Raw genomic sequence first — 72,089 nt, forward strand, 5'->3', positions numbered from 1 at the left:
AGAATTTCAAATTGATTTACAAAATAAAGCCACAAACAAAAATTACAATAATTCAATCTTTAAAACCAAAAAAACCAAATATGAAACGTGTTAAAACATAACACGATGGGAGATGAATTTCTTACTGATTGCATGACCGGTACCTTGTTTGAAATATCGACTTGGAGTTTATTATCGACGAATTCGATTCTTTAAAGACTCATCGAGTACAACTTAGATAGATATTTTATAATATTTGAATTCAAATATTTATTTAGATTATGTTATAAAAAAATTTACTTAAAAATTTATGTTATTAAATTTTTATTTAATTTTAGTCTACCACACTGACTATTTCTGGATCCGCCCTTGCCCACCACCACTTTCTCTCTCTCTCTCTCTCTCTCAAAGGATATGCTCTGACCCCAATTTGTTTAAGTCCATGTTGTCCCCCGTTGAGTATATATTAGTCCAATGTTAATTGTGAATTTTAACCGAATATAATAAATTAATGTTTATTCCATTCTAATTCTAAACCACGAATCAAAAAGCAGAAAAATAAATTAATAATTGTTTGGCCGATCATTTCAATGGTAAAAAATAAACTTAGTTGTGAAATTCAACTGAATAGCATGTGTTAGGCTAATAAGCATTTTAGATGCTGGGCTATATATAGCACAACTCATCGAAGCAATATCAGCTAATTCTATATATTAAAATTTGGAAACCACTAATTTCTTAAAATATTGTATCTGGCTCATCAAACAACCCTTGAAACGCCACGCGCGACCACCATCGGTCATGGTGTCCCACGTGTCGCTAAATATAATCACTCGAGGACGATCACTTTTGGCCTTTTCTCATCACTTTTTCAGTTTTTCCTTAAAAAAAGTCGAGATTTCTGTGATACTGTTCTTGCTCACTCACCATTCCACCAATACAGCATAAATAATTCTACATAATAATAATCTAATTAATCACTACTAATCATACTGTGTGGTTCACAAATATTTTATATCATTATTATTGAAACTAAATCAACCAAATCAAATGAAAGAATCTTTATTATTGAGTAGCAAAGCAAGTGAAACTTTGAAAGTATCGCTCAGTCTTCATCAGTTCACTCACGGCCAAGCTTATTCTAGCTTTTCTAGCAATAGGGTTTTAAATGGATCATCAAAAGTGATAGTGAAGTTGAAGAAGCTCAAGTCATCGCATTGTACAGTATCATCCTCTCTGTTTCATTCAATCAGGTGTCAGGTCTACTTCTGTAATGGTTTAATTGACTTCTAATTGTTTCAATCATATGGGAAGTATGTCTATTACAGATGTTTTCAATCATATGTGATGTCGGGTATTTGCGATTTCATGGTTATGATCAGAGTAACGATGCGTTGATTTGGTAATTGGTACTGATTGTATGAAGGTGTTTAAATTTGTTGATATACGTTTTATGCACATTTTGTGTGTGTGCAGGAACTGTCTAGTATAATTGTTCAACAAATGGGTTTGATTGCGTTTGCAGATTTTAGAAAGAGGTGATATCAAGTCATGTTGTTTGGATGCGTGTTAGTCTGTTAGATGTTTGGGGTTTGGTTCCACTTACAGATTGTGATATGTTTCTGAATAAATATTACGTGAAATTCTTTGGTGTTATTTGATCATTTAATAGAGTTACACATGTTTGGAGAAATGCCTCATATGAATTTTTGGCATGCAGAAAAAAGAGGCTTAACACGAGGTCGATTGGCGAGAGGTTGGTAGTATCTAAGATGGGTGGATATCAAGGGAAGGCGGTGACTGCAGATGTGGATTCCGGAAACATGATTTTCGAGCCTATTCTGGAGGAAGGGGTCTTTAGGTTTGATTGTTCTGCAGATGATAGAAATGGAGCATTTCCAAGTATTTCTTTTGTTGATCCCAAAGTTAGAGATACACCAATTATGAGTAGTCACCAAGTTCCCTCATTTATCCCTACTTTTGAATGTGTTCTTGGACAACAACTTGTTAATATTGAGGTTGGTTGAGCAGTGGGCCTAGTTTCCCCTTCGCATATCCTACTTCGGTACTTCCTATGTATTTCTTTGACATGATGGAATTTTGGTTTTGGTTTTGGTTTAGCTTCCACCCGGCACCTCATTCTATGGAACAGGAGAAGTTAGTGGTCAGCTTGAACGGACGGGGAAAAGAGTAAGTCATTTAGTCTGGGTTTGTCGCCAATGAAAATTTGTTCATGTTCTCCATGTGCTAAGCAATTCCGTGGTACTCAGGTTTTTACATGGAACACAGATGCATGGGGTTATGGTCCTGGAACTACCTCCTTGTACCAATCACATCCTTGGGTGCTTGCTGTTCTTCCAAATGGAGAGGCACTAGGGGTTCTTGCTGATACAACACGACGGTGCGAGGTACTTTTGATTTTTGATTTATGTTATATATTCAATCAACAAATTGATAGTTATTTTACCTGATGACATTTTTATGTTTGACCAGATTGATTTGAGGAAAGAATCAACTATTAAGGTTATAGCCCCGTCATCGTATCCCGTCATTACCTTTGGTCCATTTACTTTGCCAACTGATGTTTTGATATCTTTATCTCATGCGATAGGTAATGTGCTAGAGTGGTTTATGTTTTGTTCCTTAAATCTACAGTTTAACTTATTTCGATAATTCTATTTGACTCTAAATATTTGTTATCTCATTTACCATGTAGACAGTAAGGAGAGATATTATGCATTCTTGATTCTTAGGCTTTGAGTTTTTGTAGAGACAGTAATCATTATACTATTTCTGTGACAAATCTTTCATTTTTTAGGGATTCATCTGATGTCAAGCTTCATTGTAGTTTTGAGGATTCTGTCATAGTGAAAATTCCTGCAAGTAATTAAGTAAATCAGCACCAACAGTGAACTTTACAATAGGAGAATGACAAAAAGAAAAGAGAATTCAGTGTAGTGGATTAAAGCAATAGTTGAGAAGAAGAATCTGTTTCTATTTACCAGCTCAAAGAAAATATGATAGAAAAGAAGAATCAGTTTTTAATTATGCTTTATATTAGAAATTTAAGATTCCAACTTTATAATAGAGTAAAATGCATCCATCCCTATTTCCGTTATGAACTCATTAGGCACTTCTTGGATTATCTTCTGTTACTTATGAAGCTGCTAAAATGTTTTATTCTTAAAGTGGAGGATATGTTCAGGCCAAGGGAGTTAGCATAACAATGAGTTTCACATGATATGAGCAACACCTCTCTTTTTTTTTTCCTTTTGGCTACCAAGTATCACAAATTTATTAGAAAAAAGAGAGGTGTGAGGAGGATGAGAAATTACATTTGTAGAAAATGAATGAAAGGACTAGGCATCAAGAACATGCACAAACATGGCTAAACACACAAACATATCAAAGTTAGCATCCTTGTGTGTATACTCATTAATATTAGGACCGAGGCCAGAATATTTAAATCAGTTTCTTTCCTGTTGTATTTTTTAAAATGTTTTTATGATGTACTGGGCACTGTAAAAATGCTGCCTGATCTTGTGTTTGAGATTTGGTGTTTGTATTTGAAGGTTAAATAAAAAGCAACTGGATTACAGAATATATGGTTATATGTGATATATGAATATTAATTTATAAATGAGCAGTCTTTTGATAACATCGTGTTGTTAGTCTTTTAATAACATTCTGTTGTTACTGCACCCCATATGGTTCACATGGTATGAATGAATTTTCTCATCAGGAACTGTATTCATGCCTCCAAAGTGGTCACTTGGCTATCACCAATGCCGTTGGAGCTATGATTCTCATTCACGAGTTCGTGAGGTAAATTCTTCATGTCATGTCCAATTGATGCTAGAATTTTTCTTTACTCTCTCTTTTTATGTGTTTATATTGATCTCATTCCTGTGCTATACCTTCTTTTCTTTTGTTATGATCCTATGAAAAAGAAACACAACTGATGTAATGTCTGAGAATATATATTAACTTGGTCTATGGTTCTTTACTGGGTAAAAGCTGATTCCTATCCATTTTTAATTGCAGAATTCATTTGCCTATTGTTTCCCTCTGTAATCCTTTCTGTTCTTTTTAAACATTGCATGCCTTGTATTTCCATTCATTTACCCATTCACATGTGCAGATTGCCAAAACATTTCGGGAGAAGGGTATACCTTGTGATGTCATATGGATGGACATTGACTACATGGATGGTTTTCGTTGCTTCACTTTTGACCAGGCATGTTCTCCTTCTATAACATTTATTATATATCCATGGTACCAAAACTTTCACAAGGATGATTCAGTGGTATATTACTTGGGTTGCTATTCAGTCCGTTGTTAGACACACCAAACAAGTCAATTTGTTTCTTCACTTTCTTAGTTCTGTTAGACTGGAAATGACTGAATATACATCCCTTATGTGCACGGGAAATAATATATAGGCTGTTTTTTGCAAGCCACTTGTGTGCATCATGAATTAATAATTAATTTAAGTCTCTGTTGGTACATGTGAACTTTGTGGGTGTGTGTCTGTAAATACGTGCCTCTCATGGAAAAATCCAGTGTTGACAGATTTTGAGGAGCTTCCATTTCTATCCTCAAATTCTTAGTCAGACACTTTTCCATCTCACTAAGCTCAGTAAAGCCTTTTCCAACTATTTGGGTCGGCTATATGAACCTTGTTCTACTATTCCGATCTATGTAAGGTCATAACCTTAGTTAACCACACAACACACGCTATTATATCTCTCCTAATTATCTGACTTATCAAAAAAAAATATCTCTCCTAACTATCTCATCCGATGTTAATTTTGATCTTGCTCTTTTCCTACCATTATCATTAATAAGGTTCATTTCACCTTTCACAAGAGGTGAAGTTATTGGCTTTTGAAATAACACAAAAAAAAAAAAAAAAAAAAAAATGACTGTTGCTGCACATGGCTGAACCATCTTAATCATCTCTCTCATTTTTATCTCCATTAGTGTTGCTTCAACCATCCCACAGTGTGTTCATTTTAAAATCCTTTTTTTTTTTTTTTTTTTTTTTGTCTTGCCAAACATTCATCTTAATATTTGCATTTTTGCTACCCTCATTTTATGAATATAATTTGTTTCTTAGCTGCTCAACATTCTGCTTTATAGAGTATGGTTGGTCTTATAGCTGTTTTATAAAATTGATTTCAGTTTTAGAGGTATACGCCGGTCACACAATATGCCAGAAGCACTTATCTATTTAAGTCACCCGCTTTAATTTTCTAATTAATATTGTATATAATTTCTCCCTCTTTATGCATAATTGAGTTTAGGTAACGAAAATGTTTGTGTTTTGGTATTTTTGTATTTTGGACTCTTGATCTTCACTACATCCTCAACATCCTTATTGGTATTTCTAGTTTTACTCTTATTACATTCCATATTTTCAGTTTTAGTTCTACTTATCTTGAACACTCTTAAAACCTCTAATTTAGCTAAAATTGGATGTATTAAATATTGGAAAATATTTTTTGAAATTCACAGAAAAAGCTAGGGGTTTTGTTCTACAATGGAGGGTAAAGTGAAGTTAGTCTATGATAAAGGATTAGTGTTTTGGGGTTAAAAATAAGGGTATCTTTAGTGTTGTTTTTGTTGTTAATAGTGTACATTAGTGTTACAATAAAAAAAATGCATCTGGTACTCTCACATAGAAGTAATGGAGTCTCACCATTGAAAGAGTGCAAAATTTGTGGAGTATTCTTATTGATGAAACTCATCGAATCATTTCTACAACATTTACTTATGTGGTGGCATTGGTATCTGATCTGCAGTTGCTAGCAACATGAGGTTCCTAACTTAGTTTCATTGTTTGCTAAACAAAGAATTTTAACACCTTTAACTTGGACTCAACACAAAGATTCAACACAACAAAGGAATGTTTTCCTCTCATGGATTGTTTTCTTTACCTCTCTGGACCAGAAAAATTAGTGCGAACTGTTTTGATGATTTCAGATTGGTTTGAGTTGGGGCTACCTCTTGTGGCTAACATGTTGTTATGACTTCATTAGCAATTTGATATTGGTGACTCAATTTTCAAAATTGAGTTTTTTCTGTTACATATTCATACAATGCTTTTATGTACATGCATGGAATAATAATTTATGTACATCTGTTACTCATTATCATTAACACTTTTAACTATAGAGGCAGAAGTAAGAAATAACATACATATTCTTAGTTCAACTTGTCATTCGCTTGTATGTCTTGTGTTATGTTGACAGTTATATGGAAATCGCTTCGTTGTCTTATAGAAAATCAACACCTTTTTATTATTACTGACATGGACAAGTAACTATTATGATTTCTCTCAGGAGCGTTTTCCAGATCCTAACTCTTTGGTGAAAGATCTTCATCTTAATGGTTTCAAAGCAATCTGGATGCTTGACCCAGGGATCAAACATGAAGAGGGTTATTCTGTTTATGACACTGGTTCTGAAAGAGACATCTGGATTCAAGCAGCAGATGGAAGGCCTTTTGTTGGTAAAACTCCTTTTGCATCTAAAATTTCACTTTACCCTCTTTTATTTATTTATTTTTTTGTAAGTTTGTTAAGTTTTACCTTTCTATCATTAGGGGATGTATGGCCCGGGCCTTGTGTTTTTCCCGACTTTACACAATCAAAAGCTCGTTCTTGGTGGGCTAGTCTAGTAAAAGATTTCATTACTAATGGTGTTGATGGTATATGGAATGATATGAATGAACCAGCTGTTTTCAAGGTGATGCTCAAAATTTTCTCTTGCTGGCAAAATTTTTTGTTGGTTCTTAGTCACTGTTTTTTTTTTTCTTCCCAGGCTGTAACGAAGACAATGCCTGAGGGCAATGTTCACAGGGGAGATTCTGAACTTGGAGGCTATCAGAATCACACACACTATCACAATGTAATATTTTTAAAACTCTAGTTTGTGCTTTTCATGTTACATTTTTATTTACAAACTTTAAGTTTCAATCGTATGCTTCTGTACATAATTCTCTGCATCGTTATGCGACCCACCTCTCCACGTTTATACTAAATGGTCATGTACATGGCACATTGTGTCCCACCGCGTGGCATCAGTGCACCACCAAAAAGACTTACTTATCATTGTACCAGCATATCGCATGACATTTTTCAGAAGGACAATTCTCCATCCAAGACGTGGATGCATCCCCGTAAAACATGTGGTCCTCTGCATGGTTAGCCCAATCCACTAGGATCTCTAGATCTGATGTATAATGGCTCTATCACCCACAAAGATTGACACTTCGGTTTGCTTGATTTCAAGCCAGCAATTGAAATGATGTACTGGTTTAAGAATTTTACTTCATTGTTATGGATGTGCTACACTTCAATAAGCTTCTGAACTTCGCTATATATATATATTAGGTTTATGGCATGCTGATGGCAAGATCAACATATGAAGGGATGAAATTGGCTAATGAAGATAAGCGTCCTTTTGTTCTCACCAGAGCTGGGTTTGTAGGTAGTCAAAGGTATGCTGCAACATGGACCGGAGACAATCTTTCTACTTGGGAGCACCTTCATATGAGTATCTCCATGGTTCTTCAACTGGTAAGTGGTTTGAGGATTTTGTATTGTTTGACAAAAACATTCGATTTTGTTCCTCTCGGTCTTTTTTTTTTCCAGTTTTGCTGTTATCACTAGCTTCCTACCTTCCCGGTCCTCTTACCCTCGTACATCTTTTACTGCGGAAGGCTTGGACTGCACCAAATTGTCTTATATTTAGTTAAAACTTTAAAGTAATCTAGTTATATTAGTTGAGGCATGGTACAGAACAAGTGATGCATGAGAAAGCACTTTATCCTATTACATACCTTGGTGATGTAATAATAATAGAATTAACTTTTTTGGGGTGCATGCGTGTGTGTGTGAGAAAGAGAGAGAGCTCTATAATATTTTTACACATGTGATTTATATTTTATACATACATACAACATATATAATAGGGTAAAGTGCAAAAACACCCCTATTATATACAGAATGTGCAAAAAAAACCCCTACAATTTTCAAATTGAGCAAATAAGGACCTTTTCTCAATTTGAAGATTGAAATACCTAAAATGCCCTTAAAGCAAAATAAAAAAATAATAAAAAATACTTATATGCACAAATTTTATTGAGGGTATTTTGGGGTCTATAAAAAAATTTGGTCAAAATTGATGATCAGGGGGCAATTTGCTACAAATTTTCACATTATAGGGATTTATATGCACATAATAAATAGCAGGGGTGTTTATTACACATTTTTTATATAGAAAGGGTTTTTTTGCACTTTACGTTGTACAATATTCATGTTAATAATTTATTTATTCATAGAATATTAGGAATTTTCCTTTTTGCCTTGGATTTGAGTTACCAGGCATATATATATATATATATATATATATATATTTTGATAAGTAATAATTAAATAAAAAGGCGTTCAAGAGGGGAACACGTCCCTTATACAATATATATATATATATATATATATATTGTTTCCAGAAATCCTTGAAATATCACTGGAAAAGGTATGTATTATCTTTTATCCTTTTGGCCTTAAAACTTACTTTTCATAGCTGGAGAAAATTTAATACTTAGTTTTAGTTAACAAATCTACTGGTACTTCAATTATTAATTCTTAATGAAATCCAGAAGTTGTGCTAATTTGACTTGTAAATTAAACTGTTTTTGCTGGAAAAAATGAGAACTCAAATAACAATTGGAAGATTGCTTTCTAGAAGTCTCATACTAATCGAATATGGTATATAGAGCATATGTTTCTAAAAAGAAAAAATAAAATATGCTAGTTTACTTAGTTGAGAATATTTTCTTATATGCACGTGCAAAGTAAACCCAAATTTATGAAAAGCACATGATACCTTGAGTATAGACGTAATCCTTACTTTCCAGGACTACCTCAAAATTATCATTCAGTTACATCTATATGATGACTACATCTGTGTCTCATTGTACTTCATTTGAGCTTTTCTGGTCTCACTCTTAACTCTTAAAACAAAACCTCGGTAGATCCCTCTCTAATGTTTCCAATCCAACTTAAGCCAGTAGCAACTGTGGATCTCTATCTCCTCTCCCAACTTTTAATTGTCATTTGTGAATGAGATCTGCTTACGGTCTTTATAGATCTACCATCAAGTGACAATCTTATGCAAGATCTAACCTGAATCTAGTAAAAAAATGAAACTAAAAGAAAAAAACGAATTGAAACTTATCTATTAAAAAATTCCATGCTTTTGATGTAAGATATATATATATATATATATATATTCATTTCGTGTACTATCATTATGAGTGTTATTTGGTTTAAATTGTAATAAATGAGTTGCAGAAATGAGGTTTACGAATCTCACTTTTCAAAACTATAATATAATGGCTGTTACAAAGTCATAAATGCCAATATGACTGATTTTTAGTAAGACCGAAATATTGGTCTGTAATGGCATTGCCTTATGTGATGGCTTTAAATGACAGTAACAGTGTACTGTTGGCATTTGAGTTGCATTGAGCGTATCCATGATGATCGTACATCATTTTGAGTTAATTTGGGATTTCAGTGAATATGATCTTTGGATTAGAGTTTTTATTGTGGTGGGCCGGCCTTATGTTTCTGGGGCTTAGCTTATTTTGCATATAGTAGTATAGATTATTCGGCCTGAGAACTCTCTCTCTCTCTCTCTATTTTATTTTATTCTTTGAAAAATTAAATATGTGGGTGTCTAATTTACCAAAAATGACATGAAAATGGCGAAGGAATTTGCAGCCAAACTAACTGATGCTTAGGATTAATTGAGACTGTTGATCAACTTCAATAACAGAAAATGAACGCACCAACTATCCATACTCTGCGAACATTTTGGTTAAAAACATTTGGTGTTTGCAATTCATTTCCCATTTTGAAGATGGATGAATATTATTTTTTGTACGAGCAACCGTAGTGTGAAGACTAGGATTCTTCATTCTGTATTGTTTTTCTCTTGCTTTTGAACAACTAGCATTATTTATTGTAAACTACTTTTTTATTTTATGGAAGGAAGTTAAGATTTATGGAAGGTTCAGTAACGAAATAAAGAAGCTTCCTGTTCTGCTTTCCTAATATAATTTGTTGTTCTGACAAAGATCCAGTTTATATTCAGGGACTAAGTGGTCAGCCACTTACAGGACCGGATATTGGTGGGTTTGCTGGAAATGCAACAGCCAAGCTGTTTGGAAGGTGGATGGGAGTGGGTGCCATGTTTCCTTTTTGTCGTGGGCATTCTGAAATGGACACCATTGACCACGAGCCTTGGTCTTTTGGGCCAGAGGTTTGTACTCACCTTATTTGGACAACAACTATTTTACTGCCTCCAACTTGTGGTTTGGATCTGATTGTTGCCTTTTAATCAAATGATTTTTGGCAATTTGACGTACCACTTCAAGCATTTGTCGGATACCATAAGCTATTGTTGGAACTTTCCTTGAAAGAACTGAGAATGCTTTGCATGTATGTTTCTACTTATGAGTTCCATAATGTTTTAACTGTAGAACAAGAGTTTTCAGAGACAATCACACCATACTTTGACATCAGAGTAGTGTCTTTCATTTTATAGAATATATTTTCTGTTTCATATCCATTCTCGATAGTGATGTTTGCTGCAAAAATTGGTTTGAACACCATTGTTTGAATAGTTGTTTAGATATGAGGTTTCCCCTTTATCATGGAGGCTAACTGATGCCATTGTTGGTTATAAAAGAGGCAAAATGAACTGCAAAAAACTATGTTCATTCTTGTCCCAAGAACAAAATTAATGTTGATTTTTTGTTGTTGTCTGCTCAGAACTCCTGTTATTCTTATTAGAAGTATGCTAAGGTGATGTTTTTATGTCTTTTTTTATTCATCTTGAATAAAATCTTGTTTGAGGCTTAATCGAGTGTAGATTACTTGTTGCTGAGGCTGCTCAGTAAGCTTGCATCTTTCGACATGGTTCAGTTTTGTTTAAGAATGTTCAGAATCGAGAGAGAGAGAGAGAGAGAGAGCAAAACACAAATACTGTATATTCAACACAATAACCTAATAAGCCTGTGTAGGCTTATATATAAAGGGTACAAGTCTTGCATAATAGCACAAGGGTCCTATTAACTAATGTGGAAAAATACCTCCTTGATTAGTGGTAGGTTAGCACTAGAAATGTGTAAATATTTGTTTCCTAAAGTTTAGGGATTTGTGTAAATATTTGTTTCCTAGAGTTTAGGGATTTAATTGATAGAGAATCAGGGATTCCTGATTATAGGGATTTCAAAATTAAGTTAGTTGCTGATTTTTCTCTTTGTAATTTCTTATATATAGCCCAACAGAGGCTCTTGTAAAATTAATTAACAGATTCAATATAATTGAATTCATTTCTCCACATGGTATCAGAGCTTTAAGGCTTGGATTTCCTAAAGGAAAAAAAAATTCAGCGTTTTTATTTATTTTTTATTTTTTCTGTTCAGGCCTTCATAGCCAATTTTCTTTGTGACTTGCTTCATCGCAGTCATTCTCTAGCAATTTCTTTTGCCAATTTTCGCATAACCCTTCTGTCCGGCCTTCATAGCCGATTGTTGAAGAACGTCAGAAACTACTGTTCAACCATCCCAATCACCCGAGGAAGAGCAGGTTCAGCGCCCCACAAGTGAACTGCAGAATATTCAACCGGCGTACCGACTTAATGGAAGGAACTACTTGAAATGGTCTCAATTGGTTCGAACTTTTTTGAAAGGAAAAGGGAAACTAAGTCACTTGCTGGGAACGGGACCAAAGAAAGTTGAGGCAGGTTTCGAAGCGTGGGACGAGGAGGACTCAATGGTCATGTCCTGGTTGTGGAATTCCATGACACCTGAAATCAGCGATACATGTATGTTCCTACCAACTGCGAAGGCCATCTGGGACGCTCTCAACCAAACTTACTCCAAGGTTCGTGATGCGGCGCAAGTATACGAGATCAAGACAAAGACAACGTCTACAAAACAGGGGAACAAGTCCATGACTGAGTATGCCAATTTTCTGCAAACTAGTGGCAAGAACTGGATTACTATCGGGTGATTGATTTGAAGTGCAGCGAATGCGCTGTAATTATCAAAAATTTCATTGAAAAAGATCGAGTTTATGATTTTCTCGCTAGCCTAAACTTTGAATTTGATCAAGTCAGAATTCAAAATTTGGGCAAGGAGGACGTACCATCTCTTAATGAGGTGATTTCATTGATTCGGGCTGAAGAGAGTCGGAGAGGAATCATGCTTGAACCTCAGTCGATTGACAGCTCAGCACTCGTAGTCTCTGGTGACAACAAGCGTGGTTTCACTCTAGAACAACCGCAAAAAGCTGAACATGGAAATGCGGAATTATTAAAGGGGGCAAACCGAGATAATCTTTGGTGTACATACTGTAAAAAGTCGCGACATACCAGGGATCGTTGCTGGAAATTACACGGGAAACCACCCACATCCAGCCGAGAATGGGGAAACAAAGGAGGACAGCAACAACGACAACAAGGACAAGCCTATATGACCTCACAGATGGGTCAGGACCAGGCAAAAGAATATGGAGGATTCGACAGTGAAGAAATAGAGAAGTTAAGAAATCTGCTGGGAACCCTTGAGAAACGATCTTCTGGTGCTTGTTCTTTAGCCCTCTCAGGTGAGTCTTTATTCTCCCTTGGGATTAAATGTTTCTGATAAATTGTTTGTGGATTCATGGATTATAGACTCGGGAGCCACAGACCACATGACATATGCCTCAAACCAGTTCAGCACTTATACCCCATGTCCTAGCAATAGGAAAATCACCGTTGCTGATGGAACCACAACCACGGTTGCTGGTGTAGGAGATATCCACGGTTCTTAAAAATGTTTTACATGTTCCTAAATTGTCCGCTAACCTTGTGTCCATTCAAAAGCTTACTAGAGACTTACATTGTCATGTTACATTTTATCCCTCTTACTGTGAATTTCAGGACCAGGATTCGGGGAGGAGGATTGGATGTGCTAAGGAAAAGGAAGGACTCTACTACCTTGAGACACCGAGCCTTCTGAGTATGATCAGGACAAATTTATCCTCTTCGTTTCTCTCTTCTTCCAATAAAGATGTCATATGGTTGCATCATTTTCGTCTCGGACATCCTTCTTTTGCAATTCTAAAAATCATGTTTCCTTCTTTGTTTAAGGGATTAAATATTGGGACATTTCATTGTGATATTTGTGAGTATGCAAAACACACTCGTGTAGCTTTTCCCATTAGCAATAAAAGAAGTTCCTCCCCTTTCTATTTAATTCACAGTGATATATGGGGACCCTCCACAGTCCCAAATGTTTCTGGTTCACAGTGGTTTGTGTCCTTTATCGATGATTGCACTAGAGTCTCTTGGATATTTTTACTTAAAAACAAATCAGATGTGAGTAATATCTTTCTCAATTTCCATACAATGATCCACAATCAGTTTGGTACCAAAATAAAGAGGTTTAGGTCTGATAATGCGAGGGATTACTTCAATCAAGTCTTGTCACCCTTCTTTCAAAAGGAAGGAATTATTCATGAGTCATCTTGCATTAATACTCCACAACAAAATGGAGTAGCTGAAAGGAAAAACGATCATCTCCTAAACACTACTAGAGCACTCTTGTTTCATCAAAATGTACCAAAACACTATTGGGGGGAAGCAGTACTTACATCTGCCTACATCATAAACAGACTTCCTTCACAGGTTTTAGGGTCAAGAAGTCCAATGGAAGTCCTTTCTAAATTCTACCCCGACCTTAGTGCCACAAACAACCTTACCCCTAGGATATTTGGGTGCACTTCATTTGTTCATGTCCATCGTAACAACCGGGGCAAATTAGATCCTAGAGCCATTAAGTGTGTGTTTGTAGGATACTCGTCCACACAAAAAGGTTACAAATGTTTTCATCCTCCTACCAGGAAACTTTATATCTCAGCTGATGTCACTTTTGCGGAAGGAATACCATATTTTATTGAACCTTATCTTCAGGGGGAGTCATCTATCATAGAAGATAAGGATTTTTTCCAGCTCGCTTTACCGTCACCATCTCTCTTACCTGTATCAAACACTCCATCCAACTAAGTACCTGAGCCTGAATTTCCTGTTTTGTCACCTATATCTCCTGTTGTGTCTCCTGTGAAGGATAATATGACTCTTAATCACGTACGGTATGGGAAAGGGAAGGTGTACTCGAGGAAGCAAGGTCCAGCTCCTGATCCGATGCAGGCCCAAACCTCTAACCTGACTCCTGAGAATGAGGTAACAGTATCTGAACCTACTCAACTTATAGAACACCAGCTCCCTGGACCTCAAATAATTGACCAGGATTTGCCCATAGCCGTGAGGAAAGGAACTCGAGAGTGTACCAAACGACCATTATACCCTCTATCTCATTATGTATCCTTAAAGAAATTCTCACCAGCCCATATTAGTTTTCTCACGAGTCTAAATGAAATCTCTATTCCAAACACTTTATCTGAGGCATTATCCAATGAAGAATGGAGGAAAGCAATGAGAGTTGAGATGGACGCATTAGAAAAAAATGGGACGTGGGAGGTTGTTGATCTACCAAAAGAAAAGAAAGCAGTAGGGTGTAAGTGGGTTTTTACCTTGAAATATAAGGCTGATGGATCGTTAGAGCGCTACAAAGCAAGGCTAGTTGCTAAGGGGTACACTCAGACATATGGAGTTGATTACCGAGAGACCTTCGCTCCAGTTGCAAAAATGAACACTGTGAGGATCTTGTTGTCATTAGCAGCCAATTTTAATTGGGAATTACAGCAGTACGATGTGAAGAACGCCTTTCTACATGGTGACTTGGAAGAAGAAATCTATATGAGCATCCCGCCAGGATTTGGAGGAGTTGAAGGGAACAAGGTATGCAAGTTAAGGAAGGCCTTATACAGTTTAAAACAATCGCCTCATGCCTGGTTTGGGAGATTTACTAAGGTGATGTTAACTACAGGATACAAGTAGAGTCAGGGAGATCACACTCTTTTCATCGAACACTCAGTTTCAGGGAAAGTTACGGCCTTGATAGTCTATGTGGACGACATAATTATGACTGGAAATGATGAGAAGGAGAAGCAAGCCTTGAAACAATGTTTGATCAAAGAATTCGAGATAAAAGATTTGGGGAGATTGAAGTATTTTCTAGGGATAGAAGTGGCTCATTCTAGACAAGGTATCTTCATCTCGCAGCAAAAGTTTGTCACCGATCTTCTTAAGGAAGCAGGAATGCTCGCAAACAAACCAGCTGCAACACCTATAGAGCCGAACCATAGACTTGGAGAGGCTATTGGAGATCAAGCAGTAGATAGAGAGATGTACCAGAGATTAGTTGGAAAACTCATTTATCTTGCCCACACCCGGCCGGACATAGCATATTCTGTTAGCGTCATTAGCCAATTCATGCATGACCCCAAGGAGATTCATCTTCAAGCTGCCTACCGTGTGCTTCATTACTTGAAAGCTAATCCTGGGAAGGGGATTATGTTCAAGAGAAATTCTGAGCTTGTCCTTGAAGCCTACACAGATGCAGATTACGCAGGGTCCCCTATGGATCAGAGGTCTACTTCAGGTTATTGTTCATTCCTTGGAGGCAATTTGGTAACATGGCGAAGCAAGAAGCAAAATGTTGTAGCCCGGTCAAGTGCAGAAGTTGAGTTTAGAGCAATGGCACAAGGTGTCTGTGAGTTGTTATGGCTGAAGATTATACTGGAAGACTTGAAGATTAAATGGAGTGGGCCAATGAGACTCTACTGTGACAATAAATCAGCAATCAACATTGCACATAATCCAGTGCAACACGACCGAACTAAGCACATTGAGATAGATAGGCATTTTATCAAGGAAAAACTAGAAAGCGGATTAATTTGCACACCATACGTTCCCACGGGAGGTCAATTGGCAGATGTTCTTACAAAGGGGCTCAACCGTGTTATCTTCCAAGAAATTATTTCCAAGCTGGGAATGGTTGACACCTATTCACCAGCTTGAGGGGGAGTGGGGAAAAATTCCTCCTTGATTAGTGGTAGGTTAGCACTAGAATTGTGTAAATATTTGTTTCCTAGAGTTTAGGGATTTGTGTAAATATTTGTTTCCTAGAGTTTAGGGATTTGATTGATAGAGAATCAGGGATTCCTGATTATAGGGATTTCAAAATTAAGTTAGTTGCTGATTTTTCTCTTTGTAATTTCTTATATATAGCCCAACAGAGGCTCTTGTAAAATTAATTAACAGATTCAATATAATTGAATTCATTTCTCCACAACTAAATGTAATTACATAATGACCCAACATATATATATAAAACTTCTAACACTCCCCCTCAAGCTGGAGAATATATATCAAATAGTCCCAACTTGAAACAGATAGTTTTTAACCGATTATGACCCAATGCTTTGGTAAACATATCAGTTAATTGATCTTTAGACTTCACAAATGGAGTAGAGATGCTCTCACATAATATTTTATCTCGAATGAAGTGACAATCAACTTCAATATGTTTGGTCCTCTCATGAAACACAGGATTCGATGCAATGTGAACTGCTGCTTGATTATCGCAGAACAATGGAGTAGGAGCTTCAACTGTTAACCCAAGTTCTTTTAGAAAATGTTGTATCCATGTCAACTCACTAGTGGTATGGGCCATTGCCCTATACTCAGCTTCAGCACTAGATCGAGCTACCACCGTTTGCTTTTTACTTCGCCATGCAACTAGATTTCCTCCTACAAATGTGCAGTAGCCTGTAGTAGATCTCCTATCTGAAGGAGAACCGGCCCAGTCGGCATCTGTAAGACCTTCCACCCTGAGATGACCATTTGGTTTATATAGTAACCCAAAACTTGGAGCTTGCTTGAAATATCGGAGAATCCGAAGAACAGCAATCCAATGTGGCATTCTAGGAGCTCCCATGAACTGGCTTACAACACTAACAGCATATGAAATATCAGGTCGAGTGATAGTGAGATAAATTAATTTCCTAACAAGGCGACGAAATCTGCCCGAGTCATTAAATAGATCACCCACATCAGCTACAAGTTTTGTATTTGAATCCATAGGAGTATCAACCGGACGACCACCTAACATACCTGTTTCTTCTAATAAGTCCACATTGTGGATGCTTGGAGGGCTACGCCTCTTTGTGTGTGGTGGTGTATTTGGCTCGAGAGGAATAGAAGATATTTTGACGGGAAGGAGTTGTCGATTTCTACTCTTAAATTCTCTATTATTTCCACCATTTTCTGTTGGGTTTATGGGAGAGATCATAGATCTTTAGATGAAATTGTCGATTTTTTTGCTTCTTTGAAGGCCTAAAGGTCCTTTGTGGCCTTGTGTATATTTTCAGGGTTTCGCTCCCCTTTTGAGCGCTTTTATAAAATTATTCATACTTATCAAAAAAAAAAAAAAAAAAAAAAAAAAAGGTCCAACACATACTTTCATTGGGATAAACTTATACCCGTCTTGGATCTAGCAACTTCAATACCCAAGAAATACCTAAGTTTACCCAAGTCTTTAGTGTGGAATCGATATTGCAGAAACAATTTCAACTTAGCAATGCCTTCAGAATCATCACCTGTGATCACAATATCATCTACATACACTACAAGAATTATGAAGCCAGCTTTAGTGCGCTGGTGAAATACCGAATGGTCAGTCTAACACCTGTGAAGACCAAACTTTAATGCTGCCTTAGAGAATTTTCCAAACCATGCCCGTGGAGATTGTTTCAATCCATACAGGGTCTTTTTAAGGCGACAAACAGTGTGAAGATACTCCCCCTAAGCAACAAACCCAGGTGGTTGCTCCATATAAACCTCTTCTGCTAAGTCACCATGCAAAAAGGCATTTTTAACGTCTAACTGAAATGGAGGCCAATGTTGATTAGCAGCAAGAGAAATCAAAACACGAACAGAAGAAATCTTAGCAACAGGGGCAAACGTCTCATTATAGTCAATACCATAAGTCTGGGTATAACCTTTGGCAAATAGACGGGCTTTTAAACGCTCAACGGACCCATATGGAAGATACTTCACAGTATATACCCAGCGACAACCAACAGGTTTGGCACCTGGAGGGAAAGGAACAAGAGTCCATGTGCCATTCTTATGCAAACCATCCATTTCATCTTGCATGGCTTTCCTCTAGCTCGAATCAGACAAAGCATCCTGCACAGTCTTAGGAACAAATGTAGTAGGCAACTTAGAGTAAAAACATGAGAATGATGGCGACAAGGAATTATAAGAGGCATAATGAGCAATGGGATGTTTAGTAACACACGAGCGAGGAGCTTTGCGAAGTGCAATCGGCAAGGAATCAGACACATTGGAAGGTGTCGGATCCAAAGACTCTGAAGATGTCGGAGGAGGCACGACAGCAGATGGCTTTGGTCTTCTTTTGTACACTTGTAACGGGGCAGGTGAAGGAGAGCTGGGTTGAAGAGAAAGTGACAGAAGAGGAACCGCAGGAAGAGGCGACTCAGGAGTGATATCAAGAAGTTAATCATTATCTGAAAAATATGGGATGGACTCACAAAAGGTGACATCCGTGTTAATAAAGTACCGTTGAGAAACAGGACTATAGCAGCGATAACCTTCATGAGAACGAGAGTAGCCAAGAAAGACACATTTTGTGGCACGAGGGTCTAGTTATCAAAACCAGGGCCAAGATTGTGGACATAACATACACATCCAAAAACTCTAGGAGGAAGAGAAAACAAGGGAGAATCAGGAAATAAGATAGAATATGGAGATTTGCCATCTAATACAGAGGATGGCATACGGTTAATAAGATGACAGGTAGTAAGAACAGCATCACCCCAAAATTGTTTAGGCATACGCATATGAAACAAAAGAGCACGGGTTACTTCTAAGAGGTGTCGATTCTTATGTTCTGCAACTCCATTTTGTTGAGGAGTATAAACACATGAATTTTGGTGAATAATTCCTTTATCACTAAGATATGTATCAAAGGGGTTTGAGGAATATTCCTTAGCATTATCAGAACGTAGAATACGAATTGGGTATCCAAACTGAGTTTTGACTTCTTTGCAAAATTTTTGAAAAATTAAAAATAACTCAGAACGATATTTCAATAGAAACAACCAAGTCAGGCGAGAATAATCATCCACAAAAGTCACAAAATAATGAAATTTATTAATTGAAGAATGCTTTATTGGACCCCATACATCTGAATGAACCAAATGAAAAGGACTAGAGACACGATTATTAACCTTAGACTTGAAAGACACGCGATGGTGCTTACTAAGTTGACAAACTTCACATGACAAGAATTTCAAATGACTAAGACTAGGAACTTGACGCTTCAAAACTTGAAGTGACGGGTGACCAAGACGACAATGCCATTAGAATGGAGACAGAGAAGACTGAAGAGCCATAGGATAAGGTTCCAAATCAAAATAATATAAGCCACCAGCTTTATGCCCCGTACCAATCTTCTTCTTCGTCTTGAGATCCTGAAACACACAAAAAGTAGGATCAAATGTAACAGAGCACTGGAGAGATTTAGTAAGCTTACTAATAGACATTAAATTAAAGGGAAATTGCGGAACATATAAAACAGATGAGAGAGACAAGGAATCACTAAGCTGAGTAGTCCCCAAACTTGAAACTTGAGTGGATGAACCATTAGCAAGAGTAACACGTTGAGAAGAAGGTACATAAGTAAAATCAGATAGACGAGAAGAACATCTAGTCATATGATCGGATGCTCCAGTGTCTATGATCCAAGGACTGCGAGTGGAAGACAATAGACACGTGGGCGCATTACCTGACTGGGCAAAGGTAGTCGTGGAAGATGAATTAGATGCTTGCTTATAAGACAAAACTGATTATACTCTTCCCGTGGAACCGAGACTGTTGCTGATTCAGATACGTTGTGAGATGCAGAAGCAACATCATTCGGAGAGGAGGAAACTTGATTGGCATAACTAGATGGTTTGCCATGAAGGTCCCAACAATAGTTCACAGGATGATTAGAAAGGCCACAATGAGTACATTTTCGTGGTTCCCTGCCACGGCCACGTCTTCCCCGTGAATCACGACCACCACGAGTGGAACGTCCCCCACGACCTCCACGGTAAGCATTATGTTCACCCTTTGAAACTACCAAAGCGGAACTCTCACCACTCTACCCAGAATTCAAATTTGAGGTGTCACTGGCAAGTGTAGCGCGTTGAAGTCGGGAGAACACCTCAGCAAGAGAGGGAAGGGTGGGACTGCCCATAATCTGTGCACGAAAAGGCTCATATGTTGATAACAGACCGATGAGAAAACGGACAACATTAAAGTCCTCACGCTGTTGTTACATACTGCGAACATCAGCAGTAATGGGCTGATACATATTTAGCTCCTCATAGACTCCCATAACTGTGGAATAATACGCCTCTATACTATGATTACCTTGTTCAAGATGGAAGTAATGCTTACATAGCTCATAAACACGAGTGATATTACCTGTCTCAGAATACAATTGCTGCAATTTGTTCCATATCTCCTTGGCAGTATCCAAGTAAAGTAAAGTTGAACTGATTTGGGGTTCAATACTGTTTAACAGCAGATAGATGATTTGAGCATCTTCTTTTTCCCATGTATCAAAAGAAGTATCAGTTTCCTTGGGTTTATCTTTAGTCAGATGATTTCCCAGACCTCTGCCTTTGAGAAAAATGGCAACAGATTTAGCCCACAGTATGTAGTTCTTCCCATTGAGTTTAACTGAAGTCATGGGAGAATGAAGACTTAATGTGGGAGAAAACAAATCTGAATTGGACGCCATATTTAATCTAGGAAAACAGAGAAGAAGAGGGAAAGAAAAAAAAAAAAAATGCAGAATTTGTATTCTGGCCGAACCTGGGAACGGGTCGGATCCTGGGCAAACGGGTCGGATCCTGGGCAAACGGGCCGGATCTGGGCTATCCCTGATTAGTAAACCGGAATTGGAATAGCTATCCCAGGTTTACTAAACCTGGGTTGGAATGGCATAACCTTGTAGCCAAACACGGGTCTTCTTCTTCACACCTTCACAAACACCAGTGTACAACACAGCGGAAGCGACTGCAACCCAATCACAAGCAGCGGCTGCTGACAGCAACCCAATCACAAGCCGCGGCTGCAACTTCCGACCAAAAAACCAACCTCACCTCTGCAAATCGAGACGGCAGATGTCGGCGAGCTCGCTGACAACCAAAGAGGAGCTGCCGGCGACAATGAAGAAAGCAGAGACGATGACAAACAAGCTTCAGATCTGATGACGACGAACGAGACTGCAGATCCGACTACGGTGAACAAAAAATTGCCGATGACGACGAAGGAGAAGCTGCCGGCAGAGACACCAAAAACACAATCGTGATTCCGATTGTGATTCAGATTGTATACAAGAACTCAGATCTGATACAAAGCAACCCACCTACTGACTCTCACACCCATGATCATTTTGCTCTGATACCATGTTCAAAATCGAGAGAGAGAGAGAGAGAGAGAGAGAGAGAGAGAGAGCAAAACACAAATACTGTATATTCAACACAATAACCTAATAAGCCTGTGTAGGCTTATATATAAAGGGTACAAGTCTTGCATAATAACACAAGGGTCCTATTAACTAAATGTAATTACATAATGACCCAACATATATATATAAAACTTCTAACAAAGAAGATGTAGATTTTGGGAGAGATTTTTCTAGTTCCTGTAACTTTAAGGATATTGGAGATGGTGCAATGTGTTGCATATTTGATTTCCTCGGTGGATGAAAAATGTCGTGCTTTGGATGTTGCAGAATCTGAACATTTAGGGGAGAGAGCTTTGCCAGAATTATTGGTGCTTAAGGGAGACCTCAGTATGTCATTTGCTTTTTGAGAAAGAAGATGGAGGCAACACCTTTTGCTTCGGTTCAAGCATGGATTTCTTCGTGTTTGTGAAGAATTCTGATGGCTGCTCTGACTCTGTCAGGGGCTTTTAGATGGGTTGATAAATAATAGAGATTTTTTTGCTTTATATTGGATAAATCTCTCTCTCTCCCCACAGGCAGGAGAGAGTTTTCATGTAAGTGGCCAGTTCTTAGAAGCAAAGCAGGGGCATCTCAACGAGCTCATTTTTGTTATGGGAAAGTGCTCGTTGTCAAAGTTTTCAAGGTCTGGGCTTTAGGAAATTTCTGAATAGTATGCACACACAATTAAATATTTCACCATAATAGATGAGATATTATATTAAAATTATATCTGTCATCTTATTATTAGTATAGAGCATTGCTAAGTTGTGTGAGGAACATAAATCTGAAAAAAATGAGGAGCAAAAAGTTTCCTATACTTCTTATACACAGTTATTTCTATTTGGAGTGTTCCTTTACTTACCGTATATTATGAAGTCTTTTATAGGTGAAACATTTTGAGTTTACAGTAATTTAAACTCTTCTAAAGTTAGTTTGGGATTTATTTACTACAGTGGTCATAATTTTACCCGTGAGGTGTTATGGCTCAACCCTAGTTCCTCTGTTTATATTATTGTTATGTGAAATAAGCATAAATTCCTGCTTTGGTATTCTAGTTTACACTTCAAAGTAACATGCTCAACACATTGAATCACTGCTGCTTTTGTCTGTTGTATTAGAGTTGGTTTGTGCAAATGGAACAATCCCTATAGTTTGTCTTAAACTCGATACTTATGATACATGTCAGGACAACTTCACTTTGGAGAGTGTTGGAGGTGTTCTCGGGGATTCCCATAGGCAGAATCGTTCTCCACTACTGTTCATAAGAATGTTGTCTAATCTTCTTGTGGAGTGCGATTCACAATTTACTTTTCATTCTTAACCAGATTTTCCAGCTAGGACTTGTTAACTTAATATTTAAAGTCAAGGATTGAGCTTGAACTTCCAATATAATTTTTATTTATAGGGAGTGAAGCAGAGCTGCGGAAAAGCTTGCACTTTTGGCACATTTTTAGTGGTGATGGGTTTTTAGCATCAAAGAATTTATGCTGTCTTAAATTAGAGGCGCTATTCAGTTAGGTAGGAACACACATTTTTTTATTTTATTTTATTTTTTTTTGAGGTAGATTATTTTCACTTGTATAAGAGTTAGTTCTTCTCTCTCTATCTTCTCCCATCTCTTTCTTTTTCCATATTGTAGACCTCTTTATGTCCCAGCTTCCTCTACATTTCTTTTTTCTTATCGATAAGCAGGCAAGGGTCTATGCCAAAAGGGGGAAAAAATGTCATTATGATTATGCGTATGTGCTCAAAAGTACTTGTGAGGTTGTTGGATAACTCGTTTCTCTTTGGTAAAAGAGAAAAAAAATAAAAAAAATAAATTGTCTTGTATTATTGCGGAAATACAATATTTCACTGCTTGAAGTAATGGACAAAACAGTTAATCCACTTCTTAGAAACATAGCTGTTGCAAATTGTTCTTTGTTGAAGTTTACATTATTCTCTTTGAGTATGAGTTCCAATTTCTGATGTTCACCCACATATATCATTGAGTATGAACATTTTACAGTGTGAGGAGGTTTGCCGCCTGGCGTTAGAGAGGCGCTACCGTCTTATACCACACATTTATACTCTTTTCTATATGGCACATTCAAGGGGTACTCTGGTGGCAACCCCTACTTTCTTTGCTGGTGCGTTTTCATGCTGTTGAATTAGTTTATTCTGGTATATACTTTTTTTTTTATTCAGGGGGTTTTAATTTGATATAAATTGCTTCTGCAGATCCAAAAGATCCCAGGTTAAGAACACAAGAAACTTCTTTTCTGTTGGGGCCACTTCTAATATATGCAAGGTTCTCATTCTCTTCCATAATGATGTACTCGGTGATTGTAGAGTTTCAAACATATTTGTATTGCACTATTACCTGATATCCTCGCTTTAGTGCTACTTGGAATCACTAAGTTTTTCTGTGAATGATTTCACATTTATGTTCCTTATTTAGTCTGGACTCTGGATATGGAGGGGAATATAATTTTTATAGAGTAGTAGGGCTGGAAGTAGATAGAGTTATAAGTGACAGCTCAGCCCAGACCATCTTGCTGCTCATTAAGTTTGTTTATTAACTAAATGGGCCAGTCTTCAGTCCGAATCAAGATCTCTTTTACTAAACGAGTCAAGTCCGAGCAACAGCAGCCTTTGCTTATGGGGATAAATTCCCAGCATTACTACAATGCGATAATTTCTGATTGACATGTTTGTCCAATATATTTGAAACCATCTAACTTCTGTGCATAATGTAATTTAATAAAAGAAAATTTGCAGTATAATGATAAGGAGCTATGCTTTTCTTGAAGCAAATCAAAGCTAGTAAAATTTTCAAACCACTAAATTTCTTTGGATGCGTCTGATGTGTTTCGAGACAGATCTGCACAGTACACTGGTTTGCCAAACGGAGCTAGTCCTAAGCTTAGCTTGAGATTGAGCTGAAATTGCAGCTGATTGGGCTAAGAGAGCATGATCCTTGGCTTGGCTCAGCTTGTTTGGACCCTAGTTTTTTTGCTCCTGGAAAAAATGGCTTAAGGAGGCTCATTTTTGAATTGTTAGTAGATAAAGTTCCATTCTTTTTGTTAAATCATTCTAAGCCACATGATGACAATATTGTGCTATGTATCCATTTTACTAGCTTGTATGATCTTTCTATTTTTTGTGAAAATTCATGGATTTTCCTTCTATCTGTAGGTTAGTTCTGAACTTTTTCAATTACACTGGGGCATGATTTTTGAGTCTCTACTATATTGCAGAACTATAAGATAGATATCATATTATTTGTAGCTTATATAATCTTTGTGTGTTACTTGAAAGACTACTTTCCTGTGAATAGGCTGCTCTGTCCATGTCTATGCAAATATATGTTAACAAAGTATGATGAAATAACAATTATAATACAAAAGCCTCATTTTTATTTTTTTGAAAGACTACTTTCCTGTGAATAGGCTGCTCTGTCCATGTCTATGCAAATATATGTTAACAAAGTATGATGAAATAACAATTATAATACAAAAGCCTCATTTTTATTTTTCTTTCCAATTTTCCAAATTTTTTTTTTCCCCTTTCCTGATAGGTACATAGTACTTGATACCTCATCCAACTCCTTTTCCAACATTTCATTTTACATTGAGAAAGAAGGATCCATGTCTGTTGACTATTGTACTTAGAAATATGTAATTTCATGTCTCTCTTAGAGCCTCATTTTCGTATAATATTTCTAATTTCCGAGTTTCACAATTTACTACATTTTGAATATATTTTGTTTGCATTACTGGGTGTGAATGAGAGATAGGAAATGTGAAGGTAGTAGTGTGGTCCTACTGATTTTAAATGTAAACAGCAAGACCTTCTAAATATTTTCAATTATTGGTGCTTTTTTATTTATTATTATATTCTCTTTCTCTTCTTTCCACATTTATTTGGTTTGGGAAAGGGGGGCTTTTAGATTCTGCTTCAATTCTTGCAACTTGTAGTAACTTCTTTTTTATATCCATCAGCACTATCCGTGACCAGGGCTTGGATCAGTTGCAGCATATCTTGCCTAAAGGCATTTGGCTGAGTTTTGATTTTGATGATTCACATCCGGTATTGTTACTATAGATCTGAAACTGCTACTTCTTTGTCCTTCGACCCTTTCATATAGTTGCCAATTATTGATGCTTTTGTACTTGTGTTCTCCTTTTCACTATTTTTTATGAATATTTTAGGATCTACCAGCACTATATCTGCAAGGTGGATCAATTATTCCTTCGGGTCCTCCTCATCAACACGTCGGTGAAGCTAAACTAACAGATGACTTGTCGCTTCTTGTGGCTTTAGATGAACATGGTAATTTTTCAACAGTTAAATTTGATATGAGGTCTTGAAATATCTATTTGTAGGACTAGTAAAATTTTGATTCAAAAGTTATACAAGTATGTATAATTAATGAATGAATTAATCTTTTCAGGTGTTTCCATTGTTGGTTTGGGTTCAGTGGTATTTTTGTGATTTTGAGTGGGTCCTAGTTTGGTTTAGCTAGGCTAAGTTGGGTATTTTGGTCTATTGCTATCCTTTTGTACCAAACATCATCCTTTTGGTGGAGAAAACTAAATTGTAATGGTGATACCAGTTACCACATCATAAGCAGACACAATATGACCAATTATATAATATATTTTGGGTCTACACAATGCAAGTGGTTTGTGATACCCCTCGATTCTAGAGCCACGGGTGATCAAGTCCGAGCACAGATCCGAGGGATACCAACCAATTAATATTTAACCGAACACAGAATACAAAAATGAATTTAATAAATAAAAGTTTAAAAGCTAAAAAGAATACTAAACATAATCCTTGAAATTAAAATACTTGAGATCCAATTATCCAAAACCTTCTTAAAAAGAATCCTTCAATAATTTTACAACTCGGGAATCCATCTTTAGTGGACCCCTAATAACAATCCCAAACTGAATGTAATTAAATAACTGAAGATAAAATCCAAATCTAACATAAGGAATAAAGTCCTACATCGTCGGTAGAATGGAAGATCGTCTCTGCTCAGCCCGAACAAGCCCTAGACTGGAAACGCCCGTCACCTGAAAAATGATCAGTGGGTTAGGCCCACTAGCAAGTTTTATACTACTACTACCCAAGCAGAGACCTGGTACGCATGTACATCTTAACCAATCCAACAATAACTAATAGTCCGTAGATATCTATATATATAATCACACTACAGGACTCTCACTGGACTACAGGCCCTTCTCAACCTGACTAGTAGGCACCATGCAAAACGCATCTGAGGTGGGCATGACTACCTAGACCTAGTAGGGTACACATCTAACCATCATAGCCAGCTATTCATCCCAATGCATATACGCTCCCTAGCCAACGACTCTGAGACTCAGGCTTATATCGTGGCACCATAAAAATATATTTAAAATCCGTTCCAAACCAAAAGTGTCACACAACCATTTAGTGATCTGACACAAAATACAGGTAGGACTTAACTTTTGTAGTTAATCCATCCCTTAATCCAGAGTAGGTAGGATTTAGCGTTCTTTTTGAGTTAATCCCCCTAGTATGTCACCGTCCCATACCGGTGCATACAAACCATCCATCCAGTATTGATAATATATATATGACAGCATAACATATCAATATCAACATATCCCATAATAAGCATAACAAGAATGTTTAACTAGCATGCTTGTTCAATACATCCAGTACCTGATTCTCTAACAAATTTTAAATGCAGAGAATAAATATAACCATCCTGTAACTCACAATAAGCATAATAATAATATTAACAGTATTTACATGCTTACTTGTAATTACTCCACAACATCCCACAAGTTGACATAAACAATTATCGGTAAACATCAACTAGTTTCTTATTAAGCATCAACTGAATTTATATTAGTTAACAGGCTTAATCTCATACCACTGTTATATGATTTACATATCAAACTCCTAATTCAATTGCTAATTTAGAAAATTAAACAACTTGAATCGTCCGCAACAAAGTTTAAACTGAAAACTTCCCTAAGGGTTAGACTGTGACCCTATTTCAGCTTCCTATGGTATCTTATGAATTACCATATCTTCTGCCCATTTAACAAGGGTTCTTACCTTACCCCTAGAATAGCTCTTGAATCAGCCTGGGACCTAAAAAATTCAACCGCAGTAGTCTAGGTTCGCAAAAAAGTCAAAAAATTGAAAACCGTCGAAGGAGGCGCTTCCAACCAAGTTGGAGCCGCCTCCAAACATGATGGAGCCGCCTCCAAACATGTTGGAGCCGCCTCCAACCTTCTTTGAGCCGGCTCCATGATTCCATGGAGCCGCCTCTTTTTTTCCCTCTCTTCCTGGTTGCTTGTTTCGTCTCCGGTGATCTCCATTGTTTCCGTTCCTCTCTATTACAGTCTCTAACGCTTTTAATTATGCTCTGATTGATTAAACTTAGTCCTAGGGTGATCCAGAGTTAATTAAATTCATTACTTATTAACCAAATTCAATTGGAACAAGAATTTAGCAAAAACAGTTTCCGCAAGCCAAAACCAAAACCATGAATACATACTATATAGAATTTGTTTAATCCTTCAAACCAATTTTCTTTCTAGTTAAAACTAATTCCCGAGGTGCTCCAGAGTAATTTAAATTCATTATTCATTAATTAAATTCAATTGGAACAAGAGTTACACAAAACAGAATAAAAACAAGCAAAATACTTAATCAGAAACACAAACTGTTTTGAACAAATTCCATGCAACCAAGCAATTTAATTTAGCTTTTAATCATCCTGGGATTGTGTTAGAGATGCAAAGAACACAGGCCAAAGAGATAGAGTTAGTATAAAACTTGCCTGTGAGATTTGGTTCAAAAATCTCAACGTCTTTCTCCTAAGCTTTTCCGGCGATCCTTTGGTTTTGTCCCAGACTTCTCTATACATTTCTTGCTTCCAGTATGCCGTGAATAGGGTTCTAAAACCCTAGGCAGACGCTCATTACATATATTTATAGGTTTACAGGTTTACACAAAACCCTAATTTAATTCAAACCCTACACAAATCCTTAGTCGGCCCATAGAAAACCTAATCAATGCTTAACTATGTCGGTTACATATGTGACGTCTAAAAACCTAATTTAACAAAAACACATTTAACGAAAGATATAATTAAGTCAAATAAAATAAAATAAATCCAATTAAACAACAATTAAAGCAAAACAATTAAATAAAACAACAGAAAACCAAGTCATTAAATAATTCACAACCAATTCACAATTAAATCACCAAATTCTCAATTAAATAAATTAAATCGCAATTAAACAATTAAATAAATACATGGACTATCCTTTTTAAAATTAGGGGTATTACATGGTTGGTTACATGACATTTAATTCAAATGCATGTAATTAGATGGGACCCATACTACATGTTAAGATTTAATTGTTTGGTGATACCATGTCAGCAAAATGGAATGGTATCCCATTGTATTGTAATTTCCCTCCTTTTAAGGATGAAGGAAAATTATAATTTTTTTATTTGTATTTAATATTTTACTTATATAGTTTTTGGGGTTGGGGGAGGGTTACATGCGATATTCTGTGTTGGTTTCTCCAAGAAGCTTTTGGGTTGTAAAAGTGAGGCTGAATTGTCTCAAGAGCAGAATTCTGGGAGGAGTTTCAGATTTCAGCTCTGGCTGCCCCCAGCAAGGATTTTGAGGACTCAATCCTGATGCTCCTTCCAATTCCTATACGACTGTATTTCACATGAGAGGCCAGCCCTCTCCTGCTCTTTTTCTTTGCAATACTGATTCAAAAAGTACCAGATTTTAGTTATTTTCCTTGGATCTAAAGGAGTTAATGTTCTTTGCAATTAGATGTTATGAGAGTCATTTAGTAAATGTAGCACACAAGGTATATATATAAATGTGTAACTAGCAAGTAAATAATAGGAGTTGGATGGGTGAGTGCCACGTGTCACTTGCCCGGGCAAGAGAAAATATTGGGACACTGGAAATCTAATTGAACGAGGGACACACAGACACTCACTGATTATGTAATGTCCTGCGGTGCTTTATAAAGCAATATATATGTGTGTGTGTATTTATATATATATATATATAAATATATGGGCAAGTGCCAAGCTTCAGCACTTGCCCAGGTTAATGCATAAATATACAAGTATGGGCGAGTGGCAAATGCAATGGCTGGGCACTCGCCCAAGCAAATGTAACTAAAAGAAAATATAAAGAAGAGAATACATTGTAAAGTATAAGGGCGTGCCTGCAAAGAAGAATAGAAGAATCTCTGCCATGGGATTTACCAAAAGGAAAAAGTAATGGAAAGGTCATATCAAAGACCCATTTGATAAAGCTAAAGAAAAGAAAGGCAGGCACCACATGTCTGCCTTTGTCCTTGTTATATGATTCTATTAGTATGTGTGTACATATATATATATATATATTTTGTTACTGTTATGAATTCATATTTATTTTATTACAAATAATCTTTTCCTTATTTTTAGTACTTCATTATGGGCAGTGATGCTCGCCCATATAACTTGTTTTGGGCAGGTCCTGTAATGGCACTCGCCCAAGGTGTCCATATGGGTTTAGTTTTATATGGGCAAGTGTCATGTGGCGCTTGCCCGGGTCACCCTTTAAATTGATATTTTGCAAGTGACAAAAAGAGAGGCCGATGCGACGGGTTTCACTTGGTACTCTCAGGAAAAAATAGAAAAAAACAATAATAATAAATAAATAAAGTAACACTTGCCAATTAAAACTAAAGAGATGGGTCAAGAGCCCACTCGAGATAAAAAGAAAGGTATTGCGCTCAGTGTTGAGCACGGGCTTAGCAAAGCCTGAGGCGTCAGGGAGAACCTTAGGAAGATCCATGTTAGATCAAGGTAGGACTATGGGTTATGGCGCGCCTAATATCAACAATACATGTCATAGTGTGTGCAAGATCAAAAAATAGTCCAGGGTCGCCAACTACCAGGGAAACACGAGATATAAGGCGATACGCACCCGGGTATGGTAGTTGTAGCGGCAAGGGTAATACCAGGCAGTGTAGGATAAAACGTGAACTGCGGCATCTTACACTAAGATATTGCCCAGGTGAGTATTGGCACTTGCGCGCAAAATATCAGTACTCAAGAGCTCTAAGTATGGCGTCTGCCACGCAATGAGGAGAGCGGGCAGGAAATGGGGTTCTTGAGGCATGGTGGATTGAACAAGGGGCTCGCCCAGCCAGAGTGAAGGCGGTTTCTTGACCCGCAACTCAAGAGGATGAGTCACTCACATCCAGACCAAGGGAGTAAATGAGGGACACGTGGCAGATCTCCGTACACTGACATGTGCTTGACATGTGCCAAGGGCTCTATGTATAGCAGGACAGTGATGTGACAGGATCATTCAGGACGTACGACCCTGAGACTTTGTTGCTCTCCTTACTCATTTGTTCCTGTGATATTGTGGCCAGAATTTGGTACCGGGTCGCAACCCCGATGACCCGTTGGATGAGCTTTGTATATATTTGACCCATTTTTTGTTCATGGGTCGTGGACCCTAATTAGTCTCTTGTAGCCCAATATATAAGGGCGCTTAGGGTTTGGAATGGTGCAAGAGAGAGACTCTTCGTACAGAAACAGAGTGAGGAGCTGAAAACTTGTAATCTCCGATTTGACACATAATGAATACTTCCGCCAAATCCCAACCGTGGATATAGGCTGTTGCCGAACCACGTATAAATTTTTGTGTTCTTTGTGTGGCGTGTTTACTTTTTTGTCGTAATTCTTGATTCAACCTGGGTTCGTTGCGTTTGTCATAACAGTTCCTTTGCTTGAGTTTTCTCCCCAACCCTCTCATCCTTTTTTCCTTTTTCTGTTCTTCAAGCTATCTCTGAGAATACCTCACTTTCAGGACTTACATACTCTTATTGATGTCAGCTGCTCTTACATGTTGGAATATAGTACTTTTTGACTTGTTAGCATTCTTATCTTTAGATCTGCTCTACTTTTTTCTTTGGGTAAACTACAATGACCTCCCCTGAGGTTTGGACTAATTGCAACTAAACCTGAGGTTTGATATTTTGTAATAATGTGTTCCCCTGAGGTTTGTCCATTTTTGCAAAGACCTCCCAAATAGTGTTTTTTTGTCAGAAAAAAATGGTTGAAATGACCAAAATATCCATCAATTAAGTCTAAAAGACTGTATTACCCTTAAAGTGTGTCATGAAATAACAAAATAATCATGCTTTGGTAAACCAAAATACCCCTTATGAGTAAATAAGCGACAATATAAATGTATTGTGTGCGTCCTTCTCTATCATTGTCCCTAACAAGATTGCTTTTGGGGATTTTCTGTGGCTTTGATGCGTCTTTTACGTTTCGGATTGGAAAAGATACATGAAGATGGGGTAGTTGAAGATGACAATAGATATTTCGGCTTATGCTTCTGAACGGAGAAGTGAGTGCGTCTGCAGTGGCGAGTAAGAATGGGATTTACAGGTTTAGCACAATATGTAACGACACCAGACACAATATAGTCCGCTTTTGGCTCCCCCGGACCATAAGCTTCCCAAGGGGTCTCCCATTCTAGTACTACTCCAGGTTAAGCACGCTTAAATCTGGAGTTCTAGTGGGTTCACGACTAGCACGGCTTTAAAACGCATTGTGTCATAGAAGGGTGTTGAATCTACATATAGCACTTGCCCCATCCACACCCAGGCGATGTGGGATTGTGTACCTGTAGCTCGCCCAGTGTGGTAGCCTGTTAGTGCTTCTTATACTCGCCTACGACACATCCGCCCACAAGGTTACCACAATCACCCCCTTTTGGGGCCTAACGTCCTCGTTGGCTACACTTCTGGCTGGGCCAGGCTCTGATACCATTTGTAATGACCCTCACCATGTTTAGACACAATATTGTCTGCTTTTGGCTCCCCTGGATCGGAGGCTTCTCAAGGGGTCACCCATCCTGGTACTACTCCAGGTTAAGTACACTTAACTCTGGAGTTCTTATGGGTTCACGGCCATTACGGCTTTAAAAGGCATTGTGTCATAGAAGGGTGTTGAATCTACATATAGCACTTGCCCCATCCACACCCAGGCGATGTGGGATTGTGCACCTGTAGCTTGCCCAGTGTGGTAGCCTACTGGTGCCACCTGCACACGCTCACACACACCCACCCACAAGGTAGCCACAATCACCCTTCCTTTGGGGCCCAACGTTCCGTTGGCCACATTTCCGGCTGGGTCAAGCTCTGATACCATTCTGTAACGACCCAAAATTAGGGGCTATGACAAAATAAATTCTGAAAAAACCATCCAAATAAAATCAGACCATTCTTGGTCCTACTTTAACCCAAATAACCACAAACCAAATCCCGCTGCGCTACTCCCGTAATTACCAATTTAAACACCTCACAAACAACCTCAAAACAAAATCTGCATTGCAATTAATTAAAAATTCGTAGAAAATTCATTTTAAATCGAAATGGAGCAAACAAAAATGATTTGAAAACTAGACTCAAAGGGTTAATGTGACACTGCAATTCTCAGCAACTTAAGCTTTGCCAATAAAATCAGTTTTTGGACGGAAAAGCAGTTAAAGAATGAGCTGCAAAATAAAGTTTTCGGCAAACTTCGTTCATTTGAAAAATATCTGGAGCTAAGAAAATTCCAATAAATTCGTTTTTAGAAATTAGACTTAGGGAATTATAAGATTGTAAATTTTGATAAAGATCTGGTGTCAAGATGTTGGTCAAATAATTCATTTAAAACCTGTTTTCCAGCAGGATGGACAGCCTGCACTGTCGGATTTTTATAAAATAATATGCTGGTCTAAAAATTCCAAAATTAATTTGAGAGGTTCTAGACATGTAGGGGAACCTGTGATAAAACTTTTGTAGCCATTGGATCAATAAAAATCCTGATAAAAATTCATTTCTAGAGGAGGTCTAGGGAAAATTGTAATGCTTTTGGGCAGAATTTACATTTTCAACAACTACCAGATTTCTTATATTTCCCAACCATCAAGCTCACAGAACCAGACCTTAAAATACATAGAAACATCATTACTAATATTCACAATCAAACCATTACAAGGTGGTTAGATTAGAATCTTCAATATACATCAGTTTCCTTAAGACGAATTCATACAACATCAAATGAGTCTCCAACAACCCAAAACGGCAACTCCAAGTCTTCTAATGATCATAGAAACCTGCAATGATGATAGGGTGAGACTAGAAGTCCCAGTAAGAAAAATCTAATATGTGTTGCTATGGGATCTCATACACAAGAGGGACATGCTTCACATAATTTAATCATATGGATTTCTATGTAAGATAGAATGCTTCAAATAAATAGATCACGGAGCTTAGAACAATCATGTATGAATGTGATAATTGAAACAAAGAACAGCCCATGACTTTCAACAAGGAATCCAAATCTCAGCACATGACAACAAGAGAACCAATTTCCAATTTATGGAAAATCCTGTAGAGGACTTGAAAGAGTAAAGCATGGAGAGTATGAAATAAAATAACACATAACAACATAAATTAGAGGAACCCTACCTCCCATGGAGAAAATATAAATAAATGAAGATGTGCATGGATGGTGAGCATAAAGAAGACCAAGGCGGAGATGCGTAAGTGCAGGTTTTGCCACCCTTCTTCTTTTCCCTCTTTCTCCTCCTCTTCTTTCATTGCTTTTCTCTAACTCTAAATCTCAAATCTCCATCATTCTCAATCTCTTTTTGTCTCTCGGTGCTTCTTGTTGGAACACAAATGAGAGTGGTATCTGGTATGGTAAGTGTATTCAAGGTTGTATATACAAAGGGCAGGTGTATGGTCTCTGAAAGAAACATGTCATAGGTTTTGCATGTAAGAGGACAACTGTTACTTAGTGACACTGAGGGTCGCCACTTATAATCCCACTAACTACACTTTCCTAAATTTCCAAACAATCCCCTTACACTTGATTAATTTAAACAAAAACCTCAAATAACTCTTGCAGCTCTTATGTAATTAAATTTGTAACCCATCTGCAAGAATGAAATAAAATTCCCAAATAATATAATATAGTCTCCAATAACACAAAATCAATAAATAATCACACTTAAAGCCTAAATAAAAATCCGGGTTATTACAATCTCCACCCCTTTAAGGAATTTCGTCCTTGAAATTCAAATCTCAACTCGTTTCCGTATCATTCGGAAAGCATAAACCACAGAAGTTCTTTGCCCTCCTCGAAATTCAAATCTCAACTCGTTTCCGTATCATTTGAAAAGCATAAACCACAGAAGTCCTTTGCCCTTTTTCCCCAAGCCATGTGAGAGCGCGACCTATAACTTAGTTGTGCTAGCTCGCCAGTGCCCGTTACCTGCCCACACACTGTAAGCAGTCATGGTAGCTAGCTAATGTCCGTCACCCGCCCACCCACCCACACCCGTCTACATGTGGTAGCTAACCAGTGTCTAACATCTGCCCACTCACACTGTAGCCCGTCATGGTAGCTAGCTGGTGTATGTCATCCGCCCACTCACACCCTTTTACATGTGGTTGCTAGCCAGTATTCGTCACTCGCCCACACACACTGTTTACATCGTCACTATCACCACAGTTCCGGTTAGGTAATAGATCTGATACCATTTGTAACAACCCTCACCCTAGCAAGACACAATATTGTCCACTTTTGGTTCCCCCGGAACAGAGACTTCCCAGGGGGTCACCCATCTTGGTACTACTCCAGGTTAAGCACGCTTAACTCTGGGGTTCTGGTGGGTTCACGGTCATCACGGCTTTAAAATGTGTTGTGTCATAGAAGGGTGTTGAATTTACATATAGCACTTGCCCATCCACACCCACCCGATGTGGGATTGTGCACCTTTAGCTCACCTAGTGTGGTAGCCTGTCAGTGCTTCTTGCACCCTCCCACGGCACACCCACCCACAAGGTCGTCACACAATAGTTTTTACTTAAGGTTTACCAAATTGGGGCCGGATCAGAGAAGGAAACAGATGAGTGAGGATTGACTGGGCTATAGAGAGAGAGTGTGGTAGTTGGTCAGTGGTGGTCGGAGAGGTCAATGGCTCCCCAATCGGCACCATAGAGGCGGAGGAGGATCACACTGTCCCTGGGGTAGAGGTAGTTCTGTACTGCCCACTTGACGGCGAAGGCACTCTCGTCGCTGAGGTCGACAGCGATGGCGAAGCGGCAGTGAGCTCTGAGCAGCTATGTCGATGCGGCGGTGAGCTCCGATGGCGTTCCTCAAGAGTTGTCACGTCATCGTCGGCAATGGTAACGTCGGCACTCTCAAGGAAGTCCGCGTCGTGTCCGAGCTTCCGTGACCTGGTTTCTTCATTTTTTCGGCGTCAAGGGTCTCCTTTTTCCTTGCTAATGTCGGGACATCGATGACAACGATGGTCGCTGCCTGTTCCATGAATCCATATACTAGGTTACGTTACCGTAGGAGTGGATGAGGCACTTGTAGATTGCAATTGGGGGTGTTGGTTTTCGTCCTCGTCATTGACGTGCGTTCTTTGGTGAGAATTGCAGAGACGGAAAGAGGAGAGAAGGAGATGAACAGTATAAAAGGGAAAAAATGTAAAATATTTTTTTGGGCAAATATTAGTGGGCAAAAGGGTCATTATTTATTCTTAGATATTTTACCCATTTTTAGTAATATAATAATAATGGTATATATGTAAATTCATAATCAAATATGACATTGGGGTGTCTTTGCAACAAAATGGCAACCTCAGGTTTAGTTGCAATTAGTCCAAAACCTCAGGGGAGGTCATTGTAGTTTAGAGCACACAACAAAATTGAACAAGGTCAGACTTCAGTTCAATATGAACCACTTGTATCCTGAACGGTAAAAAAGAAAAACTTGAACTAATGCATGGGAATCTCCCCACCCTCAAACGATGCCTCTTCCTTTCTCCAAAGTCCAAATGCTCCATAGAAGGAATACAGCCTGTGTTTTCCACATCAACTAAACTCTACCATCCGGCATCCCCCTTACTAGCAATGTGTCACTTGCTGACTGACCTAGGCATACCCAAGAACCCAAAATTTGTTTAAATTCAAGCTCCGTAACCCCTCACTACAGGGAAATGCAGAAGAAGATGATTAATCTACTACTCTACTCTTTCACATCAATTAGAACCCCGCCCCCCCTCCTTGCAATAAATGATCAATAAGCCAATTATCTTCGTTCGAACTACTATCCAAGCAAAACGATGCTCCCCCTCCCCTTCCTCGCAATAAATGATCAATAAGTCAATTATCTCCGTTCGAACTACTGTCCAAGCAAAACGATGCGAAGATGGTTGTTTGGTCCTCCAAATATCTTTCCGAGGAAACTTGGAAGGAAAATGAGAGCTTTATGGTCTTGTGCAAAATTATGATTAAATAATTTTTTGTTAATTGGAAAAATTCGAAGATATGGTTAAAGTTCTCGGTGTATTGTGTTTTCACTCTGTTGGGGAAACCCCTCCTAACCTTTAAATTTATGTTTTTCTGTTTCTTTTTTTGTTCTTTTTTATTTATTTATTTATTAATACTCCGCGTCTAAAGGATGACTGGAAACTTCAACTGAAACAAAACTCTTTTTTTCTTTTTTTACCCTCACTTTTTTAATCCCTTTCTCTTCTTTTCTTTGTTACTCATTTAAGTTCTTACATGTTGGAGTATGGTTTTCTTATACACCCTTGGTTTTACCCTACTTTGTTGTCTATTAATGAAAGACTGTGTTAAGATCACAAAGCTGATGGTTGCCAATGCAGTCTCACTGGAGCCATTGAGATGATCCTGATAAAAAGATGAGTAGATTGTGTGAGAGATAAGGAAGTAGGGAATAAGACTTCAGAAAAAGAGACATGACATGAGGCCTATTCACTTAGAATCTTAAACACCTTGATGTTAAGATGTTACATACACATGTTTTATATTCAGTGTTGACAAGAACTTTCTATACAATATGAAACAGTGGTATTTTGAGGGGCTTCTTATAGGGTTTGTTGTTTTGATTTCCAAAAGATTATGTATTTTGGGTCTTAAAACATTGCTGTTCAAATTTGAAAAAGTGGCAGATTTGGTTTCTTTTCTTCTAACAAGTTAAATTGTTGGGTAGTTACACTAAAGAATTTTCTTGTAGCTATCATATGTTGTTACAACGTTTAGAAGAATATGCAGCTTTCGTTAGCAGCTTTAAAAATTGGAAGTTTCCCAATTGCAGGTAAAGCTAAAGGTGTTCTCTTTGAAGATGATGGTGATGGATATGAATTCACTAAAGGTGGATATCTTTTGACAACATATGCCGCTGAACTTCAGTCTTCAGTTGTTACTGTGAGAGTTTCCAAAACTGAAGGATCATGGATGAGGCCAACACGTCGTCTGCATGTGCAATTATTAGTTGGTGGGGGTGCAATGGTATGTCATCTGCTGTAAAGATGATTATTTGTTTGACAATATATATATATATTTTTTATTTTTTATTTTATTTATGTCAATACACTGTTTCAGCATTAAAGGTTCATTGGGTTTTAGTTATTTTCATTTTCTTGATTTCTTCAACAGCTTGATGCATGGGGAGTTGATGGAGAAGTTCTTCAAATCACGATGCCTTCAGAAAATGAAGTATCTGATTTAATATCTACAAGCAAGAAAAGTCATAAGATTCGTTTAGGTAATATGGCTTATCTAAAATATCTTTTAGCTGATATTCTTTTTATTTTTTATTTCCCTTTTTCCTAGTATTTTTAACATCCAACCCTTGCCGCATTCTCCTTGGGAAACTTGGAACCAGTAAGTAGTGTTATGACAAACGCAACGAATCCAAGTTGAACCAAGAATCACAACAGAAAATTAAACACCCCACACAAAGAATACAAAGATTTATACGTGGTTCGGCAACAGCCTATGTCTACGGTTGGGATCCGGTGAAAGTTTTCACTATGTGTAAAATTGGAGATTATAAGTTTTCAGCCCTTCGCTCTGTTTCTGTACGAATTTCAGAGTCTCTCTCTTACACCACTCCAAACCCTAAGTGCCTTTATATATCAGACTACAAGAGACTAATTAGGGTCCACGACCTATGAGCAAAAAACGGGTCAAAAGCTTGGGCCCACACAAAGCTCATCCAACGGGTCGTCGAGTAATAAGCGGGTCGCGTTGTGACCCGGCTCCAAATTCAGGCCACAATATCACAAATAGTATGCTCTTTTCTTTCCTCTTCAAGCAGAATTGACTACAATGAAACCTTCCTCGTATGCTATCTTATGTAGTTTCAATTTGGTGGTGTAAACACATCATCTAATTGACACATCAATGATGGTCTCCATAAGAGCAGATTCCTCTTTTTTTTTCTGTTAGCATATATGATAGCACGATTTATGAAATGACTTACCACATTAGCAGATATTTAATTATGCTATAGAATATGCCATAGAATATGCTTTGGAATATGCTATGATTTGATTTAGATTTGATTTAGTTTCCTTTCTTGTAATATGAGCATATACTCTTTTTATCTATAAATACTAAAGTTGTGAATGAGTGATTCATCTCATTCAAGCCTTTACATATTATTAAATCTCATTCAAACCTTTTACATATTTCTCTTCTCTTTGTTTAATATTGTATTTCTTCTTGGTATCAGAGCCAGGGTGGTCCAACTGTAATGAGGGCATTGCGAGTTTGGCACCACCCATTCAGAAATGGTCTAAGGTGAGATCGCCCATCCGAGAGGTATCGGGTAGGCTGGGTGGTCCGACCTCAATGATGGTGTTGCGAGTTTGACACCACTTATTCAGAAATGGTCTGAGGAGACATAGTTGTTTCTTTTTATGGTCTGAGGAGACATTGTTAATTCTTTCATCTACATTGTTTAAACATATGTATGAAGGGGAATGGTCTGAGGAGACATTGTTGTTTCTTCCATCTACATGTTTTAAATATGTGTATGAAGGGAAATGGTCTGAGGAAACAATAAGGAGACATTGTTGGTTGTTTATGGTCTGAGGAGACATTATTGATTCTTCCATCTACATGTTATAAATATATGTATGAAGGGAAATGGTCTGAGGAGACAATAAGGAGACATTGTTGGTTGTTTATGGTCTGAGGAGACATTATTAATTGTTTATGGTCTGAGGAGACATTTTTGATTTGTTGATCAGCACTTCATCTGAGAGAAAATCATCGCTAGTCAAATTTACACTCCGTTTGTCACAAGCTCTCATCAGCTTGCAGACATTCTTACAAAGGGCGTTAGTAAGATTGTGTTTGAGAATGCATTGTCCACGTTGGGCATTTCAGATATCCACGCACCAACTCGAAGGGAAGTGTTAGCATATATGATAGCCACGATTTATGAAATGACTTGCCATATTAGCAAAGATTTAATTATGCTATAGAATATGCCATAGAATATGCTTTAGAATATGCTGTGATTTGATTTAGTTTCCTTTCTTGTAATATGAGCATGTGCTCTTTTTATCTATAAATACTAAAGTTGTGAATGAGTGATTCATCTCATTCAAGCCTTTACATATTATTAAATATCATTCTAACGTTACATATTTCTCTTCTCTTTGTTCTATATTGTATTTCTTCTTTCCATCATATTTTTTGCAATGCATGCACTTCTCTAAAATTTGTGTTCTTTAATATACTATTTAATTTTGATTATGCCTTTTTGAAAATTTATTTTGAGTAATTTTGTGATTTTAATATGTAAGGTTCTGGCCAAGACAGTCTATTTGGAAGTTAATTTTATAGAATTCTGGATATTTTTTTTTTTAACAAGCTGTTAGATGCAGAAAGTGTTAAGCCAATTCCAGATGAGGAAAAGGTTCCTGGACACAAAGGAATTGAACTTTCAAGGACTCCTATTGAACTAAAAAGTGGTGATTGGGTTCTTAACGTGGTTCCTTGGATTGGGGGTAGAATCATTTCCATGGAGCACCTTCCTTCAGGTAATGCTTATGATAGAGGAGCTTTATTGCATATGTTAGAAAGACTTTAAGATTTTTGCTTCTTTCTTATTTGTCTGTCTTATATTTCTGAAAGAAGATGCTTATTATCACATTGTTGAATTATTAATTTTTCTGTTTATTTTTGTACTGTTCTAGTCATTTTGAGATGAAAATATAACTGTTAATGTTGGTGTATGTGCATGATAGAGAGATCTTATGGGAAATAGCAGAGCTTGACCCTTAAGAGGTTGGCTCGCTAGTCATATTACTAGAATTGAAATTTCAAAATCACCCCGGCTTCATCATATCACAATTAATACTCTTCCTATGAAGCACGTATATCTATCATGCCTGGCTTTTATATAAGTCAGAGAAACAACTTTTTGTAAATATATCAACTAATTGACCTTCAGATTTAACATAGACTGTAATACTTTTTTATTTTAAATTTTGTTTGTGTCTTTCTTATCACCATATGTATCATATAAAGTAACTGTCAACCTCTATTGTTTGATCCTTCTCATGGAGTATTGGATTAGAAATAACATATATGACTATTTAGTGAAAAGAACATAATATTTGATGACAGCTTGATTGTTCCAAAGATGTGCATTGGAAAATCTGTCGGAAACCCCATCCCAAGTGACTTATCTCAAATCTTTTCAGATGCTTCATGTGCTATAGCTCTATAATCAGCTTTACATTTTGCTTCTTGCTTTTCAATGTAACTGCATTGGCGCTAATACACGTACAGTGTTCAGAAACTGACTTCCTGCCCAACTGATCTCCAGCTCATTCTGCATTAAAGTAGGCCATAATGTGAAGAGAGCTAGAAGGCCCGAATTGACCTTCTCTTGCATCTCGTTTGAGGTACCTCAATATGGTACAGGGCCTCCTAATGTTGTTGCCTGACTCTCCATAAACCGACTATAATAATTCTAATAGCAAATTGCAATATCTAGAACTATTATAGTTTCATATATAAGCTTTCGTACCAATTTTCTATGTTTATCAGGACTATCAAATAACTGTCTTGCATCTCTCACAAATTCAACATTAGGATCAATGGGGTCTGAATTTCAACTGATTTTTTCCCACACGACCTGTCTCACACCAAAGAAAATTAACACAACACCTGTATCCTAAGAAGCACGGACACGGATACGGGACACGGATACGACACGACACGGACACGGCGACACGGCAAATCCAAAAAAATTAGGACACGGACACGGCGAATAGTGTATATATATATGATGTAGTACTTTAAAAATTACCAAGTGTTACTATTTTTCATCAACCTCACAATGGAAAATATATACAAATCATAACTTATAACTAATAAACTATAAAAGAACAATGTTGCAGAGTTATAAAACCAAATAAAAACAAGATATTAGAATAATAACTAGTATCATTTAATCATCATTGCAACTTTACTCCAAATACAAAAGCATAGACTGAAAGGACTATTAACATTCATGATTGTTTAACATTCAGGACTGTACTGTTAGCACTTAACATTCACAAAAACCTAAAGGCTAGTCCCAAAAAAGATACAAAAACAAGTCAGTGTACTATCATCTATTCCCATCCATCATTTGACCTAGGACTTTACCATTTACAATACCAAAAGGGTAGTCCAAAACAAAAAAAAAAAGAACATATCAGCATTCATCTATTGTTGTTCATCATCAATTGTCTCATGAATCTCATCATCATTAACACTTCCATCATCGGTAAATAATACCGCCTCTAATTCTGGCTCATCAAGTGAGAGGTTTGCAACCTCAAGCACCCCAACATCACCAAATGAATCAAATGCATCTCCTGCAATATCCCACATCTTAGTTCGTCCTTCATTGTACTGTGGGGTTCTCCTTGACAGAAGACGGAGATTACTATGAATGAAAACCAAATCTTCAGCCCGTTGTGGCGCCATCTTGTTCCTTCTCAATGAGTGAATAAAAGAATAAGTACTCCAGTTCCTCTCACAACATGAGGAGGAAGAAGGCTGGACAAGCAACTTCAAAGCTAACTCTTGAAGCAAGGGACCATATGAACCATGTACAACCCACCAACTTTTAGGATCCATGGTATATCTATCACATATAGAATCACTCTCCCCAAATTCCCCCGAGTTTGATGAAAAATTAGCATACTCCAATTGGACTTTTGAACGCTCTTGTGGGTCACTAAAGTATTTTTTAAGGCACCTTGTTCTCTCTCTTGAGACCTCTAAATCCTTGTGTGGTGGAACTCGACTTTGGTCTTCACTAAGCCACACATCACTATAGTACCTACAATAAATAAGAGAATGCATTTAATTCATAATTTAATTTCCTTAATTCTAAACTAAGATTAAAACTTCTTTAGCTTACAAATTAATATCTAATGATTTACCTTGGATTTAGTGAATGTGCCAAGCAATGAAGCGGAGTATTGTTCTTGTTCCAACGAGCTACAAGTATCCCATGCACCACTTCATAAAAGGAAGAACTTTCACTTTGTCGCTTTCTTTCATACCTATATATTGCCATCTTCACTTTTTCAATCATTGTATCCCACATATCATAAACTAAGTGAAGACAAGGCTTATCGGTATCACAAGCCCTTAGCATGTCATAAATAGGTGAAGTAAAGGAAAGGATATAATCAATCTTTCCCCACCATTGTTCATCCAACAGCTTCTCTCTCACATAATCGGCCTTTCCTACATCATCCTCCTTATAGCAAGTCCACTTGTCACTTATGACCATTACTTGGAGACCACCTTTTATAAGTTTAAATCTTTTCATCATCACAATAACAGAAGCAAAGCGTGTCTCTGCAACTGAAAGCAACTTCAAGCTGACAAACTCATTGAAAATAGCTAATCTCATTGAATGGTTCATGATGAAATTCTTTATTATTGTAACCTCATCAGCATAATCAAGAATCCAACCACACTCTGCATATGCAATTTCATTCTTTTCCACATTTTTTGCAGCACAAATATTTTTGAGGGCAAGATTAAGAGTATGGACCACACAAGGTGTCCAAACAATGTGAGGGAATTGCCCTTCAATTAGTTGTCCAGCAGCCTTGCAATTTGGGGCATTGTCTGTAATTACTTGGATCACATTTTGGGGGCCAACCTCATTTATGACTTCCTTCAACAAATTGGAAATGAAAAACTTGTCTTTAATTCCACCAGAACAATCAACAGCTTTCAAAAACATGGGACCTCCTTCTGTCATAGCCATAAAATTAATTAAAGGCCGCCTTTGTGGATCACTCCAACCATCACTTGCAATGCTAACACCCTTTGCCTTCCATGTACTCCTAATTGGTTGCAATACTCTATCAATATTTGCCTTTTCTTTTTGAAGTAGAGTGGTTCTCAATAGATTATAACCCGGAGGCAAATAACCTGATAGAGGATTATTTGCAGCATAGTTGTATGAACTCACATAATACGAGTTTCTTGCTAGATGAAACGGCAATCCTGCGGAATAAAACATCCTAGCAATCTCTGAGTGCAATTGTTCCCAAGCCTCATTATTAAATGCCTTCCCAATGGCACCCCCACTTGCCTTTCTTTTCTTTGGTACATAAGCCTCCTGAGTGAGACTAGTAGTACCACCCAATGATGCACTAGACGGCGGCAAAGGAACTTTTTTTGGTTTAGAATTTTTAATTCTCAATTCGGCTTCTTCAATTGCTTTTTGCATTTCTGCAATATTCTGATATGTGACTTTTGGACATATACGAATACCCATACCAGTGTTCTGCAACAAGTGGGCTTTAACTCTTGTATAAGACCCCCTGAATTCGTTATTACAAAAGTGGCATTTGAATAAAAAATTTCCTCCTCCACCACCAATTTTTTCTAATTGTGTGACATAGTTCCAAAGTGGTTTGTTATCATCTTGTTCGAATTGAGGAGTACAACTAGCAACTGATGTAGACAATGACATGTCTAATTCCCTAGACATAAAAAGAAAAGAAAAAAAATCCATACTTACAGCAGTCAGCAAAGAAAGAACAGTCAGCAAAGAAAAAATAAATTCCTATTTGCTACAGATTCATAAGTCATATGCAATAGCTGAAATTAAATCAAAGATGAAATCCAATTCATTTACAGGTCAATAAGTCACGACTCACACAAGCTAAAATTTAAAGCAAGAATAAAGACAACAGAGAAGAAGAAGAAGAAGCAGAAGAAAGAAATTAGGAAAGAAATTAAGGTCTGTAAAAAAGGAAAAATACCAGAAAAGAAGAAGACGGGTTTGTGAACTGGGGTTAGTGGAGGGGGGGGGGGGAGGAGAGAGAGAAAAGAAAATGAAAGAATTTGGGGTTTTGAAAAAGGAAAACAAAAAACAAAAAATAAAAAATAGATGAAGAAGAAAGAAACTGGGGTTAGTGAAAAACGGGGGAAAAAAAAAACAAAGGAGAGAGAAAAGAAAAAGAAAGAAACTGGGGTTTTGAAAAAGGAAAACGAAAAAAAAACAAAAAAAAAATAGATGAAGAAGAAAGAAAGAATCTGGGTTTGTGAAAAAGGAAAAAGAAAAAAAAAATGAAGAAGAAAGAAAGAAACTAGGGTTTGTGAAGAAAAAGAAAGAAAAGAGGAAGGAGGAGGAAGAAAAGAGAGGAGAGAGAGAGAGAAAGAGAGAGAGAGACTGACCTGGAGGCTGGAAGGAGTCGCTTTGATCTGCAGCAGGAAGTTGCAGAGCTTCGTCGTCAGTTTGAGAGAGCACAACCCCCGTCCTTTGAATCTGATCTTGTAATAGTGTAATGACTGCCTTAAATATCTATCTCTTTTGTTTAAAATTACATATTTACCTTGAAAGTTTAAAATTATTATGTTCTGACCACATAAGTAAGTAAATAACTTTATATATTTGTACTTTAACCCAACTTTCTTTTAAAAATTATCTTTTAAACCCCCAAAAATAAGACACGCGTGTCGGACACACACCCTGGCGTGTCGGACGCGTGTCCGTGCCGTGTCCAATCCGTGTCCGAAAATTTTAAAAAAATAAAAAATTCCAGACACGCTTTTTGCCGTGTCCGACACGTGTCGGGCCGTGTCCGACGCGTGTCCGTGTCCGACACAGATTCTTTGCCTATTTCGGAGTGTCCGTGCTTCCTAGCCTGTATCAATTTCTTCTGGATTTATAACTTTTATAGCTAAATTTTGAAGTAGGAATGCCCCCTTTTAGTATCATAAAATTATAAATAAATTCAAGTATTCTATTTTCTTAGAGTCTCAGTCAAAATTGGGGAATGGCAATTTTAAGAGTTTTTTCATTTCGTAGTTCTCATGTATAATGTTTCCATTGCATAAAGAAGCTTCAATAGGAGATAAAGAAAATTTCTGACTAAGCATACAAGTGTACTACTGATAAGTAGCCTCTTAAGTCTGATTTAGAATGAATAAAGTTAAAAAATTTGTCACTTTTTCTTTTATTTTTATATAGAAGGGACATCTGATTGATTTCATGTGTACATTAGAAGTCTTAGGTGTACAAACTTATATCGATGAATATTGAACTTGAAACACACATCATATACTCTTGATGCTGATCCTCTGTTCTTATTCTTTGTGGGTGCTGTCACAGGAACTCAATGGCTTCATAGCAGGGTTGACGTAAATGGATACGAAGAGTATAGCGGTATCGAGTACCGGTCTGCTGGATGTTCTGAGGACTATGCTGTCATTGAGTGAGTTACTGTTCGGATAATGCTGCGACTACATTTCTATTGAATAGGTGTAATTTTCTGGTAACATCAGAAAATTAGTTATCTGAATATGAAAAACTCTTGTCATAGCTGAGACATATGAATTACTTTAAACTGGCACATCTGATGACATGATAGGCTCAGTGTGCATGTTGAAGATGGAAAATATTAGGTCTAAGCTAACTTCTATAAATAACTGATTCTTCATTTTCAGTCAGTCAAGGAAGTCGGCTAATCTACAATACCTTCTATTCCTGGAGCCTGACCACCTTGTATGCCCTGTAGACATAAACTTTAATCACTTCAGCATTCTTCTTGGGAAACCATGTTTCCAGTTTTCTTCCCTCTTAGCAGATGCCTAAATGGCAATCTTGGTGATGTATAGTCGAGTTCTACTGGGAGCTCATTGGATATGTGCAGACATGTTATATGGGATAATGTGCAAGAGGTGTATCCCAGTTCCCTTGACTTTATATATCATGTTAATGCGCTCAGAACCCTAGGGTATTGGAAGATACTACCATGCTCAACTAGTATGCCTCTGAATTCACTGATATTATGTAGGCACATTGTAATTAATCCATTCTAACAATTTGATATGCATTTAAGAGCTTCCTTTAAATTGGAAAAGTTAGTGTTTTCCCAGCAAAGGAAAAAAAAAAAAAAAATGGGCATGCCATGGCCTTGGATCTTGTTCCTTGCAAATTTATGGTTAAGGGTCACAGAAGGTCTTAATAGTTACTTTTAACTAACCGAGGTGGGCCATGTCATTGTTGTCTTTAAATCTCTCCTGTTGTTAAAAAAATTTAGTTGGATCCTTTTCTTTAATTATTCCCAGGTGGGCCATGTCACCCTTGTCTTTAAACAGAGTTCTTCATTTCCCGTTGTTAAACTATTGAATTCTATGAACTCAATTTATTTTTTCAGAAATATATTAATTAGACTGTACTAGTTAGTCTAGTGTAATAAAATTCCTTCTCGAGTATTCCCCCTTTTCAGTTTTGAAATGTTCAAAATATCTTGACTAATCATTATTTAAAATGACACTTCAAAATCAGTCTGTCTTGAATTTCTTTTATATTTTTATTTTTTTGTGATAGATTGAATTTAGACCCCGTTGATCTTGCAAAGAAATAACTGTTTCATCACCAGTTTATTAGTGACATTAGTTTAACTACCATACATGGATAGGTTTGTAAGGTCTCGAAACTTGTAAAATTGGAACATACATGAAGAAGAAATTTGTTTTTGGCTTATAGTAGGCCAAAAAGGATAATCACTGTTGCAACATCATTTTCTGAAATTATTACATATTTCCATCATATTGCTGAATCTTCTTTCTCTGTAGGCGAGATCTTGAGCAGGCAGGAGAGACGGAGTCTCTCAAACTAGAAGGTGATATTGGCGGTGGATTAGTTATTGAACGGCAGATATCTTTTTCAAAGGATGACCCAAAGGTTTTCCAGATTGACTCAAGCATTGTATCCCGCAAAGTTGGTGCTGGTTCTGGTGGATTTTCAAGGTTTTGCTCATGATCTAAATACTATATTTTAACATGACTTTGTTGTAGCATTTGAATGGAATTCTAAACATATGGGTCAAGCTGACAAGTAAGGGATTATGTTAATCTTGTGGGCATGGTTCACAGTCGCCGACCAAATGTGGTGTAACAGAAGCGGGCCCATAGGGTCTAAAATGCAATGATACACATCTTTTTATAACATAATTAAATAAAAATGGATTTTTAGTGATATTTTATTGAATTTTTTTAGACTATTTAACACTAGTAGTGACTTACTCATAAATTTTAAGTTGTCGTCTTAATAAAAAGGCTTGGTAATTATACTTTTTACTAAATTAATAAATGATAATTTTAAATAAATGAAAATCCAGACCAAAAAACACATCAATATTATGACTCAACAAATAATAAAAATGAATTAAAAAATTAAATCTAAGAGAAGACATGATTTATAATAGAAAAGAGTCAAAAAAGAAAATTCATGTGGCTGACCCCACCCATATGGAATAAAGGCAATGATGATGATGACGTCAACATTACCTCAATAATCAGTCACATTGTTTAGCTCTAAGAAGAACATAAATTAAAAAAATAAATACAAATTAGTAAAAAATAAAAAATGATTAAAAAAAATTCAGAAAATAATGAATCAGAACAAATCAAACAAGTATCTCACACACAAAAATAATAATAATAATAAATAAATAATCATTTTCCATGTGAAAATAAAAACAAATCCAAAAATTGTAAAAATTCTTAAATTTTTTGGGATTAAGAGCTTCTCCAAAGCACCTATATGTTATTTAGTATATGAACATGTACTTATCTTACTTGAAATATGATATTCATCAATTTATTAAATATTATTGTTGGTGATTTTTATTTAATAAAGTAAAATAAGAAAGTAAAGAGAGGGCAAATTTGTCATTTGAAATAGGGACAGTTAATGTCATTTTATTTGAAAAAGGGTAATTTAAACATTTAGATAGAAGTTCTTTTAAGAGACTAAAAGATGAGAGTGGGGGTATCTGTGTTTACGTTAAACCTGAGGGGAGGTTGACTAGGGTTGTAACCGAGCCGAGCCGAGTATTGGAGTGTTCAGGCTCGACTTGAAAAAACAATAGATATGCTCGAACTCGGCTCGAGCTCGATCCAGCCTAAACTAACTATGATCGAGCTCGGCTTGGCTATATTTCAATCGGTTCGAGCTCGGCTCGATAACACGCTGGCGTAGTGTCATATTTGTAGACATCTTCATTCAACATCTATGGAAATTTCAAAAACAGAGATATGAGAAAGAATACTTGCATGTGTAGTTGCAAACTTGCATATGCAATTCTGAGCTTTAAGATCTCCAGTGGTGTTTGCCGGAAAATGATTTTTGAGGCCGGTTGCATATGTGGTTGCTGACTTATATGTGCGATTTAGAGCTTTAAGGTCTCCGGCGTATTTGCCGGAAAATGATTCCTCACTGGTAGAAGACTTGGCAACATCAGCAACAATCTTCTGTTGCATTTGCGGCTAGAGTTAGTATGATAAAGATAGACAATTAGGTTGAGATTTGGTGGCTTATATATTATAAGGGAGTTGGGCCGAGTTAGGCTTGTGAAGGATATTGGGCTTTGTCTGCTTTAATTGAAAGATGAATGGATTGACCAGTGGCCTAGCGGTATCAGCCTCTTGCTTTCCAAAGGGAGGTCAAGAGTTCAAGTCTCATAAGAGAAGTGTGTGTGAGTACCAACTAGGAAAAAAAAAAAAAAAAAAAAAAAAAAAAAAAAAAAAAAAGATGAATGGATTGGGTCTATTTTAATTTTTGGAGGAATGGTGGTCTAATTAATTTCAATAGGAATCATTTAAGAAATTTAAGGTCCAAAATTATTTATTTATTAGTATATATAATAAATATGAATATATATTATTTATCTATTAGTGTATATATATATATATATTCGAGTTCTAAGCGAGTAGATTATTGAGCTTGTTCATGAACGAGTTCATGAACTAACGAGCCAAGTAGGGATTTGTTTGAGATTGCCTCATTTATTAATCGAGATTGAAATTTGTGTTTGAGCTTGGCTCATTTATTAAACAAATGAACACGAACCGAGCTCTTAACAAGCCAAGCCCGAGCTGTTCGTCGAACACTTGGTTCATTTACAGCCCTAAGGTTGACCACATTTTTTTTTAAAGTTTTATCTTTAGTTACAAAGAGAACTCCAGGGAGGTGAGGGTAATTGACCCAAAAGAAAAAATTTAGGGGAAGCTAAGGTTTTTGAATATATTGTTGATTTGGTATACATACCCTTTCATGATTCTAAACCCATATATATATATATATATATATATATATTGACTGGACCAGCAGCCCCCCAGACTGTGCCCTTAGTGATGGTCGTCCCCTGGTTATATATGTGTAAATTTAAATTTTATTACAGCTTTATGTTGGCATCCTCTCTCTCTCTCTCTCTCTCTTCCCTGATATACTTTAGCAACGTGTATTTTTACTAGTGTTTTATTTATTCTATAAAAATTTTTTTTTGGGCATTTCATTTCATAGATGGCTGACTTTACAGGTTTTGTTTTTTCTTTACTTTTATCCTTCTCAGTAGCCTTCATGTATGTATATTGTTGTTCTGCAGGCTTGTTTGCTTGCGAGTGCACCCAATGTTTACACTCTTGCACCCCACTGAATCTTATGTTTCATTTGTCTCCATTAATGGATCTAAGCAAGAAGTTTGGCCAGAATCTGGTGAGCAATTTCTGGAAGGCGATCTTCGGCCTAACGGTAATTCTCTCTCTGTGTCATTTTCTTTGTTATTTTGGTGACAGTTTCTATTTTCTATACCATTACAATAAAAAGTTTACTTTTCAACAAGAAAAGGAGAAAAATAAAAATCCAAAGGACTATTCAGGGAAGCAAGAAAATTAGGTCACATGAAGATGAATTACAGCGAACTTCTTTTCATTTTTGTGTTAAATCAGAACAAGTGTACAACCTTAATATGTGTTATTGCATCAAGTCCATGCATAGCGAACTCCTTACCAGGAACATGCATCGAAAATAGCTGTTAGAGATGAATATGCAAAAGTTTTCAAAGGTATGAAGAAGTAGATGTAACATTTGCTTAACAAACTCATGTTAATGTTCATAAAATATATTTATCAAAATTCTAATTTAAATATTTTGCATAAATTATGAATACCTAATACTAATTATGTTTGCGAGCTACCTTGTAGCAAATAAAAAAAGATTAAAATTTGAGTTATGGATCATCTTTCTACTACAAATTAAGGAACTTCACAACTTGGCCAAAACTAGCTAGATAAAATCTTGATTTTGCTTCTTGAATCTGCTGCTCTGAATTAAATATTGAAATGAAACAATTCAGGGTTTTTTAGCATAATATGATGCTTAGGTTAACATTAATATATTAAGAAAACTATGTTGATCAAAACAACCGACATTTCATCCACTGAGGTTTCATAAGCCAAAGCTCGTTGTAACAGATAGCACAGCTTAATATTAAATGGCTGCAACTTCCAGCTTTTATATGCATGTCTCGGCATGGCAGAAACTATCTGTGGGTTTTTTTTTTTTTGGGTACAAGCATATAATGTCATCATCCATTACCTCACTTCCGTTTATCTATTTATATATTTGTTCTTTTCAGGGCAAACTTTCAATGTTTGAAACTGCCACCCTGCTTGTTCTACTCCATAGGCCAGTTAAATTATGTGTTTTCATTGTGACCTTTTATGTTTCAGGTGAATGGATGCTTTTTGATAAATGTCTCGGCTTGGGTTTGGTCAACCGCTTTAATGTTGGTGAGGTTCACAAATGTCTTATACATTGGGGGACAGGGACTGTTAATTTAGAACTTTGGTCTGAAGAGAGGCCTGTATCAAAGCAATCACCTCTCAGAATTTCTCACAAATATGAGGTGAGGGAAATTTCGTAGTTTCTTGAGAATGACCATGTGTAAAACAGCATACAATATGGGCCGAAACCTGTTTGGTGTACTTTCACTATTGTTATTTGATACGCTAAGTATTTGTTGATTTAAATGCATAAAATCTTTTGAAATAAAAGGCCCTTTGCTATCGTCAACAAAAACTGTTCATGGATATTTTGGTTCCAGTTGATCCTGAAGGTAGATCCATTAATCTTAATTTTAATTTTTGCTAGGAAGGTCCTTTGCTACCTCCAAACAAGATTTTGGAGGTAGATCCTGGACTGGTGGAAAGTCCTATCTGAATATTGGGAAGCACCAGGAATAGTAGAAAGTTGGTACATTAACTGGTTAACTATTTTGAACTTGTTCAAAATGATTGAAGGTGGCTTCTTCATCGTCTTCTTGAACGCCACTTTATCAGAAGTTAGGATACTGAGGTTGGCCTTTAGTTCAAATTCTAGGTGAAGGTAACATACTAAGAATGAAGCCAATTCACTCAAAGCTACCCTTATTCTACTCCATCTTGTCCATTCTTTCATCCTCATCAAAATACAGTCTGTAAAATGGCTGATGGACCATCTCCGTTAGTCCCATTTCTAATGGTGGTCGCTTTGGGACTGGTCATTTTCGGACGCTCTCTCTTAAACAGTGCTACCTTGGTCTCTGGCGCGGAGAAAACAATCTTTGATTTTGTTTTTGTCATTCCACTTCTGGTTCTGCTTGTGGTTCATTTCATAAGCAAATCAATTGCAGTTCCTCTAACGCTAATTTTCCTAGCATACATTGTTAGTAAGATGCTTCTCGGCCCGTTGGTATTGATATTGATCATTTACATTGTCAACGTTTATTTACATTCTTTTCAACAATTCGAATTTAGAAGAGATGTGTTTGATGAAAGAGATGGGAATGGACATGGATGGGGATCAGTGCTGTTACTTATTATCTTCCTAGTACTGTATGGCTTGTTATACGAAGGAGAAGGATATGAATTGGGACTTGCTGTGCTCGCTATGATACTATTCCTCTTGTACAACTTGTGTCAATAATATGTAGAGCCTTGCCCTCGTATGATTTGGCTCACAAAATTCACTGACCATGTGTGTGTGTATATTTGGCTCACAAAATTCAGTCTAACCACGTGCGTGTGTGTGTATATATATATATTGTTAGATTTCTGCCAAGTTATGGTTACTTTGTATCTTGAGAGTGTTAGGGCTCTTTTGATGAGACTGATCCCCTTAAACGTGTAAGAACCGACCAAAAAAAAAAAATAAGAACAAGAGATGTCTGCATCATGAAACATTATCGGTTTTGTTTCATGATCGGTTTTCAATTTGTCTATAAACACAATTAGCTCATACTTTGTCAAAATTCAAGTAAAAGAAATTCCATTAGGTAGTTGAGCATCTACGGCAACTTCCGGTGCAAAGTACACCGGTATGAACATAGAAAATTCCACAACGATAGAAAAGTACACCGGTATGAACGATAGAAAATTCCACAACGATAGAAAATTCCACGAATCTACTTTTCTTGCTCTTGACCGGGAAAATTTATAGCAGAAGTTGAATTCCGAGTTCACATGTATTCCAAGAATTGGAAAGTTATGAAGGCCACTTCAAAATCAGTATGACCTATTCTCTTAAATTATGTCATGCAAAAAGTTTCTACACCCTCAACGCTGCAACAACTCGGAAGGTGATTTTCTTCCAGAAACCCCTGAATTTAGCATGTTAAATGAATATGGACTTATTTCATGTTTTACACTTAGACCGTTGTGTGAAGAAACCATATACATACACATATATATCTATCTATTTATACCCTATAAAAGTATATTCTATTTGTATTTTTTATATACACTTTTTGGTAATAATAATATATATATTTCAAATAACTACTCACACCTCTTCTAAAAGTCACCTTTTATTATTTATATACAATTAAATCATTAAATTTATTTTAATAAATAAATGTGACTTTTCAAATAATTACTAACATCTCTTCTAAAAGTCGCGTTTTTATATATACTCTTTTGTAATAATAACATATACTTTTCAAATAACTATTAACATTTCTTCCAAAAGTCACCTTTTATTATTTATATACAATTAAATCATTTAATTTATTTTAATAAATAAATGTGACTTTTCAAATAACTACTAACACCTCTTCTTAAGGTCACATTTTAACTGTAAACACCTATTTAACACCCTATATCTCACTCCCCTCTATTTCTTTCCATCTCTCTTTGAAAAGAATTTCTTCACAAAAAGTTTGTTAGAGGTTTTTTCTTCCACAAACAATTTCAACGGCTTTGAGAGGAGACTCGTCTTTTGGTTCATGTACATCAAATTACAACTCAAAACCCTTTCAAATTTTTTTTTTTTAAAGGTATGTTTTACTTTGAATTGAAGAACAATTTATATATATTTTATTTTTCTATCTAATCATATATATTCATATTGTTTCATACATAATTAGTACATGAGGAGTTATTATATTTTATATGTTTTCCTAATAGTTCAGTTCTGGAATTCTTTTATTACGATGTGAAAGAAACATGCATGAATATTAACTTTGTTCTGTTCAGAAAAATTACAAAGATAAAATATATGAAACATTGTATTTTATATGCAATATATGTGTACAAGTCTATATAGGTAACTGAAGTATATAATCATTGATTGAAATGTCAGTTAGTTATCATAGAATTCTTTTATAAATGAATCATTATATATACAATACATAATTAGTACATGAGGAGTTTTTATATTTTATATGTTAAAGTGTATTCAATTTTAATTTTTATACCCTATAAAAGTGTATTTGATTTATAATATTTATATACATTTTGAATGATAGTGGAATACTTGGTAAATGTTCTTTTGTGAACGTGACAATCTTGGAGTCTTTCAACTCTCCAACAGGCCAGAAGTTTTTTGCTCTCTATTATTTTAATATACTTTTACTGATATTTTATTGGACTGTTATTATTTTATAATACTTTATTTGTACCATTTATATTCTGCTATAACTAAGTGTTTTGGTCTAACTACATCCTGATCATGTTTAAATATTAAAAAATTCTCATTCTCTGCGTACATAACATGTTTACTGTTCTTTGTTGCTTTTCTATCTAATTTTGTGTTCCTTTCCTATTTATTTTTTTAAGAAATATTGTTCTTTTATATACGTTTGCCTAATTATCTCCAAAGTATATATAATTCCGTTATATACTTTGTTCATACTTGGAAGTCTGTTCCATGAAGATTTTTGGAAGCATTGAGAAATTGCAATGTAAAAAAAATAAAATAAAAAAAAAATACTGAGAAATTAAGAAATTCTCTAAAGTTATATTTAGAATAAAACGGCATTTAGTTCAACCAGTTTAATATATACTTTATCTATAATACTCCATCCGTCCCATATTAGATGTCCCTTTTAGGGAGTAGAAATTTTTAAGGGGGCATGTAATTATTGCATTGTCCCCCTCAAAAATTACAAAGCAACCCTTTCAAGTTTATATATATATATATATATATATATATATATATATATATAATAAAGTTTGAAATTTTTAAAAATTTTAAGGGTATTTTATGGAAAGATGTGAAATATTTTGTTTAAACTTAATAAGTGGACAAATATTTTAGGACAACCCAAAAAGGAAAGATAGACAACTATTATGGGACAAAGGAGTATGTGTATTACATATACATATATATGTGTATCTATATATCATCATAAACCAATTTCTATTTACTTATATTGATTTAAAAAAAAACAAAAAAACAAAAAAAGCATGGATATGATCTTCAATTGGAAATAAATTATTTCATCTCAATACATCATATTCTTCAAATAAAAACTCACTTTTATTTCACTTCTTTAATCATTTATATTACTGAAAGTCACAATCTTTTTTAGAAAAGTATCATAAACTAAAACTCTTCTTAATTGTGAAATCTTTTTCTTTTTCACTCTTTTTCTTTAGCGTTAAGGAAAAGCGTGATTGATTAAATTTAAAATTCTATCGTGCATCAAGCAGTGTAAAAGTTATTTTCTAAATTCTTTCGTAAGTAGAGAAGCATTACAATCCTCGACTAAAAGTCAATTTCTTTAAATAATAAATTATTAATATTAAATAATAAATTAATAAATATATATCTAAATCAAAAATTAAAAGTTGTGTTTATTCAACCGCATTGGAATAAAAAGCTCATAACATTCTTGTATATAAAGTTATTCAATTTTACTGAAATTGATATTATTAAACATCTTTTAAAGAAACCAGATGATGGTTGAAAGTTATAAATTTCATTTATAAATAAATCTCTCTTGACAAATTTTAGTTATCTCTGAATTTCTGGTATGTATTAATTACATGTATTGAAATCTATTCATATGAAAAAGTATGAATTTCAATTTTTTTAGAGTGTTGAAAGAATTTGTTGGATAAAAAAGAAGGTGTCATGAAGGTGAGAGTGAAATACGTAAATGTTATACTCCTTTTCCGAATTTAGAAATTAGAGAGACACAAGTGTTATACAGAGTGAAATAGGCAAGTGTTATAATCCTTTTCTGAATTTAGAAACGTTTACGGTGCGTAGAGAGACACACTTTTAATAGCAAATACTTGTAAAAAAATTAGACTGTTCATAATTATAGATTTTATTTATGAATATATCATAATACTTACTCTATATCATAATAATTATGTGTGAACAACTTTAAGGTCTCTATATAATATGTTATCATGTATATTATATTCTATTCAGCCATACATAACAAAAAAAATAAATAAATAATTGATATAAGACGGGCACATATAATTATTTAATTTTTATTGCATGTTTTTAAATCTATTAATAAAAAAATGTAATGTATTATATGTAGTATTTATAAACGTACTGTTATATTCTAATACACCATATGATCGATTTGATATAATAAATCTCTTGTACAATTGATTCAATAGTCTTTTTCATTGCTTTGCAAAATAAAATTATATTCTTTAATTGTTCGGCTATAAATAGCACAAGAATATTAGGGTTTGCATAAGGTTTTAGATAAAGAGATTTTGAAGATGATGAAAAAGTCTTATTTGTCTTTGAGATTAATAGTCAAATAGTTATTCGGATGATAAATGATAACTTAAAATTTTGAATTTATTTTGCTCTAAATTTATAAATACATAAATCAAATTAATTTAACACTTTTATCTGCAAGTTACTTTAATTACATTTTATATTTATATCATCTCAGCTATTTTACTATCTCAAAATATTGTTAACTTCAATCATGTGCATCGCACGTGGTTCTATATAGTGTGTGTATATATATATATATAGCATGGCATGACAGGCCACCTTTTCTTGAATAATGGCAAATTGGGTTGGATTCAATTTATTCCATTCTGTTTAGTCACTTCAAAATTGATCGAATTTTTGTTGCATCAGAAGGGTTACAGGTAACCACTTTGTGTAAAAATTGTCAAAGTAAAATACATGATTATGAACTAATGTAAGATATGTTTACATATATGGTTGAAAATACTTGCAGTTATAAATAGACCTCATGATACAGTTAAATAACCCAAATATTTCTGATCTTTCAGTGATATCCAATGGGTGCTGGAGCAACATTCAGCTCATGTCCTTGATAATGTATGTCCTGCAATTCATTCAAATAAACCAGTAAGCATAGATATACAAGTCAATTCAAATAAACTCCATCTTTCTTAATTAACTACATGAAATTCTATTACGTGACAGACTTGGGTATAGAATATGTACCGATGCAAAGTGGTTAACATCGCGGTGGTGAGCTTCATCTGCTCTAACAACGAAGACCACATCTTTGAGAGTGGCGTCCGGTGAGAGGCGCCAGTAATCGATGGCTATGGCCGGCGCAGGGACATTCTTTATGTTGCCATTATCGATCTCCTTGAGAAACTCGGTGTAGGAATGAACGGCCTCCTCTTCCAAATAACCCACAATGCGGTGAGCCAACTTTGGGGAAACCAAGTAGGCGGTGAAATAGGCATTGAAGAAAACACCCTGTACCGCGAAAACAAGAGCGCGCTCGTACCAGTTGGGCATGGCTACCTCCATGAATGTCAGGAGGTGCATCCTTTCATTTTCAGCTTCTTCAAGCAGAGCTCTAATCCAACCCCCGCTGTGCTCGAACCGCCTCAATGACTGGCAGTGGAGCAGCAACCCTCCCACCATGCCCGGGACTGCAGCGATTGTTTCTAGCATCATTACTCGATACACAAAGTTTCTCTGTAATCATACACATGGATCATATATATAATTCATTAAACTGTGATTTGAATCAAAAAAATAAAATAAATATATCCTAACTTTGAAAACAGAGCAAAGTAGATGTCCAAGACAACATTCAAAACTAGAACAAACTATATATATATGTACCTTAAAGAATAGGTCAGTGGGGATTCTGAGAACCTTGACTGTCCAATATGCCACTTTGTCCAAGAATTTTTCAGGCTTATGGTGCTTCTTCAGATCTATTGATACGTCGGACTTGTATGTCTCCCATGGCTTCATTCAATATTTATCCAAAAAATCATAAGTCACAAATAACACACACAACGTCATAACACGCATCACCATGGTATGTTGTTAATCTAACTTGCATGTTATTAACCTAGCCAACCTAATGAGATATATATATCTCACTAAGAAATATATTCTGGACAACATTTTTTTTAGGGATAATGATTTATAAACTTAATAGTTGAACCAAAAATGATTTGTTTGACCAATATTTTCAGTTTGAACCCACTGCAAAGTAAACTTTGAATTTGTACAATCACCCTCAAATCATATGTAATTATATATCATTTAAAATGGACTCGAACTTATAGATGAAGGTAAACTTTGAATATCTTTAACCACCCACAAATCATGCATATCATTTACTCCCCTTTGTTTTTTGCGCCCGGTTTATTTATAAAAGAGGGTGCATGGTTGTGTTTTAGTACATACCTTGAAGCAAGTCCACGGCCATTCTGTTCCATCCTCCTTAGTGATCTTTCGTGGCTGAATGCCCCAGTAACTCATGATAGCCTTGTCATTCGGACCACCAGGGGTGCCACCTGCCGGACCAGTCTGCTCTTGCTTCTCCTCACCGACAGCCATTGTACTCCCATTCCGTAAACCCATGACTGGAACCCTAAACAACGTCACAACTGTCCTCTCCGGCTTAGCATTAAGAAAGCCGGTGACCGACTCATTAGCTGCGGAACGGACTGTTGCAGTTGAGAAGAAGCGTGGGCCCACATGACCCATTGCCGAACGGAAGACCCTCGTCGCGCTGCGACTCATCATCATCGTTGATAGATATTCAGAGCAAGGACGTAGAAGATGAATAATTACCTAGACTAGATGGAAGAATTACAGGTTGAGCTAGTAGTACTTTGGAATGAAAGTGAAGATTGTAAAGAACGCCTTTGATGTTTTGTTTGTTGTTGAATGTTTAGATGAATTTGAGAGAGTTTAAAGGAGGGTTTATATAGTAGTACGAGTACAAAATTGTGTGCGTCTATAAGTTGACTATGGTTCGTTCAAGTCTTTTAGTTTTTCCTCACGTGTATGATTTGGTGTGCGAATGGCAGCTTATGGCATGAATCTTCTTGAATGCTTCGAATGTCTCTATTTTCCTTCTACATTTTTATAATTTGTTACAATTTATGTAAAATAATAGTACTCCGTATATGAGTTGTGGTTAATATTCTATTTGGAATAAAAATTGGGTTTTTTTTAAAAAAAAAAAATTAAATTCTGTCATTTTGTACGTATGAGTTTTGATATTGCCACTTTTAAAAAAAATTAGAAATTGATCATTTTTTAGAAGTACATTTTTTTTATTAGTCAACAAACCATCCACAAAATAATATTAACCACTAAATTATCAAAACACTTATATATTGACCAGAAATAGAGAATTTGAAAATAAATTTAGCTGGTGTTCCCTTCAAATTTAGTAATTTTTCAAGAAAAAATTACATATAGGTAGACTTAATAGTCTTAAATAACAAAATAGTCTAATTTTAAAGTTTATTTTTTAATTTAATTAAATTAAATAAAATAATTACAAATATATCAACAATTATTATTAAGTCTATTAAGCCTACAAATAATTAGAAAGAAAAAGCAATGCATTTGAATTTTCTTGGCGGACAGGTTTTAAATAAAAAAAATAAAAAATTAACTGGGCATGAGTAATGAGGTCAAAGTCTTGGTCATTGGTCATCTTATTACAACTAAAGAAATACGTATGTATGTCGGCTCAACAATTAAGGAACGATTCTAACTTGAAAGTAGTGCTGATCCGGGGGAGATTAATCTGGAACAGACCGCAGCCGCCACGTAATTTAATTATTTGACTGTACGTACCCCATCCGTCCTAAAGCAGAAGGATCCCAGTCCAAAGCAAAAAGCGTGTTGGAGTTCACACGGTGAACCAATTAGGATGCGCTTGGTTAGCCGCACGTAACTGAAAAGAAAAGAATAAGAAAAAGATTTAAATTTTTAAGTAGTTTGATTTGAAGAAAAGTAAAAGTTTTGGAAAAAGTAGGATTTTTTCATTTAAAAATTTTCTTCAATTTCTTTTTGAAAATTCACTTCCTCCTAAAAATTGTGCACTTTATATACACATGTCAGTTGTCTCTCTTTCATTCTTCATCTCTGAACTACATAGAATTCATTAAAAACGTAAGGGTTTCTTTCTTTTGTAAATTACTTGTTTATACAATCATGAATTACTGATTTAATTGTTTGTATTTTTCTAAATGCATTCAAAATTAATTTATTTTTTTCTTTCATTATTAAATTATTTTTTTCATATATATATATATATATATATGTTTATACAATCATGAATTACTAATTTAATTGTTTGTATTTTTATAAATGCATTCAACATTAATTTATTTTTTCCTTTCATTATTAAATTATTTTTTCCATATATATATTCGGAAGGTTTGAAATTTGTAAAATATTTTTCCCAACAAACAAGGATTTATGCTTTCCATAGATGGGATACGGATCCTCTCCAAGAAAAATTCTCTCCAAATATCTACAGGTATTAATCTTACGACTAGGCGTCACATAACTCACTCAATATACTAAAAGTTACTACACTTTCTTAAATTACCTAACTATGTTAAATTACAGGTTTACCCACATTAAAAAAAAAACCTTTTTTCTCTTTCTCCTCTCTCCTATATATAACACACACGCACACACATATATATATATATGTCTACAATTATATACGATTCAACTCTCTTCTTAACTATTGAATCGATATTTTATTTTTTATTTTTTTATTTTTGTCAATTCCAATTAAAATTGATTATGATCCTTCAACTTCTATTTTTATACAATTTAGGAAATTCAATTATAGTTCTCTAATAATACACACACACAACACACACACACACACATATATATTTATTTATTTATACACATGGCTAGATATCTACAGATTATATGATTCAACTCTTGTCTCTCTCGCTCTATGTAGGGTTTTCATTGCCATGGACAATTATGATACTTTCGCGGTGGGATCGATCTAGGGTTTCTTCGACCTTAGTAATGGCCCTGTTCTACATGGAAGCCTGATCACAAGACCCATGGTCGCCTTCTCCGAGCGCATAGACGCCAGAGACACCATCGCCGAGACTCCAACCGTATATAATCTCTAGATATATATATATATATATATATATATAGCCATATGTATATATATATGTGTGTGTGTGTTATATATAGGAGAAAGAAGGAAGAGAGGACAAAGAGAAAAAAAGTTTTTTTAATGTGGGTAAACATGTAATTTAACATAGTTAGATATTTTAAGAAAGTGTAGTAACTTTTAGTACATTCAGTGAGTCAAAGAAGTTGTTGATGTAGCACCTTAGTAGTCATAGAATTAATACCTGTAGATACTAGCTTAGAGAGAATTTTTCTTGGAGAGGATCCACCCTACCATGGATATTCCAAAAAAATATTGGGTGAGCCAAGCATGCTAGTCCATCTATCCCATATTAAATGTCACACTTAGGGAACATACTTTTTAAAGAGGACATATAATTATTACATTGTTCCCTTTAAGAATTATTAAGTTATCATTTCAAATTTGAATATTTATATAATCAAAGTTTGAATTTTTTTACAAGTTTAAGGGGATTTTATGAAAGGAAAGATGTGAAAATGTAAGTTTGAATTTAGTAAATGGACAACTAATTTGGGACAACCAAAATAAAAAGATTGACAACTAAATTGGAAAGGAAAGGGTATGTCAATAGTATCTCAGCATCCTCCAAGTATTATTTTGCGAACAATACTTGCCTTAGGCCGAATAAGAAGGAACTTTATTTTTATGATGAGGTGGCCCAATAAAACATCAACAGGTGTTTAAGTTTTAAAAGAAAAAAAAATGATGACTACAGGTAATAAAAACTTCAAAAAGTATCCATAGGCTATTCAATCGGCTCCTCTTACGACGGGAAAGCCATCGGCGTACGAGTTCCATGATATCGTTCCAAATTCCAACTTGGCGTCATGGATTTGGAGTTGAACTGTAATGTCTGTGTTTATATATATATATATATGTAATTATGGTGTGTATATATTTGTGTGTGTGTGGTGAGAATTAAAAATAAAAATAAAAAAATTCAAAAGTGGGTGGGACCCACAACTTGTTTAAGTCAATATGAGACCACATTTGGTCTCTGTATTCTCATCCTTTCTCTCCCGTCTCTGCCTTCCTCTTGGTTTTCTTTTTTCTTTTTTTAAAGCTTCTATTCTTGATTTCTCTCTTTATTCTTCGTATTTTTAAGTGTTGTTTACGGCAAATTAAAGCTCACGGCGAGACCTACAAGTTGATAGGAGCAATTCCTTGGCTGGTACACTATAGGAAATTCGAAAATCCTAGGGTTTGAGGTGAAAATTGGGGGTTTTGCATAACATTGAGGTAGGGGTCTCTAATTTGCATTTTCTTATTTATTTGTGAGTCAATTCTTGTTATTTAATGCCAACATGCTTAATTAAATTAATTACCTCTAGAATAATTTTCTTATGGGTGTAAAGTTCATGATTATATGTGTAATTGTTGATTTGTATAAAAAGCATGCTTCATTATTAATTTCTTTATGTTATTATGTTGACAAAATTGCTAGAAATGATACATGGAAGCTTATGGAAATTTTCTTACAATTATTGTAATTTCTTTATGTTATTGTGTTAACAAAATTGCTAGAAATGATACATGGAAGCTCATAGAAATTTTCTTAGAATTATTGTAAAGCTTGCTTAATTATGGAAGTATTATGGAAATTTCTTATTACCTAAGCATTGAATACATGAGACATACATACATATCATGGGGCAAGAATGATGAGAAATGATGTTAAACAAATGAAAAGGGGGAATTTTGGGGGAGAATTTGATGAAACGGTTTTTGAAAAAACCCGGTCGCTGCGGAGTCACCAAATGGCCGGTGTGTTAATGTAACCTAGAGAGAACTAGGGAGATTGCCTTAGCATAGTTGAGCTATCTGGGCTCCAAATGACGCCGCGGGAGTACCAAGGGTCAGGGATAGTAGCCAGCCTTTTTCTCGTATCGCTACGAAGTCACCAAAGGATGGGTTATATTAACAGTTTGTAAAGTGATGGATGTTTTTATGAAAATGGGGAGTGACATGCATAACATTGCATTCATGGCACGACATTCATTTGTTTAGAACTTGCAGATTTACATTGTATTTTCCCTGGTTTAGCATGACCTCTCCCTAGTGTCCTATTCATTATTTGGGTTCACGGGGTCACAAGAGGTGCAACTTAGGTACCACCTACTGAGATTTTTACTCACCCCATTATTTAACATTTTCAGGGCTAAGAAAAGATGTAGTGGATGCCGATCCCTCTCAAGCATGAAAAGGACTAGAGATCTATTTTGATTCCTCTTGTGTACTAGTTAATCTTTGGTGAAGTCTCAAACTATGAAAAAGAGTATCCATTTTTTTTGCAAATCATGGCCATGTAACATAACTAAGATACTTGATAATTTTTTTTTATGTAAATTGAGACTATGTACATGCTTAAGTTGAATGGGATGACGATGATGAGCCTAACTTGAGGAAGTTGTTGATGTTGTAGTATTGGGGAATGTATTATATATTTTTTTTGTATTTTGTATTGGGACAGGTTGGATAAGTCTTGAAAGGCCAAGAAAGGCCATTGCATTTTTTTTTAAGCAGGTTGTTGTAGGCCCTTTTTAGCAGAGGTCATACCGAATTTTTTTATTTTTATTTTTTATAATTGGTATTTAGTTTTGGGTCGTTACAAATTTGGTATCAGAGCGATGATTCAAAAACCATTAGGACGACGGGTAGAGGCTTACATAGGGTTGCATGGGAAGTTGTTTGTGTCGATTATGTGGTTGTTTGCTATGTGTTCTATTGTTTGAAGGAGCATGTTTAACTGTTTACTTGCTTATGTGTTTATATGCTTATATGCTTATGCTAATGTGCTTATTGCATAGTCTTGCATGCTAAGTGTTTGTGCAGTATCCTTTTGTGTTAAATTGTTCACGGTTGGATCTTAGTGTTATCGTTATTGAAGCATTTTCTTATTTTATAGCACGATGTCACAGCGTGAGGAACTAAGGGAAGTTGGCCTTAGGCTAACAAGGGGTAATGTTGGCGAGAGTTCCAGCTCCAATCCGGCGGTGCCAGTGGAAGAAGACATATTTCTTCGGGATTTGATTGCCCCTAGAAGTGTTCCTATAAGGAGGGATAATGTGGAAGCACCCGTTGAGGAAGGTGAAGGTTCGGCGGAACTTGCATTAAACCGTTTGTTGAAGAAAACCTTGAGGGCTACAATTCCTACTCATCCGCAGCCGATACTGTAGCTGGTACCACAACCGGTAGTTCAGGTGGAGGAGACGCCAGCGTAAAAATGTCTTAAGTTGATTTCAGGGTTTTCTAAGTTGATGCCAGTGATGTTCGAAAGTAGTGCTGATCCAATGGAAGCGGACGACTATATAGATCAAGTTGAAACTCAATTAACTTCTATGGATGTGACAAATGATCACTTGAAAATCATCCTAGCCACTTACAAGTTTTTAAATAATGCCAAGTTTTGGTGGAAGTCGGTCACAAATCAGTATAAGATTGAAGAGATGAGTTGGGATAGGTTCAAGGAGCTGTTCTATGAGAAGTATTTCCCTGCTCCCAAGAGGTGGGAGTTAAATGATCAGTTTATTGGCCTTATCCAAGGCAATATATCAGTGACAGAGTACGCGAACAAGTTCACCTCACTCTCTCGCTTTGCTCTAAAGATGGTGAGTAATGAAGTTGATAAGGTTCGAAAGTTTATTTCCAGACTTGACTACAAGATGAGGTCGTTGTTAACAGCACAGGGCATCAAGGTTTATTCTGAGGCAGTGGAAAGAGCATTGATGCTAGAGGCGGAGGCCAAAGATAAAGATGCAAGAAGGGAACAGTGGAAGCAAAAGAGGAATGCATGGTCATCTTCAGAGGGACCTTCATGGAAGAGGAACAGGGGTGGTTCATCTCAGTTTCAGGGGCATCAGTCTGCACAATCCGCTCCTACCACTCCTATGCCAGCTAGGTCGGACAAGAGTGGAGTTGTTTACTTTCAGTATCAGCAGCCTGCACATTGCAAGTTCAATTGTCCCATGAGATCGTCTTCAGTTTCTTCAGCTCCGAAGGCTTGTTATAGGTGTGGCCAGCAGGACTACTTCATTTGAGACTGTTCGAGTTAGGGAGCAGGCACCACTAGTGACAGAGGGTCACGGCAGAGGCCGTCACAGTCGGCTACAGTTTAGTCAGGTTTCAGACCACCGCCACCACCACAACCTGCCATATTTTCTCAGGGTTCACGACCAGCTAAGAGGGATAATCCTACTGTGTCGGCGCAGCAGTCTGGTGTTCAGATTGGTAGTTCTCAGGCACAGGTATCGCAGGGACGTGTCTTTACACTTGCACCCACTGATGCATCTCCTGGACCGTCAATTCTCTGAGGTATTTTTCCAGTGTTTGGTTCTTGGGCCCGTGTTTTGTTTGACTCTGATGCATCTTATTCCTTCATATCATCATCATTTGCATTTGCATCGGGGTTAAAGGTCCGTTTTACGGATCGGGCATTGTATGTTGATACGCCAGTTAGGATTTCAGTGTCTTTGGGCCGAGTTATACGGGACTATTCCATCGTGATAGCCGGGCGAATTTTTGTGTTTAACTTTATCCTCCTGGAGATGACTAGCTTTGATGTCATTCTCGGGATGGATTGGTTAACTTCCTATCGTGTCACGATCAATTGTTTCAGAGGTAGAGTCACAGTTTACACTCCTGAGGGAGACTGTTTCTTTTTCATGGGAGATCGGAGTGATTCCCACATTTCATCATTTCATGGAGTTCATAGATGGAGTCGTGGTGATTACTTCTTGGCTAGTCTTCTAGCCGAAGAAGATGGTGTTGTCGAAGAAGATTATCCTGTGGTTATTCGTGATTTTCCGGATGTGTTTCCGGAGGATTTGACAGAGTTGTCTCCACACCGAGAAGTAGAGTTTACTATTGATTTGATGCCCGGTACTGCGCCGATTTCTATGGCACCGTATCGTATGACACCAGTTGAATTGGAAGAATTGAAGAGACATCTTGATGATTTGAGGATGAAAGGTTTTATTCGACCGAGTGTGTCACCGTGGGGCACACCGGTTTTGTTTGCTAAAAAGAAATATGGTTCTTTGAGGTTGTGCATTGATTACCGGAAGTTGAATCATGCCACCATCAAGAACAAGTATCCTTTGCCAATGATAGATGATTTATTTAATCAGTTGAGAGGAGCTAGTTGTTTTTCGAAGATTAACTTGAGGTCAGGCTACTATCAGTTACGGGTTAGGGATGAGGATATCCCAAAGATAGCGTTCCGTACACGGTATGGACACTATGAGTTCCTTATTATGCCTTTTGGCTTGACTAATGCGCCAGCGGCATTCATGAACTTGATGAACCGCGTCTTTCACGATTACTTGGACCAGTTTGTGGTAGTTTTCGTGGATGACATTCTTATATATTAACGATCTCAGGAAGAGCATGAGATCCATTTGAGTATTCTATTGCAGATTTTACGGGAGCATCGATTATATACTAAATATGAGAAGTGTGAGTTTTGGCTACAAGAGGTGAAATTTTTAGGCCATGTTGTTTCAGAAGGTAGAGTATCAGTTGATCCATCAAAGATAGAAACAGTTCTGAATTGGAAGTAACCCAAGAATGTGTTTGAAATCCGTAATTTTCTTGGTTTAGCGGTTACTACCGAATATTTGTGAAGGATTTTTCTCACTTGACAGCGCCTATGACCCGTTTGACCCGGAAAGGGATCAAGTTTATGTGGAATGAAGCCTGTGAGTCATCTTTTCAGGAGTTGAAGACAAGATTGACTACAGCTCTAGTGTTGGTGATACCTGAGCGTAGCTTGGGTTATGTGATTTATTATGACGCTTCACGTGATGGGATGTGTGTTAATGCAGGATGGTAGAGTAGTGGCTTATAGGTCTCGATAGTTAAAGACTCACAAGGTTAACTATGCTATTCATGATTTAGAGTTAGTGGCAATTGTATTTGTCTTGAAGTGTTGGAGACATTACTTGTATGGTGAGAGATTCGAGGTGTACTCGGATCATAAGAGTCTCAAGTTCCTTTTCTTCTAAAAGGACTTGAACAACAGACAGAAAAGATGGGTTGAATTCTTAGAAGATTACAATTTTAACTTGCAATATCATCCGGGCAAGGCAAATGTGGTAGCAGATGCCTTAAGCCGAAAATCTCGAGGAACTTTGGCTAGTTTGGCCATTCGAAAATGGAAGATGCTTGAAAATCTAGTAAAAATGGGATTGCAGTGTTGTGATGACGATGCTTGCTGTGAGTCGGCGTTCTTGTTTAGTCTTGTGGCTCAGCCTACTCTTGTTAGACGAATGATTGAGTCGCAGAGATAGGATCCGGATTTGGATGCCATTCATACTTTGATCTAGGGTGGTGAAACAGTGAAGGATTAGACCTTGCATGCAGATGGAGGTTTACGGTTTAAGAGTTTATTAGTTATTCCCACAGTTTGTCGTGAGGACGTTCTACGGGAGTTTCACATTTTTCGCTTTGTAGTTCATTCGGGTGGTACTAAAATGTTTCACAATTCGAGACGTCAGTATTGGTGGAATAGAATGAAGACAGATTTTGCATAGTTTGTGGCTAGATACCTTACCTGTCAGCAGGTGAAGGGCGAGCATCAGAGACCAGTCGATTTTTTGCAACTATTGCCTGTAGCGCAGTGGAAATGGGAGCAGATTGCTATGGATTTTGTGATGGGTTTTCCAAGGTCACAGAGAGGCAACGAGGCCGTATGGGTCATAATTGACAGATTGACTAAGACGACTCACTTTTTGCCTATTAAGGCAACAGATGATGCAGAGGCACTTGGTACTCTTTATGTGAAGGAGATTGTAAGGTTATATGGAGTTCCAGTAACTATTGTTTCAAATAGGGATGCCAAGTTCACTTTGAAGTTCTGGAAAGGACTTCAAGTAGTGTTTGGCTCAGCATTGCACCTTAGTACGGCATTCCATCCACAGACCGACGGCCAATCGGAATGTACCATCCAGATTTTTAAGGATATGCTTCGGGCATGTATACTTGATTTGGGAGGTAGTTGGGAGGATCACCTTCTACTCATTGAGTTTGCCTACAACAACAGTTATTAAGCGAGCATTGAGATGGCTCCATTTGAGGCGTTATATGGTAGACCCTATAGGTCTCCAGTTTGTTGGACTGAGGTAGGCGAGACAGCCGCCTTAGGACCTGACATTGTACTCGAGACTACTGAGAAAATTAAATTGATCAGACAAAGGTTGCTCACAGCTTAGAGTCGACAAAAGAGTTATGCGGCTAGGCGGAGACGACCGCTATCTTTTGAGGTGGGAGACCATATTTTTCTACGGGTTTCTCCACGAAAGGGATTGTTGAGGTTCGGGAAGAATGGTAAGTTATTGCTCGTGGTGATTAGCCGTCGTCCTACCATAAGTTTGAGAATGTGCAATTTAGGCGAGGGTCAAGTTTTACATTTGTAAAAGCCACTACTACCTTTCACTATAAATATAGCTAGGGCGAGTATGGATTGTCCCAAGGGATTGGAGTCAAATTTGGTTGTGGAATCACTATTAGGGCTAGTAAGTCGAGTGATCAAACAATTGGTTGGTTGGTTGATTAAAGAACAACTAAATTAAACTAAGTAATAGCAAAATAGTGCAATTAAGAGTAAGTAAGAGAGAGAAGAGTCTTGGGGTTTAAAGATCCCCACCAAGTAATGCATTTCTATATTATCGACAAGTGATTAATGAGGGCAATTAGGGTGTTGCAATATTGGTGTGTGTGTGTATTTGGTTGATTCAACAAGCAAGGATGACTAGTTAAGCATGTATTGTCTAAACATCATATGAAAGGCACAATATATCTAAGCAATGAAGCATATATTGTCTAAACAACATGTGAAAGGCACAATAAATCAAAACAAGTCATTAATCCTTTCATTAGGCTCACAATCCAAATACAACACAAGGATAGAGATATATGCTAATTGCATTCACAAGCTTGGATCATCAAACAACAAGCATAGATTGTCCTCCCATTTAACACTACACTACATCTACACTACTAGCATGAAAATAAATTAGGGGAGATGTACAATCCATCAAGAGGTAAGCATGAACCATCAAGAGAATCACAAAAGCATTCTTTTAAGCACAATGTTTTGACAATCTCTAAATCTATAGCATCAATACACATAGATATGCATCAATAACACAAAATCTAGAAATAAACACATGAACATCTATTTTAGCATACATAGACATATAGATAGAATGAAATGACCAATTGGAAGCATTAAACCACATAAATAATTGAATAAACAAGATCTATATATATCAAAGTGTCAAAACATCAATTACAACACTAATCCCTCAATAATACACAAGATTAAGATATAGAAAGCATGCTTGGGGCTAACTCTAGCCCTAAGAGGATGTCTAGCCACTCATGGTGAGGATGCTCCAACCCTCAAGGGCTAACTCCATGGAAGAGGTTTTCTCCTTGTTGATGAAGATCTCCAATGGTGTCTCTAGCCTCCTCCTCCTCTAAACTTCCTCTCCAAGAGATGATATCAAAAATAATGTTCCCTCTTTGAAAAAGTAATCCTTATCCTTATATAGGTAGGTTAAAATGACACACAAAATGAGCTAGGGTCGTGCACACAATATTCCCTAATGATTAGATAAAGGACAACTTTCAATGGGATGGAATTTTAACTTTTTCGCACTGGAGGAAGTTAGATCGATCGAAAGGAAGTGAGATCGATCAAAAGTAAGTGAGATCGATCGAAAGTAAGTGAGATCGATCAAACTTAGGCTGGATCGATCCAACTGGCTAAACTTTTTGGAAAAAGACAAATCCGAGATATTTATGGGAGATATTTATGGGAAAAGGACAAAAGTGGTTGGTGGTTGGTACAGCTGTGGATAGGATCAATCATTTGGATAAGGACAAAGGTGTTCGATCGTTCAAAAAATGATGTTGGATCGATCGAACTTTTGGACTTAAGTGCTTTGGGTCAAGGCTTGAATCTATCTTGAAGTGCTGAGATCGATCAATATTCGATCGATCGAACCTTGGACTTGGATCGATCGAACTTGCTGATTTGCTTCATTTTGCTTCTTAATTCCTCCACTTTGCTCCTTTCTTTGTTTAATCTCAGAATTGCTTCAATTAAGCTCTTATTTGGCTGAGTTGGCTTATTTTCGGGATAAGCGCCTGAAAATGGAAAAAATACGAAATCAATCTAAAACGGTAAAGTAAGATAGATAAAGGTACTAGAATGCTTAAGCTTAAGGGGTTTAACTACGCACTTTTCAGTGCTCATCACACCCCCAAACTTAAATATTGCTAGTCCCTAGCAATGAACTAGAAAGTAAAGGAATGAAATGAACAACTATACAACTATAACTAGAAAGCAATAAATTGATAACGCCACTTTCGTAGGGAACACGATTGCATTTAGCATATGCAACAAGCCTTTTAAACCCCTAGGTTACCCCTAGTGGGCGAGTAAAGTCTCGTGAAGGTTTCCAGAAATGATACCCACAAACATTAAGCTCATTATTTCAAAAGAGGTACCAATATTGCAAACAAGCATTGGGAGAAAACTACCTCAAGTATGTAATTTTTCAACCGTTTCCAAGCAATCGCTCAAAATTTTAATATCAAGCAAACAAGTATGGTCCTCCACACATCAAGAAAGTGATCATGCAAATCAAAACAACTCTAGAATTCTTTTGAGTGGACTGGCATCAATGTGTTATTATCTTAGCCAACTAAAGAATAAATCACATCCTTACCCTCAAACTAGCACACAAATCTAGTACCAATCATAAAGACAAAAAGTGGACTTTTTATTAAAGCTTATTGATCTAGGTGCGCTTATTCTTTTCAATCGATTTTTATTTTATTTTATTTTATTTTTTTAGGATCAAAATGGAAGCATAGTGCAATGTGTTGATCTCTTAAGCTTTCTAGCGATTTATGAGGTCGAGCGTTAGGTCAATGACTCCCAAACCAGACGGCTTTAAGGCACTAGGTGTTAAGACACCCCTACGGACTTACAAACTCAAATCAACTAGGCTACAAATCAAGACAACAACCATCTAATCATTTCCTTACTAAGCAAGAATGATCGGGACTGAAGTATCCGACGTAGGTGGCATGGCCCCCTCAAACTTGGGATGAACTATGGTCCTGAAAATTGGCACTTGGATAAACTTATCAGATAACAAAATGGGATAATCAGTGCACAGTGAACATGCAAGTGTAAATGGGATAAACAGATAACGAAATGAGAAAGGTATAAGGGTGGTCCTGAAAATTAGGTAGCACTCTTTCACTGAAGTCACTGTGATGCACCTGATGGAGTCAAACATACAGATATAAGAATATAATCATATGACATCCATAGCAAAAACAGATATATAAAATAAATAAAGTACAGGTACAACAAAAATATCAGAGCCGACAGACCGGCTGTAAAAATAATAGTATTGTACAATGACAAAAATAAAGTATCAATGGGAGAGAGGTAATGAGATAGAAAGGAGTGGGAGCTCAGGAAGATGAGGTAGGACGGGCAAGTCTGGCTCCGCGGATGTCTCTAGATAAATCTTTGAACATGGTCGCGACATCCGTGCGGAAGGTAGCGAACTCTGCTCTGTGGGCCGTGAGGTCAGCTCTGATGGCAACAACAACGTTC

At 36.4% G+C, this 72,089-nt stretch overlaps 3 protein-coding genes across 7 annotated transcripts; 1 reads left to right on the top strand and 2 right to left on the bottom strand.

Annotated features, from left to right (window-relative positions):
- Nucleotides 1–841: 841 nt before the first annotated feature.
- On the top strand, nt 842–51,846 carry LOC132308859 (uncharacterized). Of its 5 annotated transcripts, none has more exons than XM_059807119.1 (24): nt 842–1,239; nt 1,456–1,517; nt 1,700–1,997; nt 2,101–2,169; nt 2,250–2,387; nt 2,473–2,590; nt 3,722–3,804; nt 4,121–4,216; nt 6,324–6,492; nt 6,586–6,728; nt 6,804–6,890; nt 7,376–7,561; nt 10,143–10,310; nt 23,537–23,657; nt 23,749–23,818; nt 25,512–25,599; nt 25,722–25,842; nt 37,747–37,940; nt 38,088–38,196; nt 40,331–40,486; nt 46,090–46,192; nt 47,559–47,732; nt 50,372–50,517; nt 51,498–51,846. In XM_059807119.1, exons 1-24 carry the CDS (start codon nt 1,030–1,032, stop codon nt 51,689–51,691), a joined length of 3,303 nt encoding a protein of 1,100 aa, XP_059663102.1. In that variant the 5' UTR covers nt 842–1,029; the 3' UTR covers nt 51,692–51,846. The 5 variants fall into 5 exon arrangements, with proteins under 5 accessions (XP_059663102.1, XP_059663103.1, XP_059663104.1 ...); XM_059807121.1 differs by having other exon boundaries at nt 1,114–1,232; XM_059807120.1 differs by lacking the exon at nt 1,456–1,517 and having other exon boundaries at nt 842–1,232.
- LOC132308860 (uncharacterized) lies at nt 41,888–45,301 on the bottom strand. Its single transcript, XM_059807125.1, has 2 exons — nt 42,890–45,301; nt 41,888–42,786 (listed from the first exon to the last, which is right to left on the bottom strand). The coding sequence occupies exons 1-2, from the start codon at nt 44,485–44,487 to the stop codon at nt 42,165–42,167; spliced, it is 2,220 nt and encodes a 739-aa protein (XP_059663108.1). The 5' UTR covers nt 44,488–45,301; the 3' UTR covers nt 41,888–42,164.
- A 5,237-nt stretch (nt 51,847–57,083) lies between the features above and the next one.
- Nucleotides 57,084–59,189, bottom strand: LOC132308861 (ubiquinol oxidase 2, mitochondrial-like). Its single transcript, XM_059807126.1, has 4 exons — nt 58,699–59,189; nt 58,123–58,251; nt 57,484–57,972; nt 57,084–57,361 (listed from the first exon to the last, which is right to left on the bottom strand). The coding sequence occupies exons 1-4, from the start codon at nt 59,041–59,043 to the stop codon at nt 57,302–57,304; spliced, it is 1,023 nt and encodes a 340-aa protein (XP_059663109.1). The 5' UTR covers nt 59,044–59,189; the 3' UTR covers nt 57,084–57,301.
- Between the last annotated feature and the right edge of the window lie 12,900 nt (nt 59,190–72,089).

This window comes from Cornus florida, unplaced genomic scaffold, assembly GCF_030987335.1.
Source record: "Cornus florida cultivar Cherokee Brave unplaced genomic scaffold, ASM3098733v1 CherokeeBrave_3.0.0_Hap2_Chr05, whole genome shotgun sequence".
Taxonomy (NCBI): Eukaryota; Viridiplantae; Streptophyta; class Magnoliopsida; order Cornales; family Cornaceae; genus Cornus; species Cornus florida.

Bases quoted from the DNA above. Each gene is read 5' to 3' on its own strand.
- LOC132308859 (XM_059807119.1), top strand. From the start codon at position 1,030: ATGAAAGAATCTTTATTATTGAGTAGCAAAGCAAGTGAAACTTTGAAA. The intron at 2,170-2,249 runs GTAAGTCATTTA...CGTGGTACTCAG, and splicing joins TTGAACGGACGGGGAAAAGA to GTTTTTACATGGAACACAGA. The intron at 38,197-40,330 runs GTAATATGGCTT...TGTTAGATGCAG, and splicing joins AAGTCATAAGATTCGTTTAG to AAAGTGTTAAGCCAATTCCA.
- LOC132308860 (XM_059807125.1), bottom strand. From the start codon at position 44,487: ATGGATTTTTTTTCTTTTCTTTTTATGTCTAGGGAATTAGACATGTCA. The intron at 42,787-42,889 runs GTAAATCATTAG...TATTTATTGTAG, and splicing joins GCACATTCACTAAATCCAAG to GTACTATAGTGATGTGTGGC.
- LOC132308861 (XM_059807126.1), bottom strand. From the start codon at position 59,043: ATGATGATGAGTCGCAGCGCGACGAGGGTCTTCCGTTCGGCAATGGGT. The intron at 58,252-58,698 runs GTATGTACTAAA...TATTGAATGAAG, and splicing joins GGCCGTGGACTTGCTTCAAG to CCATGGGAGACATACAAGTC. The intron at 57,362-57,483 runs GTACATATTCTA...AATGAATTGCAG, and splicing joins ATGTTAACCACTTTGCATCG to GACATACATTATCAAGGACA.